We start from the raw sequence: 72,089 nt of genomic DNA, 5'->3' as shown, positions 1-72,089 counted from the left end.
GTAACTTTGATTATATTTTTTCCCAATTTTTGTTTCCATAAAAGAAACACAACAACACAGCCAAGCAAGGCGGCCATGGAATGAACACACATCTCATAAATGGATTTTTAAATTTTATTACTGATATGATTTTTTTTAATTAAATTATAATCTTTAATTGATAATATCTAATTTTGATAAAATAATAATTTTAAAATTTACAACATTAGAAAGAATAAAAATTACAATTATAACTATTATCATAAATTTGAATTTCATTTTATTTGTTAGATGTTTAAAGGGAAAGAAATATGATTCAACCTAATATTTTTATTTCTGATTCTTTCGTTGCCGACAAAGAAATATGAGTAGAAGGATTATCAAATTTGATTTTTTTTTCAGTAAAAGAATGAAAGATTATGCTTGAAAGTCTATCGCTGAAATCTTTTAGTTTTATTTATTTATTTATTTATTTTTCTGTAAATTGTTGAGCAAATCAAGAAGGTATAAATGAAAACCGAATACTTAAAATAAAGAACGAAGAAATCGTATTAATTGGAATTCACCATAACAATAACATTCATAACATTTCAAACATTTAATGCTTTACATATTTAAATAGAAGTATTATATGATTTTAAATTTTAAAAATTGAAAAAAAAATCCCTAAAACTTGACATGTGAATTTTATTAATTTAAAAAAACCACAAAATTACATGTAAATTTTATTAATCTAAAAAAACACAAAATTACAAGTGTCGAAACAAATAAGAAAATGTCATGTGACAAATTTGATTATATAAGTAATATATAATTTTTTGATTTTAAAAATTGAAAAAACCCATAATTTGAGATGTGAAATTTATTAATAAAAAAAACCATAAAATTATAAATGTCAAAACTAATAAAAGAATAACATGTGACAAATTTAATTTTGTAATATATATATATATATATATATATATATATATATATATATATACACACACACACACACACACTAATTTATAACCCGTGAGAACCATGGTTATAAAATTAATTAAACTTTGATAATAAAAATTTATAATTATTAATGAGTTATTTTAAATAAGTCATTTTAAATAAATTATTAATTAAGAGATATATCAAATATTTAAAGTTATTATAATTTAACATATAATTAGAAAATATAAATTTGAATTTTAAAATGAGTTGCCTAATATAACTACATGACACATAACATAATATTAATGAAGAGTTGTTCATTTATTAGAATATATATATATATATATATATATATATATATATATATATATATAGAGAGAGAGAGAGAGAGAGAGTGTGTGTGTGTGTGTGTGTTAGGTTCGAATGTTTCTACTATTTATTGTGTGCTTGTAAAGTTGATTCTGGACCAATCATTTTAGTTATTTTAATAAAGTATTTAACGCATATTAAATGTTGAATGTTTAATTAATGTTCATTATATCTTTAATATTTAATATGCATTAATAACTTTCTTAAAATAACTAAAATGATTGGTCGATAATCAATGCTACATGCACACAATAGATAATTAGAACATAATAACTTAACCGTATATATATATATATATATATATATATATATATATATATATATATATATATATATATATATATATATATATATGGTTATGTTCATGTGAGGCGACCTAATTTTGTGAGACCGTGAGACGCATTTTTTTATTTTTTTTAGTTAATTCAAGTTCCGAAAATAATATTTAAAAAAGAATTTTTTGATTTTCCCATTTATTTTGCATTTTAAAATTATTTTTAGAATATGTACAGTGTAATATTCTATTTAGAATATTTCACGTATTTTTCAAAAAAAAATAGGATTTTTTTTTATTTTTTTAGTTAATTCAAGTTCCGAAAATAATATTTAAAAAAGAATTTTTTGATTTTCCCATTTATTTTGCATTTTAAAATTATTTTTAGAATATATACAGTGTAATATTCTATTTAGAATATTTCACGTATTTTTCAAAAAAAATGGGATTTTTTTTTTATTTTTTTTAGTTAATTCAAGTTCCGAAAATAATATTTAAAAAAAGAATTTTTAGATTTTTCTATTTATTTTGCATTTTAAAATTATCTTTAGATTTGGTATCACGGTATCACAAAATTAGAATGGTCTCAAATGAACCTGAACCTATATATATATATATATATATATATATATATATATATATATATATATATATATATATATATATATATATATATATATATATATATAAAATGTTTTTGTTATATAATATGTTCTGTATCTTTCTGTATCCAACCGTATTTTCTTCTGAACTTAATCCCTTGCTAAGCTCCATCCATTTTGTGAGAATAAAGTGTAATCCCAATGTCACAGTCGACTTTTAAAACGTGTGGCTCGTATCGTTAGTTTATGAACAATTAACATTTTTAAAACTATTCTCAGATCTCACATTTCATGTGAAATCCCATTTTCATAGAATAATAATAGTCTAAAACTTTGTTGGATAAATAGTTCAATTATTTAAAATATAAGTATCAAATATCAACGAGCATCAATTTACTATAGTAAAAATACAATATCCCTTACTATTAAAGATTTCACCCACCCATTATATATATATATATATATATATATATATATATATATATATATATATATATATATATATATATATATATATATATGGCTATGTTATTATGTTCTAACTATCTATTGTGTGCATGTAGGATTGATTCTGGACCAATCATTTTAGTTATTTGAAAAAAATAATTAATGTATATTACATGTTAAAGATATAATGAACATTAATTAAACTTTCAACATTTAATATGCATTAAATATTTTCTTAAAATAACTAAAATGATTGGTGCAGAATCAATCCTACAAGCACACATTAGATAATAGAAACATTTGAACCTAACTCTATATAGGATTAGGTTATTATACGACGTAATATGGTATGTTTGGATACCTAAACTTATATACCTTGTAAGGTATATTCAGTTTCAGAATATATATATATATATATATATATATATATATATATATATATATATATATATATATATATATATATATATATATATAGGTTTAAATAGGAGCTCATAAACGTTATGTGATATTCTAATTTTCACGACTCAATTTTTTTTCTTTTATTCTTAATTACTTCAAAGTATTCTTTTATTACAGAATTTATTTCCAAAACATTATTTTAGTGTGAGATAATATCAATAACAAAACATTTTCGAAGAAACATTTTTTCATAAATATATATGTACTTGAGATGTCATCATCGATATAGATAATAAACATAAATTTGCCTTAACAGGCCTTACAACATCTTATTATACTAATTGCATAAATCTCCTTGAATCTCTAATCAGATCCAAACATCATTGTCTCTGTACCTTTGTACTGTTATCTTTAAATCTCTCATCAGATCCAAACATCAGATCCAACACAAAATATCTTAAGCTCAAATAATAAGCACACATAATATTTAATTTTCTAAATATTTCATATATATGAGTAAGATGAAAGTATTTCGCTCCAGAATCAAACAAAATAATGTCATACAAATCATTTACTAGTAATGTAACTAAAGTGACGTCTGCTTCATCCCTTGCTGCTTCCATGGTCATCTTGAATGCTCTCGCTTTTGGCTTTGACGACACATTCGACTTTGTAGCTTTCTTCTTCTTTGGGCAGTCTTACGAAATATGCTTACCACCTCCAATTCATAACATTTCTTGTCATTAAACATACAATCCTTAGAATAGTGACTAGTTCTTCCATATTTGTAGCAAGTGACTTCTCCGTCACATCTCCCAAACTACTTCTTCTTGCACTTCTCACACCACGTGACTTCATTGTTACCCCATACCTCTTGTGGTTTGGGCCAGACTTCAAAAAATACTCTTCTTGTTAGATCTGGAAGATCCTTCAAACTTCCTCTTCTCTCCCGTCTCAACTTTCTCCAGACTCTTCTCTCTTATTTGGGTCTTTACATTCCTAGCCACCCAGATGGCTTCTTTCAGGGTAGTTGCTAGCTTCACCGTTGCACCAAAATCCGTTGGTAGTCCATTAACAAACTTATTTATTTTGGAAAGTTCGATAGGAACCAAGTAAGGAACTGGCGTCATCTTTTCAGTAAAAGTTGCAGCATACTCGCTAACACTCATCTTCCCTTTCTAAAGATTCTAGAATTCATTTTTATTTCCAGGAGATCTATTCCGGAGTAGTATTGCATTTTCAATTGTTCCAAGAAGTCTTCCCATGATATCTTAATGGCTTATCCCTTTGGCATAGTATCAACCAACAATTTCCACCATCTTAACACTCCAATCTTTAGTTGTCGGACCGCAGCAGAAAATATCGGATTTTCTAGGATAAATACAATTATACATTATTTTACTTACAACAGAAGACACAAGATTTTTTGTGCTGCATTTCATATACATTTCTAAAAACAGAATACACACATGCAATAGTACTTGATTTTGACACATTACTTTCAAACTACTTACAGAAAATATCGGATTTTCTGGTGTTTTATGAACTATTCAAAACTTTTCATTCAAACATGCTTATAAACTCACCAACATTATATATGTTGACGTTTTCAAAATGACTTGTATTCTCAGGAAATCGTTAAGTGGAAGGTCAGTAGAGAATGGGAAATTTATTGTATTTTGTTGTCATCATACTGTTAACTCTTTGGTCATGTAACTTAAAATAGTGTACTTGATGTAAACAATGACAGTTGTATTATTTTATGCATGGTAATGATGATGTTATGTTTCATTTATATTCATTGTGATGATATTTCAAGATGAAGTCACGCACAATCCCCCAGACGTTTCCGTCGTCTGGTTCGAGGGTGTGACAGATTGGTATCAGAGCATTGTTTATAGTGAACTTGCATATCTAATCATACATGATATGCAACTATAAATACAATGGGACTAAACTACTCTGAATATAATAATTAAAATACATACCTATGTGTGCATTTTAGAGTAATAGCACAACAAGAACAGTAAAAGTCTTTGGAGGATTTGAACATCGCGATTAAACTCGGGCAGTTATGTAGTCTTATTGGGGGTGAATGTAGCCTGATCAACTACATTCATCCAAAATACGACCAACATGTGTTCGGGAGTAATCGTGATGATCAATGAATTAAAAACTTACCATCTAATTATCCAAAGAGCTTATAGAACCAAACCTAAACAAAAATTAAAATACCATAGGAATATTTGGTGTGCTATTTGTTTCTAGTATTCATACACTTTCGTACAAACACTATGGTCGGGTATCATTAGCCAGGAGACCCTTATTTCCCTAATCAGGGGAATGCAGGGGCGGCTTGACCCAGAGGAAGACCCATAAGAGGAACATGAAGTAGAACTTGCAGATGGACCTGCCGAGCCAGTGGTGGACCTCGAAGAAGAAGAGCTTGTGGGCAATGACGATGATGACTCGGATGCAAAGTCCAAGGAAATCAATCCCCCATACATGGCCAAAGTACCGGATTATCGTAAGGACCCCGATGGCCCCACGCCTCCATCGGCACACAATATTTGGAGATGGAGTCGCCAGCAAGGGATACGACCACCCTACAGTATGAACCGAGGTTCTTCGATCTTGGTCATAGAGGACCAACTGACCGGGCCCTCCCAGGCATGGTCCGGCGCACCCGATACATTGGCAACCAAGCTCAAGACACCCCCAATCAAATGGACCAAATGTGGACTATTGCAGAAAGAGTTGAGAGACAAACACAAGGAGTGAACGGGGAATCCCAAGCAAGACAGTTAGTTTGGGAGGCACGACTACGAGACACCGAGCGACAAGTAGCTCGTCTCTGGGGTGCATCCGCTTCATCAGCACCACCACCAGACGCTTTCCGCCACAATAAGGATCAGCTTCCCCCCCCCCCACACACACACACCACCACTACTATCCGTTATAACTCTCTTTCGTGTACTAAGATGGTAATCACTAATGAAACAACTATTTGTTCTTCTTATTTCGTGTTATTTCATAAATTCACTGGTATGCACAACCGAACCCCCGAAACCGCTAGATACTCAAGGATATCGAAACCAAAACAACCTATATACTCTAAGGATAGACGTAATATTCATGCAAAATCTACGATTTCCTACTACCATCAATGCATCATAGGGATGTAGATTGAAACATCGTGAATCATACGACAAAACGCGAAGTTATAGAGTACAACCAGAAATGACCATCATTACTTACGATCTTGCTTATCATCATGCAGCAGAAAAAGTCATCCCACAGAAATACCAAGCACACCCGTGAGACACCAATCCTACAGATAGACTCTGCTACATTCCAAGCTGCTGTAACAGCAGCCGTAACCGCTGCTATGGCACAACTCAACACAAACAACACCAATAGAGGTGTAAATAGCGTCGACAACTCTAGTCGAAGAAACGAGCATGGAAACCAACAAGTGAAAGCTTATCAAGGCACTCCAAAACCCAAGCTTAAGAGCAGGAAGCGAGAGTCTGGGAGTAGGAGAAAGGGACAGCCAACTCAAGGGTCCTCGAAGAAGCAACGAGTTGTTGCTGTCCATACGACCATGACACCTACTACATCAACACCAGCGAGACCATATGCTGGAAGCCTTCCAAAATGCAACAAGTGCAATTTCCATCATAAAGGAGCCTGCCAGAAGCCGTATTGTAATAGATGCAACCGAAAGGGTCACACCACCAGATGTTGTAGAACTTATCCACAACAGAATCAACAACCAAACAACAAGAACAACAACAATTGAAACAACAGTAACAACAACACCAATGTTGGGGCTAGTCACACCTACTATGGGTGTGGAGGAACCGGTCACTTCAGGCGCAATTTCCCCAATGCTAACAATCAAGGAGCAGAAGGATCAGTAAGGGTCTTGACCTTGGGTCAAGGCGAAGCAGTCCATGACCCGAAGGTTGTTACTGGTACGTTCCCACTTAACAAATCTTTCGCTTACATCTTATTCAATAACGGAGCTGAGCGAAGCTTCGTTAGTAACATATTCAAACACGTACTAAAATAACAATCACAGAAGCTAAGCGAAGCCTTTACGGTGGAGATGGCTAATGGGAAAACCGAATCAACCAAAGATATTTATGTAGGGTGCACCTTAACACTAAAATGACCATTCATTTAAATTAGATTTGATGCCAGTAAATATTAGGAGTTCTGATGTGATAATCAACATGGATTGGTTAAGCCTCCACCATGTTGATATTATGTGTCGCGAGAAGTTCGTTCGCCTTCACCTCCCCAATCACGAAACCCTAATAATCTATGGTGATAAACTTGGTGCCAATATTCGTCTCATTTCGTGCATCAAGGCACAGAAGTGCATGCACAAGAAGAACTATGTGTTCCTCGCTCATGTTGTATATAAATCCAAAGAAGAAAATCAGCATTAAAGACATCCCAGTGGCATGCGAATTTCCGGGTGTACTTCCTGGAGACCTTCCGGGAATACCCCCAGAAAGGCATATCAAATTCTAAATCAACCTAATACCAGGAGCCACATCAATTGCCAATTCACCCTACAGGTTAGCTCCCGCCAAAATGAAGGAGTTATCCAGCCAACTAAGCGAGTTGATAAGAAAAAGATTCATCCGATCAAGCTTCTCACCCTGGGGAGCTCCGGTCTGGTTTGTCAAGAATAAGGACGAATCCTTCAGGATGTGCATCGATTATAGGGAACTGAATAAGCTCATAGTCAAAAACCGATACCCACTCCCTTGGATTGACGATCTATTGACCAGCTTCAAGGAGCTAGTTATTTCTCTAAAATAGATCTAAGAACCGGGCATCATCAGCTTCGAGTCCGAGAAGAGGACGTTCCAAAAACTGCTTTCCGAACTCGATACAGTCATCACGAATTCGTTGTTATGCCCTTTTTGGTTTGACGAATGCCCCCATGGTATTCATGGACCCCACGAACCGAGTTTTCCACTCATTCCTAGTTAACCTTTTAATTATTCTCATCGATAACATACTCGTCTACTCACGAAACAAGAATAAACATTGTCAACACCTACGACCGGCTTTGGAGGCATCGAAGCCGAAGAATATCATGAAGGAAGCACTGCATAGACTGGATAAAACTCTCGAAGTCAAAAAGACGAAGCTTATTTTTACAAGAGTTGGATTGGGCACTATCTGGGTGATAGTCGATAGGTTAACAAAATATGCTCTTTTCCCGCCAATAAAAGAATCGTACAAGATGGAAAGATTAACACAAATCTATATCAAAGAGACCGTGAGACTCCAAGGAGTGCCAGTGTCCATCATCCCGGATCGAGATAGTAGATTTACCTCACGATTTTTGGTAGTCACTCCAGAAGGCAATGGGAACATAGCTAGACATGAGTACTGCTTACCACCCTCAAACCGATGGCCAAAGCAGATGAACCATCCAAACACTCGAAGACATGCTCCGATCTTGTGTGATTGATTTCGGCATGTCAATGCCCTTGATTGAATTCTCATATAATAACAGCTACCACACAAGTATCAAGGTTGCTCCATTTGAGGTCTTATATGGTCGCAAATGCAGATTGCCTCTATGTTGGGCTAAGGTGGGTAACACCCCACTAGCAAAAAGGGCAATCACTAAGCAGCACCCTCACAAGACCAGAAATCATTCGTGAAACGACCGAAAAGATAATCCAAATCAAAGCTCGACTTCAAACATCACGAGACCGACAGAAGAACTATGCTGACAAAAGATGAAAGCCTTTAGAATTTCAATTCGGGGATCGGGTGTTGTTGAAGGTCTCTCCCTGGAAAGGGATGATCCGCTTTGGGAAACGGGGGAAACTGAACCCGCGATATATTGGACCGTTCGAGATTCTTGCACGGATTGGTCCAAAAGGGCAATCACTAAGCAACACCCTCACAAGACCAGAAATCATTCGTGAAGCGACCGAAAAGATAATCCAAATCAAAGCTCGACTTCAAACATCACGAGACCGACAGAAGAACTATGCTGACAAAAGATGAAAGCCTTTAGAATTTCAATTCGGGGATCGGGTGTTATTGAAGGTCTCTCCCTGGAAAGGGATGATCCGCTTTGGGAAACGGGGGAAACTGAACCCGCGATATATTGGACCGTTCGAGATTCTTGCACGAATTGGTCCAGTGGCTTATAAGCTGCAGCTACCTGCCGAGCTCAGCAATGTACACCTCTTGTTCCACGTCTCAAATTTGAAGAAATGCTTATCTGATGAAACCCTTGTCATTACCTTAGAATAAATCGAAATAAACGAGCATCTCCTGTTCGTCGAAGAACCAGTCGAGATAATGGATAGGGAAGTGAAGCTTATGAAGCAGAGTCGCATTCCGATTGTGAAGGTTCAATGGAACGCCAAGCGTGGACCGGAATTCACATGGAAACGCGAAGACCAGATGAAGTAGAAGCACCCTCACCTATTCCCTCATTCAAGAAACTATCCTTCGAAAGAATTTCGGGAAGAAATTCCCTCTAACGGAGGGATGATGTCACAACTTGAATTTTAGCTAGGAAATTCTATTCTCATGTAATCATTCAACTATTGTAAAGCATGTACCCTAAGTGAATATCACTCAATGCTCATTCAAGTACATCTCTCATGTTCAACTAAGGGTTAGAAACCCTAAAAATTCCGGTTCAAGTTTATTATGGACTAGGATTTTCTTATTGGGTTTAATGGGCCAATAAGCCTTCAATTCGAATATTTTGGGCGTAGAATCCTTAATTGGACTCTAAATGGACCCACATTCATAAAACTTAGCACTTTGGGCCATGTGGACCTAAAATGGTCCATGTTAATCCTAATCGACCGAGTTGGGCCACAACAACTTCAATCACCCAAATGGGCCATAAGCTCCATTTCTTTTACTCAATTGGGCCATAAACTACCTAATAGACTTAAATTAGGCCGTGAACTCTCCTAAAGGCCCAATGGGTCGAGAACCTTCACTATGGGCCTCATAATCTCGAACCAAATCAATGAAAGGCCCAAACCCCTCCATTCTTTTCCTTTCTCAGTTTTGTATATAAAAAAAAAAGAATAGAAAAGGATTGCATGGGAAAAGCTGGTGACACCACATGTTTATTTAGAGGGTAACCAAGCTAATTACATGGCATACATCTAAGCAAAAACATTAGTCATGGTGTATTAACCACTAACCCCTCTCCTCTTTCCTTTTTAACTTCAGCCGAGAAGCTCCACTAACACACATATTTCACTTTCCAACTCACTTAAAATTTCCTCTCAAGCTCAAAGAAATACTCTCTCATTCTCTTACCATTTTCGTGACCTTAGTGTGTGATTCCAAGAACTCTTCAACAAGCATCATCTATTCGGTAAGTTTTTATCATATTTAAGTCTTTGATTTTCATCCTTAAGCTAAGAACACTCCCTCACTAAGCTTCATTTTGTGATCATGTTTCCTAGAAACATTCAAGTTCGAAAACTTCTTCAAGGAAGCAATCAAGACCGAAAATACCTTCAAACCTCCTTCATCTCTTCATCAAAACCGATCCAAACTCCAAAGTGAGTTCATACCCCCTTGTTTTCGGTTTTCATATGTTTTTTGGGGGAGAATACTGTTGGATTAGTGTCTAAGCCCGTAACTATATTTGGTATGTACTTGACCTGGTTGTGCATGGTCCTTTTGGGTTGCCTTCACCAAAGCAACTTGACAAGACAATTTAAGGAGAGAGAGAGAGAGAGAATATTGTGGTTTATTAATATATTATAAGAATAATATATTAAAGGAGAAATAATATTTATTTAATTAGTATTAGTCATAAATTAATTAGGAATTAATTTGGTGACTAAAAGAGATTAATTGAATAAAGGGGCATAAACTGTCAAATGTATGATAGTTGAGTTTTGGGTTGGGAAACCTAATGGACTAAGGGGGGAACGAAATTATGATGAGGATCCATCATATTTTCGTCCAAAGGCCCTAATCTAGAAGGTTCTATGGGCTGCTTGGTGATTAAGTTGTCCATTAGGGTTTAGACTGAAACCCTAGCAACTGCAGTATAAATAAGACCCCTAGGCTATGAAAATTGGCTACACTTGATTCCAAGAGAACCCTAGGGTTGATTTTATCATCTCTCACCCTCTCTCATATTGCCTTCTTGCTTGTGGGGTTTGTGAACCATTAGAGGGGTTATAATTGTGACTCTAAGCTCAAGATCAAGAAGACTCCAAGGATCTCAAACTAATTGAAAGAGGTAAACACTTAGATCTGTTCTTATAATGGTATTCTCAAATTTTATATGATAGATCTAGGGTTGTAAGTCTTGGATTCAAAGAATGTACAATAGAGAAACCTAAATCCAAGCATTAGGGTTTGTATGAGCACATAGGATTGTTCTTATGCATAAAACCCATCAGTGGTATCAGAGACTTGATTGGTTTCAATTGTATGTGATGCTTTAACTGTTTGCTTGTTGAAAATCGTTTTTTTGTGCTAAATGTTTGATGAACTCGACGAGTTACATGAGGAACTCGACAAGTACCAAAGTGGACTCGACGAGTTTTGACGTCAGACAGAAAGATTTTCGGGATTTTGTTGCTATTTTGTCATGGGATTAATGCCTAAATCATTTTTGAAAGATAAAATCCGAATTTTATATTATTTGCATGTTTATCCCTGCCAAAACAATAGATAATTTCAAATCTTTTAAATATTAGTTGTTTATATGATAAATATGGATTATTTAAATTATTTGGTAATTATCTTATGTCTAAATTTGGATTAGATCAAATATAGATAATTATGAAATTAATTGTTTAATTTAAATTATTTGTCATTTGATCCCTTTTGTTTTGAAAAGTTCAAAACTTGCCCTTAAGTTTTGAAATTTGAATTTTGTGATTAAAAGTTTAATTTTGAATAGTTTAAATTTCAAACCCTTAGAAATTTACAAGTTTTGTGACAACCGTCAATTTTCGGTCAAGTCAAAGTCAACTGAAGTTAACAAGTCAAACCGTTCGACTCAATTTGCCCGTGAGTGCTAGAGTTTACATTATGTAATTCCTAAACAACTTGCTATTCTAATGAGAAATCATAAGTCGAAAAGTGCGTACATCTAGATCTCCTTAACGTAAAACTGTGATACGTGGCGAGCCAAACCGTTAAATCAATGTTGCATACTCATCGGGAGTGTGTAAGATCCTTAAACAAGGCTTAACAGGGTTTACGGACCTTGCATTGCGAAGCCGGACACTCAAAAAGGTCACAAATGAAACCTCTCTCAATCGTTTTCACTCTATCTCTCTCTATTGTCAAATCTCTCCCAAATCTCTCCCAAATCTCTCCCAAATCTCTCTAAGTATGTGAAATCTCTCCAAATCTCTCTAAGTATGTGAAATCTCTCACAAATATCTCTTTCTATGAGAAATCTCTCCAAGAATGTCAAATCTCTCCCAAATCTCTCTAAGTATGTGAAATCTCTCCCAAATATCTCTTTGTATGAGAAATCTCTCCAAGAATGTCAAATCTCTCCCAAATCTCTCTAAGTATGTGAAATCTCTCCCAAATCTCTCTCAAAAGTTCCCGTAACTTTTTGAAGTCATTCGGGTCATTCCGACCCTTAACCGGGTCAAAAACGGCTTGAAACGGGGTAAAAACGAGTAAAATAGGCTTGAGGACCCGAAACCCCTCTTAGGGCCGAAAGTCCTCTTAGAACCGAAGGTCCCTATAGGGACCGAACCTACTAAGAACCGAAGCTGGAAGAACCGAACCCTTCTGAGCCGAAAGCTGCTGAACCGAACCCGAAGGGTCCTCTCGGGCCCGAACCTCGCACAAGACCCGAACCCGAAGCCTCGGTCCATTTCGCCCATGATGCCTTCGGTCTATTTCGCTTCTGACTGTTTCGGACCGAGCCCTTCGCTTCTTTCGCTTCCTTCGCTTCACGCCTAGCATCAGGAGGACCGAACCTCGGCCTAGGACCGAGAGGCCTCACTGGAAGTCCATTTCTTTCCGGTTTTCGAGTAGTTTTGCATTTTAGCTTCGTTTTTAATTATTTTAACGCGGGAATTTCACCCAAAACTTTATTTTGACATATAATACCCCTTAATTATTAATTAATCATGTTTTTAAGGATAAAACCTTATCCAAGAAGAGTGGGTGAAGTACAAGAGGTGGAGTGTTGACTTTCATTTATTCTATGACACAAGCAACCACTCCCATACCCACTCCATGTAACTATTCACCATCAGCCCATCCCTAGGTCACTTCAATGTCCTTTCCACTCAATTATCACCCTTTCCCACGTTTTAGAACTGGAACAAACCATCCTCTCTCCTCACTTCTCTCATTTGCTCTCATTTCACCAAGGATCCATCTCCACTTTTCTCTCAAACTTTCTCCATCAAAATTCGAGATTCAAGGCTGAGTATCAAGCTTTCTCACATTCTTGGTAAGTATAATTCACCCTCCTTGTGATTATTGCTCTTCATTCTACTCAAACCATTGATTGCTTACACAAACTCCATCACTTTGATGTTAGATTCTCGAAAATCTTCAAGGCATCTTCAAGTGTTCTTGAGTTGTTTACTTCCATTATTCACCAATCCTCTTCTGAAATCACTCAAGGTGATTTCATACCCCTACATTTTCATGTTTTCTCAATTTTTATGGGGGGGGGGGGGGGATACAAGTTAAAACACCAAGAACATAACTAAAATTTTCTAACAGCTTTCATCAGAAAAGTTGGACTCCATTCACGGACTGTTTTGGACAACTTAAACATTTTTGTTTGAAAAACTGTTTTAGGTGTCAGTAGTTCCAGTTATTATCTTTAAAATGAATACTTTCACATCTTCATACGATTTTTCTACAATTTATGGTGATTTTTACAAAACTGCCTATCATTTTAAACACCAATCCGTACCAGTCTGTGATTATGGACTATTTCACCCAAGTTGGAGGTTATTAAAAATCATGATAAAAATTATGAGTAAACTAGACACATTTTGGGAACTCTCAGAATTTACGGATTTAGTTTTCGACTTCGTATGATTTTTCTATGACTTTTCTAAAACAGCGCAGGAAGGTTAAATTTGTTAACAACATATAAATTTCATAACACTTTGTATTATGTTGAGCAAAGTGTATAACAATAAGTTCTAAATATTGAATGTGTTTCCTTGATATTTTATCATCATAAACTGAAACTTAGTCATTCATGATAAGATTATTCATTCATTTAGAACACGTATATTAAGCTATAATAAGCATAGTTTATGGGTTCATAACACAAATGCGTTTTCATAAAAGAGTTCTTATACATTACAAACGTTTTGGGATAAACTATAATAGGTATGGTTTATGTTTCCATTAACACAACAAACACATTTCGGAAGGTTTTATTCCCACAGAAAAAGGTTTTACACTCATGCACACCACACGTAAACTTGTTAACCTAAATTGTGAGACAATCTCTTCCGTACGTCCGAGTGCGGAATCTAAATTCCTGGTAGCTATAATCAGAGTCTCCTGGAGGGAGAACGTGATAGTTGTGTATAGATCTATATTGGGTTAGACACCCCACACCAGAGTTGCTTGCAACAGCTAGACCGGCAGGTCTGAGGTGACAAGTGTCATTTCAGTTTCGCGACGCCTGAGAAACGTCGTGGCAGGTTTATTCAGTCATTAGTATGATTATAGCGGCTCACATAGGGATTTAACAACATAAAGTTTACAGGGATTTTCATAAATCAAAAGGGGTTTTATGTCGATTTAAAATCACTTTTTATATCAATAATTACAGATATTATGGTATATTTTCAGTCTTGGTATTTAAGACTACACATCATTCATTTCGGGATTTTTCTTAAATCAGAAAGGGTTTTATGCCAATTTAAAACCACATTTATATCCTTAAGTATGACAAATATTTGTTCATTTTCGGACCTGTCATTTAGGACCACATAGTTTTTATAAGGAAAATATTGGATTTTTCTTGGTAACATACATCTCTTTACAAAAATTGATTTTCAAACTCTTACTGTCAAAAGCTTATGAACTCACCAACCTTTGTGTTGACACTTTTCAAAACTACTTGTATTCTCAGGAATTCAGTGAAAACAGGAAATCAACAACGTTTTTAGGATGGGACGATAAATCGTCAAACAGTTCATTTTGTATCATAATGTAATTGATTCGAATCATGTAAACATACACTTTGGTGTAACTTTTTCAATTATATTTATGATGGTTGTATTTACTTTGAGCACTATTATACTCGTTGTTGTGATACTCTACATGAAGTCCTCCACCCCCGGACGTTTCCGCCATCCTTGGTTTGGGGGTGTGACAGATTGGTATCAGAGCATTGTTTATAGTGAACTCAGTATATCGAACCACATAAGATATACAAACTATAAATGCATTGGGACTAAAAGTCTCTGATTTAAAGTTTTCAAAACAATTATACTTTTAGATATAAATAATTTCCTATTAAAAGTATACATGCATGCATACATATTAAGGTCAACATCATTCTTAAACAAAACAAAAGTAACGATTGTTGAATATCACAGGTAAGCTCGGGGGTGTATGATCAGTCTTGGGAATGGCATAGCCTGATCAACTATGCTAGTCCGAGGAGTGATTAGCACATGCCCAAGAATGGTTGTGATATGGCAACAAGTCTAAATACTTACCAACACTACCACAATGAGAACATTAGAACAGAACAGGAGTTTAAAATACTATAGGAGTATTTTGTAATATCATAACTTATATGAAAACTAAATAGATTAATAATAGGTCTATAGTCCCTAGGTGGATACCCTAATATATTATATAACTTAGAAATCATAGACTTAGAATTTGTGGTCATTGCCTTACTTCATTTTCCTTGTTTGGATGTGGATCTAGGGTAGGATCACTTATTCGAAGGTCTATCATATCTTGTTATATGTAATTAGTATGCACTATGTCATTATAGAAGTAACTAATAAGGATCACCCCTATAAGTAACCAATTATAGAGTTAGACGCCTAGTAATTATCTCTTCCACTTCTATTCTCGCACGAACAACATAGTAAGACCCTACTTACCGGACGACCCCTACTTTCCCAATCTGAACCCGAGAAATGGTGAATGGTTATGAGGAGAATCAAAAGCGGAACCGGAGGTAATCAATCCTCCATGCATAGCAAGGGTTTCCGCGAACCGTTTCAACTACATCGAACCTATGCCCCGTTGGGCAATCGTGATCGAGGGTTGAATGTCAATAGCAATGACAACAACCACCATGTGGAGACCAACGAGGGTGCTATGACCTCAACCACGGGGGACCGACTGACAGAGCCCTTCCGGCGAAGACCCGGCAGATCGCGAACACCGGGGATTAAAGCAGGTAGACTACACCCCGAGTTCGGAAACTGCACGCTACTACAGGCCCTACTGTCTCACGTACCCGAGACTCGGAAAGAGACTACTATTTCGGAGACCAACTCTCTGTTTAGGACCTTATCGCCACTCAGGCAGAGACAAAAGAGTAACGGGGTAGACACACGACATTCAAAGAGAGGAGGATTGCAGCCAAGCATCGATTGACAGAGCTGCAAGGTGCATCGACTTTGCCTTGGGCATCGCAAGGGACAGATCGTCGTAAGTAGAGTTCATACCGCTCACAAGACCTTGTAAATTAGGTTCGTGAGTATGCGTTGGTGCTACTCTATTCTAGGCGTAAGCACGACACTGGGATTTAAGCGGTCATACTAAACGAGGGATCTAGTGGCTATCAAAACTTTCCCATGCACGGATGTGAGGTAAACCTACATCTAGGTCAAAAAATTTCGCTGAAACCAGAATTACTAGAATCATATTTACAAGATGGGCATAGGATATACCTAACAAACTCGAATGTCTATTTAGTCTTAGTTATATAACTAAGCATACTTCAATTGGTCATAATAAGGACCTAGCTTGGGTCAAGTATAAGGGTTCACTTGGATACAGAACTACTGAAATACATGAATATACCATATAAAGAATCTCGCTATGAATTGTTTTCAGAACACCCTTAACGACCGGATTGCATTACAAATTGATATAAGATAAAGTTAGTTAGAAACTCGCGACGTATAGCCATTCTAAAAACTCATTATCATCTCACCCTTAAACATTTTGTTGAGAAGTTCCTTCTTCATAGACCTATGGGTGCGATCATACCAGCACTAATGCACCGGGTCCCATCAATACTCCTCAGCCAAGCGTGTTCGGACAAACATGATTCTAAGATAAGTAAAGCTTAACGCCCGTATGAAACCTACTCTTACCCACTGCCATAACTCCATTTCAAGAACGTTAGCGGGAACACTAGGAATAGTACAGTAATGTGCAAAAATTTATATGCGTAAATATAAATCGTAAGGATGCACTTAAGATAATCACTTCCACTAACGAAGTCGTTTTTCATCGTGGAACAGAGCTATGTCTTCACCAAGGGGAAACCAACCAACTAGCAAGGCGCCAACCCTGCAGATAGATTCTGCTACTTTTCAGGTTGCAGTCATGGCAGCCGTGGCAGCCGTCATGACGCTGTTCAATGCTAACAACGCCAGCAGAAATGGAAGCGGTACTGACAATACAGATTGTGGTAACAATCAGGAACACCAACGGGTGCCTACCAGCGAAAATACCTCAGGCCACAAACCTACGAACAAGAAGAGAAAGTTTTGGAACATGAAGGAGCGCAACCAACCTCAAAAACTCGCTAAAAGACAGCAATCTGGGGCTGCCCCTACTATAATGACAGTAGTCACAAATCATGCCTCGACACTAGCCACAACGTCTGCCACTCCAGCACCGGTCAGGCAGTATATGGGAACACTTCCGAAGTGTAACAAGTGTAACTACCATCACACAGGAGCTTGTCGGATTCCACACTGTAATAACTGCAACAGGAAAGGACATACCTTCTGTTTCTGTAAGGCCCCGACCCAGAATCTCCCTTCAATCACCAGCACCAAGGTAGACCCAGTATGCTACTTATGCGGTGAACGGGACACTTCAAGAGAGAGTGTCCAACCGAGAAGAATGACGGGGGATCAGGAGGAGTGTGATGAACACACCAGCAGGAGCAGCAGAGAACCATATTAGGACTTTTGTAATGTTACCAACGACAAAAACGTTTAAGTACCATATGTTTGTAATGAATTTGGTATGCTTGCTAAAGTCACCGTCTTTCTAAAAAAGTAGTTAAAATACTCTCTCGTTCAAATCAAACCAAAGACATTCATATATGACATTAGGATCATTACCTGTAAGATGTGATGACTTTGTTCATACATCGGGGTTAATTATAATCAAAATACTGAAGTCTTGAAACAAATAATTCCATCCTGACTCCTATTCCGTGTCTAGTAGTAAGAATTGAGTGGGGTCACCCACTCGACGATTGTACCAACATCAACTTACATACGACGTTCATATACTGCTCGATCGTAGGGAAACCTGTCAGGGATCATGATATCAAGTATCATTACTAGCTATCGAATCACACCCACTACCAGTGCTAGACACTGTGGTATGAATCATCTACAGTAATAATAACATCAAACAAAACGGAACACACGGAAAAGAAACAAAAGATACTCTATCACACTAGTGAACTCTTATTATGAATACAACTTAACACATGTTATCTAAAAAGATACTGTTGTCATCATCCAATTTTGATAGATATAGCCCTTATCTTTCCGATTTAACGACTACAAAAGGGCCCTTCACCTAACCCACAAATATATCGGAACCTTTGTCTCCCATAAACACGTCCAACACGGATCTCCGGGTCATCTCTCGCTGCGAAACTCCAAAATACGCACCAAAGGGGTGTTATACTTCCCGAAACCTTATCACAAGTATTTTCAAGAGACTTTCGGGAATGTCACGCATGCAACAGACAAGGTTCAAGCACATAAGCTTGGGACGGATACGGTTAGTCTACCACTACTACGTGTATACGCGAGGATAATGTATAATTAAGATGCTATGAATATTAGATGTATGCTTCCGCCCTATTTCCTATTCCATGTCTGGTGGTGGACTTGGGGCATAGTCACCCATCCAACTGTCTTGCCAATCTTAAGCACATATGACCTATATGCGCAAGTTAATGATAGATGGAACAGGTACGAGTCCTGCCATGAGCTTCGGGCCAAGGTTGCCCAGAAGGACGAGTAAATGTCCTACCATCCGAAAAGGCATAGTCGCGTAAACCAAACCCACATGCTTCCTACCGAGCTACAAGAACTGCCAGGTCAAACCTGTCGAACTACTCAACAATGAAATTGAAGAACCAAGCTTCTCACCCTGGAGAACTCTGGTCTTATTCTTCAAATAAAAAGACAAATTGCTCATAGTTCCATCAACCTCAGAGGCCCCGACAATATCTCCAATAGAAACCTTTACTATCTGCCTCGCATAGGCGAATAGGTCGACCAACCGCAAGGAACGAGGTACCCTTCAGGAATTGGACCTGAGATCTGAATATCACCAGTCGCGAGTATTGGAGAAGGATGTCCGAGGAAAATCCTCCAAATTCGATGCGGACACTGTAAATCCGTAGTGATACCCCTCGAATAGGACCAACCCGCTCGCAGTATTCATGAACGTAATAAATAGGATATGCCATTCTTACTAGGATCAGTTCGTCATTGTCATTGTAAATGACTTGCTTATCTACCCTCATAGTAAGAAGGAAACCAAGGAAAGCAACTACAACAAACCGTAAAAGCAATACGATCAGAGAAGCCTCACCTGAAGTTCTCCAGATATGAGTTTTGGAATTGAGGAGTCGAATTCCTAAGACACATCATTATCAAGGTGTAAATTCTTAAGGATCCTTTTCAATTGATCAAAAACCATTGAGAAACAGTCAGCACCAAAGGTGTCAACAAGAATATGCCAAAGGTCCGGGTCTCGCTGACCTACCGCCTTAGTTCCTTCGGAACTTCTCGTAAATTACGAAACCCCCTTACGACTCTGACCCTGAAGGGAGCAACCCTTGATTGGGAAGAGAAGCAAGAGGAAGAAACCTTTAGAACTCCAGAATAAGAGACCAAATTCCTCTGGAAGCCTCGCTCTGGGCAGGCTTAGTACGCTTCGGAAAGCGTGGAAAGCCAAAACCCCAGATAATTATACCTTTCGAGATTCTTGTAAGAATCAGCCCTATAATCACAACTTCAATCTACTCCCGCGAGCTTGGTAAAGTACATTCTACCCGACACGTCCCGAACTTGCAGAAGTATTTATCCGACAAGACTCTTGTAATCCCCCTTAACGAGATCGAGTTCCACAAGAGCCTCACCTTCGTGAAAGAACCGCAGTGACCATGGACGGAGAGGTCAAGCGAACGCAGCAACGCCGCTTCCCATTAGTGAAGGTTCGCTGGAATTCTAACCAAGGACCTGGAGTCACTTGGAAGCACGAGAATCAGTCGATTAGGAAGTATCCCCACTTCTCGACTCGATTGTTCATGCCTACTCCTTGCCTAAATTCAAATTTCGGGACGAAATTCCCTTTAACAGGGGGATGATGTGACAACCGTCAATTTTCGGTCAAGTCAAAGTCAACTGAAGTCAACAAGTCAAACCGTTCGACTCAATTTGCCCGTGAGTGATAGAGTTTACATTATGTAATTCCTAAACAACTCGCTATTCTAATGAGAAATCATAAGTCGAAAAGTGCGTACATCTAGATCTCCTTAACCTAAAACGGTGATACGTGGCGAGCCAAACCGTTAAATCAATGTTGCATACTCATCGGGAGTGTGTAAGATCCTTAAACAAGGCTTAACAGGGTTTACGGACCTTGCATTGCGAAGCCGGACACTCAAAAAGGTCACAAATGAAACCTCTCTCAATCGTTTTCACTCTATCTCTCTCTATTGTCAAATCTCTCCCAAATCTCTCTAAGTATGTGAAATATCTCCCAAATATCTCTTTGTATGAGAAATCTCTCCAAGAATGTCAAATCTTTCCCAAATCTCTCTAAGTATGTGAAATCTCTCCCAAATATCTCTTTGTATGAGAAATCTCTCCAAGAATGTCAAATCTCTCCCAAATCTCTCTAAGTATGTGAAATCTCTCCCAAATCTCTCTCAAAAGTTCCCGTAACTTTTTGAAGTCATTCGGGTCATTCCGACCCTTAACCGGGTCAAAAACGGCTTGAAACGGGGTAAAAACGAGTAAAATAGGCTTGAGGACCCGAAACCCCTCTTAGGGCCGAAAGTCCTCTTAGAACCGAAGGTCCCTATAGGGACCGAACCTACTAAGAACCGAAGCTGGAAGAACCGAACCCTTCTGAGCCGAAAGCTGCTGAACCGAACCCGAAGGGTCCTCTCGGGCCCGAACCTCGCACAAGACCCGAACCCGAAGCCTCGGTCCATTTCGCCCATGATGCCTTCGGTCTATTTCGCTTCTGACTGTTTCGGACCGAGCCCTTCGCTTCTTTCGCTTCCTTCGCTTCACGCCTAGCATCAGGAGGACCGAACCTCGGCCTAGGACCGAGAGGCCTCACTGGAAGTCCATTTCTTTCCGGTTTTCGAGTAGTTTTGCATTTTAGCTTCGTTTTTAATTATTTTAACGCGGGAATTTCACCCAAAACTTTATTTTGACATATAATACCCCTTAATTATTAATTAATCATGTTTTTAAGGATAAAACCTTATCCAAGAAGAGTGGGTGAAGTACAAGAGGTGGAGTGTTGACTTTCATTTATTCTATGACACAAGCAACCACTCCCATACCCACTCCATGTAACTATTCACCATCAGCCCATCCCTAGGTCACTTCAATGTCCTTTCCACTCAATTATCACCCTTTCCCACGTTTTAGAACTGGAACAAACCATCCTCTCTCCTCACTTCTCTCATTTGCTCTCATTTCACCAAGGATCCATCTCCACTTTTCTCTCAAACTTTCTCCATCAAAATTCGAGATTCAAGGCTGAGTATCAAGCTTTCTCACATTCTTGGTAAGTATAATTCACCCTCCTTGTGATTATTGCTCTTCATTCTACTCAAACCATTGATTGCTTACACAAACTCCATCACTTTGATGTTAGATTCTCGAAAATCTTCAAGGCATCTTCAAGTGTTCTTGAGTTGTTTACTTCCATTATTCACCAATCCTCTTCTGAAATCACTCAAGGTGATTTCATACCCCTACATTTTCATGTTTTCTCAATTTTTATGGGGGGGGGGGGGGGGATACAAGTTAAAACACCAAGAACATAACTAAAATTTTCTAACAGCTTTCATCAGAAAAGTTGGACTCCATTCACGGACTGTTTTGGACAACTTAAACATTTTTGGTTGAAAAACTGTTTTAGGTGTCAGTAGTTCCAGTTATTATCTTTAAAATGAATACTTTCACATCTTCATACGATTTTTCTACAATTTATGGTGATTTTTACAAAACTGCCTATCATTTTAAACACCAATCCGTACCAGTCTGTGATTATGGACTATTTCACCCAAGTTGGAGGTTATTAAAAATCATGATAAAAATTATGAGTAAACTAGACACATTTTGGGAACTCTCAGAATTTACGGATTTAGTTTTCGACTTCGTATGATTTTTCTATGACTTTTCTAAAACAGCGCAGGAAGGTTAAATTTGTTAACAACATATAAATTTCATAACACTTTGTATTATGTTGAGCAAAGTGTATAACAATAAGTTCTAAATATTGAATGTGTTTCCTTGATATTTTATCATCATAAACTGAAACTTAGTCATTCATGATAAGATTATTCATTCATTTAGAACACGTATATTAAGCTATAATAAGCATAGTTTATGGGTTCATAACACAAATGCGTTTTCATAAAAGAGTTCTTATACATTACAAACGTTTTGGGATAAACTATAATAGGTATGGTTTATGTTTCCATTAACACAACAAACACATTTCGGAAGGTTTTATTCCCACAGAAAAAGGTTTTACACTCATGCACACCACACGTAAACTTGTTAACCTAAATTGTGAGACAATCTCTTCCGTACGTCCGAGTGCGGAATCTAAATTCCTGGTAGCTATAATCAGAGTCTCCTGGAGGGAGAACGTGATAGTTGTGTATAGATCTATATTGGGTTAGACACCCCACACCAGAGTTGCTTGCAACAGCTAGACCGGCAGGTCTGAGGTGACAAGTGTCATTTCAGTTTCGCGACGCCTGAGAAACGTCGTGGCAGGTTTATTCAGTCATTAGTATGATTATAGCGGCTCACATAGGGATTTAACAACATAAAGTTTACAGGGATTTTCATAAATCAAAAGGGGTTTTATGTCGATTTAAAATTACTTTTTATATCAATAATTACAGATATTATGGTATATTTTCAGTCTTGGTATTTAAGACTACACATCATTCATTTTGGGATTTTTCTCAAATTAGAAAGGGTTTTATGCCAATTTAAAACCACATTTATATCCTTAAGTATGACAAATACTTGTTCATTTTCGGACCTGTCATTTAGGACCACATAGTTTTTATAAGGAAAATATTGGATTTTTCTTGGTAACATACATCTATTTACAAAAATTGATTTTCAAACTCTTATTGTCAAAAGCTTATGAACTCACCAACCTTTGTGTTGACACTTTTCAAAACTACTTGTATTCTCAGGAATTCAGTGAAAACAGGAAATCAACAACGTTTTTAGGATGGGACGATAAATCGTCAAACAGTTCATTTTGTATCATAATGTAATTGATTCGAATCATGTAAACATACACTTTGGTGTAACTTTTTCAATTATATTTATGATGGTTGTATTTACTTTGAGCACTATTATACTCGTTGTTGTGATACTCTACATGAAGTCCTCCACCCCCGGACGTTTCCGCCATCCTTGGTTTGGGGGTGTGACAAGTTTAAAATTCAACCTTATACTATTATATTATTACAAGCTTAATTAATATATATGTATAACTTTAAAATGCTAGTGTTACCGTTAGTAGGCGTCATTCACGAAGGTAGTCTATAAGGTTGCTGCATATAAAATGGCGCTTAATGGGTGTACACTCACACCCACCACTTGCTTGACTGGTGGAGGGTCGTTAGCCGAACGGGTAGGATAGGGCAATCCTCTCCTCATTAAAAGTATAATGTAAGATACAAAGTAACTACATGTTTTACAAATTCCCAATCTTAGTTACTTTAGGGTAAAATGTGAAAATGATGCTAATCCATGGAATTACACTTTGTACCCTTGTCAATCGTTGGTGGAGCTTGTGTGGTTAACCGACACACTAATTTGGGGATGACATTGGTAGCGAAGGGTGACTCGATGTTTGTCATAGATCAACGGAGCGTGTGTGGTTTACCGGCACATTGATTAGGTGATAGAGACATTGAGTGCACCATGTTGATTCGCATGGTTATTCACAACTTGTTTGCGAACCTCGATATCCCAGTCGCAAATTTGAAGTGCATATCGAGATTTAAACATGCCATTGAAAAGTTCAATGAATCTCAAAGATCTAGGAGTTTTAGATACATTTAAAACCTAAATCTCTTTTCGTTTTTCATGGTGAGAATTAGTAAATCTTCATTCACTTACCTTTAAATTATTTACTTTTAGAGTAAGGCATCCCTTTCTAAGTTGTAAATAATGTTGTTGGATCCTAGCCCTAATTTCTCATTTGGGTGTTTAATTAAGGATTCATTTCTAATCAAACTTTGTTCCTTTCTTTTTCAGATGTCTGCAAACAACAACAACAACAACAACGCTGCTGGGTCATTCTCGTTGATGAACCTGTGTCAAAAAGTGACATTTGATGGGTCAAACTTCAACGAGTGGATGAGGTACATTCACATGATCACACGCTAAGAGGAAAAAGAATATGTCCTCGATGAAAAGCTTGAAAATATCATCCCAGACGTTCATTGCATCATGCTGGCCACCATGAACCTCGAACTCCAAAAGTCTTATGAGGACAAGTATCCATATGAAATGCATCAGGATTTGTTGGACAGGTATCACGAGAGCGCGAGGCAAGAGCACTATGAGATCATTACTAACATGATCACCGCTAAGATGGGGAGTGGAGAATCCCTAACCTCTCATTTGCAGAAAATGCAGAGGTATGTTGATCGTCTTCTCAAACTTAATGTTAAGTTTGATGAGGATTTGGCTATCGACATAATTCTCCACTCCTTGCCCTCCTACTACAACTAGTTTAGGATGACCTACCACATGAACAAGGAGGAGGTCTCCTTAAGCAAGCTCCAAGGACTCTTGAGGACTGCTGAGAGCAACCTCAAAGACAAATTCGTTGCACCATCCCCTGCTGTGGTTGCTCCTGTGATGGCAATAGGTCAAGGAAAGCGTAAAAAGATGAAGGCTCCATGTAAGAGCCACCAAAAGAGGAAGCCCCGTGATGGTTCATCCTCAAGTGGGACCAAAGCAGGCCCTGCTAAACCCTCCTCCGATCCCAAAGAAGCAGAGTGCTTCTATTGTCACGAAAAGGGCCACTGGAAACGAAGCTGCCTGAAGTATCTGCAAGATATAAGGGATGGGAAGCTTAAGCCCACCTTTGCAGGTATGTATTCTATTAAATCTAACAATTCATCATTTTCTACTTCATGGGTTCTTGATACAAGGTGTGGATTCCACATTTGTTCTGATATGCAGGGCCTAAAAAGAAGTAGGGAAGTGGAACATGGAAAGATGAACTTGATTATGGGAAACAGAAGATCGTCGCCTGTGACCAAAGTCGGAGTTTATTCTTTAGTGTTAAGTAATGGGTTAGGGATAGATTTAAACAATTACTGTTATTCGCCAGATATAGAAAGAAACATTATTTCATTTCGTGGATTGTTTAGACAAGGTTTCAGATATTCTTTTGATAATAGCAATGGTTCTATTAATGTTTATTTGAATGGTGTCTTTTATTTCAATGCATTACCTTGTAATGAGATTTATGAATCTGTGATGATTGTTGATAATTTAGGAAATGGTGTTTTGAATATTGATTCGTCTACTAGCCTAGACAAAGCATGCTTGTGGCATTGTCGCCTTGGCCATGTCAACAAGAAACGCATAGCCCAACTCCAAAAGTATGGAGTATTGGAGTCATTCGACCTTAGGGACGATGACACGTGTGAATCTTGTATACTTGGAAAGATGACCAAGTCACCCTTTACTAGGCACTTGTGAAAGGGGTGAGGGTCTGTTGGATCTCATACACACCGATGTGTGTGGGCCCTTTAGATCCACCACAAGGGATACTTGTCGCTTTTAAGTGACTTTTACGGATGATTATAGCAGATATGGATATATCTACTTAATCAAGCAAAAGTCGGAACCCTTTGAAAAGTTCAAAGAGTTCAAGAATGAAGTGGGGAATCAGTTGGGTAGGAAAATCAAGATGCTTCGGTCAGAACGAGGAGGAGAGTACCTAAGTCTTGAGTTTCACGACTATCTACAAGAATGCAGAATTGTTTCGCAATTGACGCCTCCGAGGACGCCACAATTGAATGGTGTGGCTAAGAGACGTAACCGGGCCTTGTTGGACATGGTTCGTTCTATGATGAGTCGGACTTCGTTACCGATAGCCTTCTGGGGGTATGCCTTAGAGACTGCCGCCCATATCCTTAACTTAGTTCCCACCAAGAAGGTTGCCGAGACTCCTCACGAGATGTGGACATGGAAAGCTCTCTCGTTGGCACATATTAAGGTTTGGGTTTGCGAGGCTTTCGTAAGACGAGAGACTCACGACAAGCTCAAACCTCGTAGTGAGAAGTGTTATTTCATCCGCTACCCACAAAAGTCTTTTGGCAATCTTTTCTATAGATCGAGTGACAATGTTGTCTTCGTTGCTAGAAGAGGAGTTTTCCGAGAAAGGGAATTGATAAGCCAAGAAGACAATGGGAGGCAAATTGAACTTGAAGAGATTCAAGAGCAAAGCGATTAAGGAACCTCTAACACTAGCACTCAACCTGAGGAGGAAACTCCTGTTGAGCCCGTTGACGAGTCCTTACCTCTTAGACGTACTAGTAGGGTTAGTGTTCAACCCTAGTTTTATGGTTTTCATATTACTAGTGAAGGGGATACGCTTATTAGCGATGAAACACTAATGAATTTGGACGAACCTAGCAGCTACAAGGAAGCCATGGCAGGCCCGAAGTCTGCTAAATGGAAAGAGGCGATGGACGGCGAGATTCAGTCCATGTACGACAACCAAGTTTGGAATTTGGTTGACAATGTACCGGGTCGTAAGACAGTCGGGTGCAAGTGGATCTTCAAGAAGAAGTTAAATATAGATGGGAAAGTGCATACTTATAAAGCGCGATTGGTTGCGAAGGGCTTTACTCAAACTCCCGGAGTTGATTATGATGAGACCTTCTCACCAGTTGCGAAGATAAAGTCTATTAGGGTAATGATCGCAATAGCTGCATTTCATGATTATGAATATGGCAGATGGACATGAAAACCGCTTTCCTTAATGGAAAGTTGGTTGAGGATGTTTACATGAATCAGCTAGAGGGTTTTGTCGATGCGAAGCATCCAAATAGAGTATGCAAGCTTGAGAAATCCATTTATGGATTGAAACAAGTGTCTCGTAGATGGAATCTTTGTTTTGACGAGAAAGTTAAAGAGTTTGGCTTTCTACGAAGCGAAGATGAATCTTGTGTATATGTCAAAGCCAGTGGGAGTATAGTGAGCTTCCTCGTATTGTATGTCGATGACATACTGCTCATAGGAAACGATGTCCCAACCTTGCAGGAGGTCAAGTCCTGGCTTGGGAAATGTTTCGCTATGAAGGACCTCGGAGAGGCTGCTTATATTCTGGGAATAAGGATAGTAAGAAACAGAGAAAAGAGACTGATAGGACTCAGTCAGGATACACACTTGGATAAAGTACTAAATCTTTTTAGTATGGAAAATTCCAAGAAAGGGGAGTTGCCAATCCAAAGCAATACCAAGTCGAGTAAGACTCAGAGCCCGAGTACAGAGGCAGAGATAACTGATATGAGCCGAGTACCTTACGCTTCCGAATTAGGCTCTATCATGTACGCTATGACTTGTACTCGCCCTGATGTGGCCTTCGCTTTGAGAATGATCAGCAGATATCAAGGGAACCCTAGCAGAGCCCATTGGATTGTTGTTAAGAATATTCTTAAGTACCTGCGAAGGACCATGAAATGGTTTCTAGTCCTCGGTGGGAGTGATGACTTAAGGGTACGAGGGTATAGTGACGCTAGTTTTCAGACGGATCGGGATAATTACCGATCGTAGTCGGGCTGGGTCTTTACCCTAAACAGAGGAGCAGTGACTTGGAAAAGTTCCAAACAGGAGACCGTAGCTGATTCAACTTGCGAATCAGAGTACATTGCGGTGAGCGAAGCATCAAAAGAGGCTATATGGTTGAAGAACTTCATTGGAGACCTTGGGGTTATGCCATCCATAAAGGAGCCGATGGAAATTTTCTGTGATAATGAAGGAGCGATTGCCTTAACCAAGGAACCAAGAGATCATGGTAGATCTCCACATATCGACAAAAAATATCATTTTATCAGACATCGGGTAGAAGAGGGACTCCTCGTTGTGAAGAGGGTATCATCAGAAGAAAACTCAGCAGATCCCCTTACGAAGGGACTGAGTAGGGTCAAAAACTTGCAGCACGCTAGGAGCATTGGACTGAAGGATGATTAAGTTTGGATTAGATAGGAAACGTGTAGTAGATATTTTTGTACTTGACATTTGATGAATAAATAGAGTTGTGTTATTTATGAGTAAAGCTACTATCTTGTGTTGGTTTTTTTATCTATTGTTTCAATTTTGCATGTTTTGACTTCCTGAATGATAGGATTATTCGAACAATCCACAGTCGTTCATATTTTGGAAGTAGATGCGAATGAAGACTGTCATGAATTGTTTGTAGATTGTCTAAAAGGTTTTGGGCATAGCAAAGGTTTGCTGCAAAATTCATGAGTGCTTATGAATATGATTTAAGCATTGGAATAAACCCGTATTTGTTGGTATCATTTCGTGGTGTTTTACCTTAAGTGATCGCAAAGCGATAATATCATATAGTCTTAAAACTTAGACATATGGTTATTGTTTGTTGGTTAGTTATGCATTGATGATGTGTAAATGCATTAGTAACTTGATGTTATAAAACACATTGTTGTGCATGATTCAATTAGTAAATAATAGATGCATATTAGTCGAAGTTAATATGTTCCTTTTATTCTATGAGAATAAAGGTGATATCTTGGCCACTCGATGATTTGGTTTGACTTATGTGCCGGGCCCGGTCAGAATGAAGTTGATGTGTTCAACTAAATTCTGTGTTAAAAAAATCAGGAATCGAGGAACAAATGTTGGACGATAAGCATTGTCAACATGATATCTAGAACAAAGGATTATACGATCCCTTATCTGAAGGACAATTTGCTGATCAGAGTTGACAGCGAAGTATAAGAGCTACGATTGCTGATCGGATTCTGAAGACATATATGAGATATAGTTACTAGACTTATCCAAGTAGGAGACTGTTGGATTAATGTCTAAGCCCGTAACTATATTTGGTATGTACTTGACCCGGTTGTGCATGGTCCTTTTGGGTTGCCTTCACCAAAGCAACTTGACAAGGCAATTTAAGGAGAGAGAGAGAGAGAGAATATTATGGTTTATTAATATATAATAAGAATAATATATTAAAGGAGAAATCATATTTATTTTATTAGTATTAGTCATAAATTAATTAGGAATTAATTTGGTGACTAAAAGAGATTAATTGAATAAAGGGGCATAAACTGTCAAATGTATGATAGTTGAGTTTTGGGCTGGGAAACCTAATGGACTAAGGGGGAACGAAATTATGATGGGGATCCATCATATTTTTGTCCAAAGGCCCTAATCTAGAAGGTTCTATGTGCTACTTGGTGATTAAGTTGTCCATTAGGGTTTAGACCGAAACCCTAGCAGCCTGCAGTATAAATAAGACCCGTAGGCTATGAAAATCGGCTACACTTGATTCCAAGAGAACCCTAGGGCCAATTTTAGCATCTCTCACCCTCTCTCATATTGCCTTCTTGCTTGTGGGGTTTGTGAACCATTAGAGGAGTTACAATTGTGACTCTAAGCTCAAGATCAAGAAGACTGCAAGGATCTCAAGCTAATTGAAAGAGGTAAACACTTAGATCTGATCTTATGATGGTATTCTCGAATTTTATATGATAGATCTAGGTTTGTAAGTCTTGGATTCAAAGCATGTACAATAGAGAAACCTAGATCCAAGCATTAGGGTTTGTATGAGCACATAGGATTGTTCTTATGCATAAAACCCATCAAATACAAGTACTAAGTGATAGATCTAAGTATTGTGCATGTTATGTGTGTGTTTATTGTGAAAATATGGCTATACATACTAGATCTTGAAAGTTATAGCAAAAATAGTTGAGAATGTTAAACTAAAACACTCTAAACAACCTACTTTATGGAAGAAAGTGTTAAACATGCATGCTTGTTGAATAAACTAACAATAAATCATGGTTAAGGACTCTATTTGTCAAATAAACAAAAATGTTGGGACTTTTATGTCATACGCGGTTTTCTTGGGACAAAAGAGTCATTTTATTTTAAAAATGAACATTTATGATGTTTTTGGTGTTAAAAGGGCCATAAATGTAAAATTTTTGCTTAATGGGCCTTATTATGGACTCTTGCGGTTTCATGGGCCTGAAATGCAAAAATATCAATTTTCATGGACCAGAATGTTATTAAACATAAATTTGAGTTAAAAATGAAAAACTCACGGTTTAAGGGCTAAAAATGGCACTTATTTCTAAATTGGGCCAAAAATGTAAATTTCACGGAATTTGGGCTGAAAATGTCATTTTTATAAAATAAGGGCTGAAAATGCCATTTTATCAAATAAGGGCTGAAATTGTAAAATCTTATATAAATAGGCTGAAAAGGTCAATGAATGTATTTTTGGGCCGAAATTACAAATTATTACAAAATCAAATTTTTATAAATTAATGGGCTAAAATGTTATTTTTAACCAAAATGGGCCAAAAATGTCATTTTATGGGAAATAAATCATTAAAAATATATTTATGTTTTAAGGGACCTAAAGTGTAAGTTTTACAAAAATAAGTCCAATTTTTAAAGTTTTGACGTAATGGACTAAAAATATCATTACAACAAAATATTAGACTATTTACATCATATTCGTTAAACAATTCAAATAAAAAGAACCATGTTATAATAAAGAAACAAAATACAACAATTGTACGACTATTGGGCATAATAACCACTATACATGCTTACTGGGCCTTCGTGGTCCAAATTGCATGTTTATTGGGCCCAATTCATTCTTTACATGTCTATTGGGCCTTAGTGACCCAATTACATGCTTAATGGGCCGAAATCATGTTTTACATGTTGATTGGGCCTAGACTATTCATTATATGCTTAATGGGCCTTAAAGTGTCCTTTCGCATACTTATCAAGCCTGAAAATAACTTACATACCTAATGGACCACAGTTGTCCCTTTTCCATGTTGGTTGGGCTTTGTCTACTCATATAAATTCTTAATTGGTATGTGCAAGAATCTAAATTCATATACATCTTATATCGTGAAATTCGAATAATTATACATTAACAATTGAGATCTAGTGAGACATGTCGGTTGACACCACCGAGTGTATGATCGTAGCTGGTAGTTATAACCAGAGTCCCCTAGAGGGAGAGCGGGAGTTTGTGTATAGATGTATACGGGGTGACCTCCCACGACTTAGCTATTCGCTACAGCTAGACTAGACCAGTCTAGGGCGACAAACCTTAGCTACATCAAAACTGGCGCCTGAAAACGCCAAGACAGGCGAATTAGTCATTATCAAACATGGTTGTAACGACTCACTTAGAGACTAACTCCATTAAAGATTTTGGTATATTTATTCCAATCTTGACAATACTAAAAACATACATACATCGATACTCGGTCTTGGGATTTATGATTACGATACTTTTATAAGTAGAAAATATTGGATTTTCTGGGATAAATACAATTATACATTATTTTACTTACAGCAGAAGACACAGGATTTTCTGGGCTGCATTTCATATACATTTCTAAAAATAAAATACACACATACGATAATACTTGATTTTGACACATTACTTTCAAACTACTTACAGAAAATATCGGATTTTCTGGTGTTTTACGAACTATTCAAAACTTTTCATTCAAACATGCTTATGAACTCACCAACATTATATATGTTGACGTTTTCAAAATGACTTGTATTCTCAGGAAATCGTTAAGTGGAAGGTCAGCAGAGAATGGGAAATTTATTGTATTTTGTTGTCATCATACTTTTAACGCTTTGGTCATGTAACTTAAAATATTGTACTTGATGTAAACAAAGCCAGTTGTATTATTTTATGCATGGTAATGATGATGTTATGTTTCATTTATATTCATTGTGATGATATTTCAAGATGAAGTCACGCACAAGCCTCCAGACGTTTCCGTCGTTTAGTTCGGGGGGTGACACCCATGGAGCACAGACATGTTTCTAACCTATAGGTGATGGACTTCGTGCCCATTTGATGTACGCTACCCTACTGATACGTATAACGAAGAAATCCCTATAACAATATTGTCAGCAAGGATTATTAAGATGATCCTTAGAACAGATCCTTAGGAATGAAAACAAAAAGAAAACATACTAGCATGTACTGCGGAGAAATCCTTGTAACAGTATTGTCAGCAATGATGACTACGATGACCCTTAGGATAGATCCTTAGGGTCTAAAGATGAAAATAAGGATGGGTAATCGAGTTCATTGTTTGATAATTAAAAATATTAACTATATTATTCCGAGTTGAAAACCCTATGTACTCGCCAAGTTTTCCAACATGACCCACTCAGTTTCTTTGTATCACAGTTAACGACACGAAGGTACATTATGCTGAGAGATTAAAGAAGATGTAGATCAGCAGTGTAAATTAATGTAAGGATTGTTTATGCTTATGTTTTGTACCGGTTATGACAACCCAAACTTTTAAAATATAAAATCTTCTGAAATGTCTTGATTTTGATATTATATCATGTGACAACCGTCAAATTCAAGTCCCTCTCAAAAAGTGCAAATTTCGGGACGTGAGGATCAAATGAAGCAAACGTATCCACATCTATTCCCCAACCCTTAAAGTCACTCTCAAAAGTGCAAATTTCGGGACGAAATTCCTTCTAACGGGGGGATAATGTGACAACCGTCAAATTCAAGTCAAAGCAGTGTTCTAAAAGGCGCGCCATGGCGCGCGCCAAGGTGCGCCATGGCGTGAGGCGTGGCTTCGCCGTTACGAAAAGCTTCATAACGTTGCTGTTAGACGTGGCGCGTGACAAGGCGTGATATGGCGCGCCATGGCGCGTTATGGCGTGTTATGACGCGTGTTTTTTCGTTTGAGACACAGTTTTTTGCTCTTTGTTATGTCTTTTCAAATCGGAGATACAAGTATTGTGGTTTTTGTTAACTTTTTGTTATTAGTTATTGATCTAACACTTCTAAAAAGTAGTTATATTTAATATAAATTTATATTTATGTGGTAATATAATTTTAAATTAATACAAAATCGCCGCTTTATATCACGCCTTGAAAAACGCCATGGCTCGTTAAGCTTGAGGCTTGGCCTTGCCGCCACGCCACGCCTCACGCCATTTAGAACCTTGAGTAAAAGTCAAAGTCAACAAGTCAAAGTCAAATTCAACAAGTCAAAGTCAAGTCAACAAATCAAACCAGTCAATCTTGTATAATGCTTGTATGATTAAAAGTTATTCTATGAAAACGTACATTTGTATGTCAAGAATTCAAGTGTCACGGTAAATCTATGTGTGTTATCAATGTGAAACCCTAAGAAGGGAGTTAAACGCATCAAAACACGGCTATGAACCCTTTTAGGGACTTAAAATAATCATAAACGAAGTATAATGGGGTCTACGGACCTTGCATTGCAAGATTATTCGATGAAAATGGCTAAAAGTGAATCTCTCTCAAACCTCTCCCAATCTCTCCCAAATATCTCTCAAACTTTTTATAGTCAACCGGGTCATCCCGACCCTTAAATTGACCAAAAACCGCTCGAATCGGTGAGTTATATCGAAAAACAGCTAATTAGGACCGAAACTCCTCTTAGGAGCAGAACCTCCTATCAGAAGCCTCTCGAACCGAGCCTCGCAGTCAGCAGCCGAGACCAAGCTTCGGTCCCTCCTCCCCCTCGCACCTTCGGTCCTTTTTCTTCCCTTCTCTCGGTTCTTAGCTTCTTAGAGCCGAACCTCGCAGGTTCGGTCCCTAATGCTGATTTTTTACTACTTTCGCCTGTTAAACCCATTTTTGACGTTTTTGACGGGACTTTTTCACCAAATTTATATTTTACCATTTTAACCCCCAAAACTCATATTCTTTTTATTTCTAAAGGATTTATTAAATAAAAATCATTATTTTATATTAAGAGGATATTTACCCCACAGGTGGGTCAAGTGTGCCCACTTGCCTTCCATGTGTCACCCTCTCACTTGCCACCTTATCCACATCACACAAACCAATGTACACATCACTTCAAACTCACAAGGTTGCTCCAGAAACCTTCTATATAAATAAATCCCTGGAGGATTTCTTGATTTACTCATTTCAAACATACACACTTCTCATATCACCTCAAGAAAGCTTCTTTCTCTCTACCTTCCACCACCTTGTGCAAGTGTTCTTGAGTTTCTACTGCACTTTTTGGTAAGTATTCCATCTAAACTCAAGTGTCATTCCATAATTTCATAACACTTTTAGATCATTGACTCATATCTTAACACCAAAAATCATTCTAAGGATCATCCAAACTCTCACGTGTTCATAAAGTGTTCTTGACTTGATACTCCTCCTATTCGACCTTCCACTCTTCCAAAAATCACTCAAGGTGAGTTTATACCCCTACATTTTCTAGTTTTGTTTAGTTTTCAGGGGAGGAATACAAGTTAAAACACCAAAACATATTTGAAACTTAACTTGATAGCTTACAACAGAAAAGTTGTGAGCTGTTCACGAACTGTTTTACCCAACTTAAACTGAATATTTTTCAAAACTGTTCAATATGAAAATGGTTCAGGTTTATACCTTTAAAATGACTACTTGCTCATATCCATACGATTTTTCTACAATTTATGGTGATTTTTACAAAATTGCCTATCACTGCAGCAACGAAATCGGACCGGGTTGTGAAAATGAACATTTTCACACTGGTTTGAGATCACCAAAAATTATAATAAAATTTTTGAACATAGTAGACTCTTTTTCCAAACTCTCTGAGTTTACGGATTTAGTTTTCGACTTACGATGATTTTTCTATAAATAACCTAAAACAGTGACAATTAAGAGTTAAATTGTTAAAACAAGTTTAAGAGTTATTCACACCTTGTAACATGCTGAGCAAGGTGTGTAAGATTTTATACTTAGTATTTTCAATGTCATTTTATTGAAATACAAGGTCATGCATAACAAGGTTTCATTTACAACATAAAACATTTTGATAAAACTATAATAGGTATAGTTTGGACACCTCAAATAGTAATACTATCGATTTACAAAGCGAGTATTTTATTACAAACTACGTGAACATGTTAATGAATAAATTTGTGAGACATTCATCTTCGAAGTACTCTTTAGTACAACAGAAAAGTCCTGTAGTTATAGCCAAAATCTCTTGTAGGGAGAGCGTGATAGTTGTATATAGATCTATATTGGGTTTGACAACCCGCACCTGAGCTGCTTCCAAGAGCTAGACTGGCAGGTCTGGGGTGACAAGTGTCATAACATTCCGACGCGTGAAGAACGTCGAGTACGACGTCTTCGAGTCATAGTATGGTTATAACAACTCACATGATAAATTAATAAACACACCATTCACGGGAATTTAAGGATTTCATGAAATGGAGTTTTATTTAAATATAAAACCACATATAAGTATGATGATTTACTTACATATACTAAGTCTTGGTTCAGTTAAGAAAACACTAAACCTCTCTTTCCAAAAAAAAAAAAACACTAAACCTTTTAGAAAATATTGGATTTTCTGGAAACAAACTTTAAGGAACAACATGCATTTTTCATTAATAAATTGCTTATGAACTCACCAGCTTTAATGCTGATACTCTTTCAAAAACAACTTGTATTTTTAGATAATCAGTAATACAAGTAACCACAAGACTTTTTGAAGGCAAGACGCTAAGGCGTAGATTTCTTTTGAACTATTTTGACATCATATGTAATTTATTTGGAAACATGTATATTGCAACGATGTAACCTTTTAAATTATATTTATGATGGTTGTGTTTACTTTCTTCACTATGGTTATGATACTGAACATGACGTCCTCCGCCCCCGAACGTTTCTACCGTTCCGGCTTGGGGGTGTGACATATCATGTCAAGGGTATTTCGTGACCAATTCCACAATAACAAATGTTTTAAATAAGCATAATTTTTTTTTAAAAAATGATCGTAAAAATTAGGGATGTCACACCACCTACAAAACATACTCATAAAATTTAACACATTGTCTGCAACGAGACTTGAACACTCAACCACTCCATCCATCTTTTAATGCCATGAAACATACATAAAAACATTAAAATTAATTCTTACCATTTGGATTAGCTGTTACCCTTTGCATGTGTTTCCAGTATTAGATCTAAGGATTTATTGTGTATAATCCTACACCTTTGCATTATATTCCTCCAGATTCCATTATATCATTTCATTTTCCCTTATACTGGCCCTATCGCACTGACCATTTTACACATCAACAAAGTATTTTCTAAGGACATCATCTTGCATCTCAGTCAATGTCATCTTGTGCTTCCTAATTATCTCATTTATGTGATGCTTTTCTAACCAAATACAACTAACCGGACACCCAAAGTTGTAATTCCTTACATAAAGGAGTGTTTTTATCATGTATTTGATCTAAAATGTATGTTCTAATTCCATTATACATATACCCTAAAAGGAGATGTTTTTTAGCATTTTTCCACACCTTGCAATTACCATGGATGTATCACTTCTCATAAACCAGAGTTGGTATCCATTAGCTACAACGTAATTAGTTAAAGAAAACCTTAATTGAGAAATGTAATCATATGATTCACCCACAACATCCTTTATTTTGTTCCACTTAATGTTTGGATCATACACCATGTACTTTACACCTAATTTAACCTTAGTTTCATCTTCAATGTGTTCATGCTCTTCTTCTTGAACATCATCAACTTTATCTTCATCCTCCACTTTGTAGAATGTGTTCTTTAAAATATTTTTACCGCATAAGATGGTAAAGAATGGGTCATCAATCATGATAGAAGTGGGTTTGAAGATATATGGGTCAAAATCCAAGAATGACATGTTAATAGCATCATCATTGAAGTGTTCATCACATACATAAGTTACTTTGGAGGTTTCCTTTTTTTTTATGTGTGTATTTTTCATTGACGAATTTTCTTTTCTTATGAAGAATGTCTCTGCCATTACAAACACTGAAAAAGGAAATTTAGTCAATAATCACACCAAAACACTGAAATTGATTATGAAACTGATGATCACACACATACCTTGATATTTCAGCATATTTCAACTTCAAAAACTCCAATAGTAGGATTTGTGCATGCAACAATGGTGTTAAGAACTAAAACATATGAAAATGTTTTTCTTCCTCAAATAATCCTCTCGAATCCCACACTACACTTGTTGATGTTTTTTTTTTTTGGTGAAAATATGATGTTTGTGCAAGTACAATATGGATTCATGGTATCTAAACACTTGAGTGAATTAAGTGATTGTCAAAAAAATTACACGTCAGTTAACGATAATATAATAAAACGTCTTCTCTTCTTATGGCAAATAAGGAACAAAAAAAATATATTGAAAACAGAAAAAAAAAATCAAATGTCAAATAATGCATTTTGTAGCATAAACTTAAAAATATATCATCTTAAAAACAATATCTAATACTAAAATACAATAATATGTCCACAATTGTTATGAAAAAATGACTCTCTACTTTGAATTCAACATTGAATTGTAAATATATCAAGATACCTTTTTAAAAATAAAATATTACCAAATTTTGTTCACGACTTTAAATTAAGTATTTAATTTTAGATAAATGGACCCGTATTTGTTACAAAAATAGGAGATATAAATATATTTATCAAAGATTAGGCGATTCACACAATTATAAAAACATCAATGTATAATTGTTAATATTTTGACAGATTAAATAGTTAAAACCATAAAAAGTAATATGATATTTTATAATATACCTTTCGCTTTCTAGATTTAGTAAGTGTTGCTGGTAGAATACAAAAGAAAGAACAAAAGAGGTGGCTTTTGTCAACAAAACAATAACACAAATGTTTGAAGTTTGAACTTCTGTTGGTATTTATTTCTCCCTTTTATTTGCATGCAGGACCAAGATGGTTGTATTTATTTCGATGCAAAGTTTTTTTTTTACGATAAAATCTAACTTATTTCTAAATTACTTATTTAATTTACCGTCTCAAACAATACTTAACCCTCAACCTCAAAAACAAAAAAGGTTGTGTTAGAAACCATTTGCTAATGCAAAGTCATTTACTTTTAAATTTTAAAGAAATGTGTGCCGCATGTTTTTTCACTTTGTTAATTGTTAATACAGAAGTACACAATCAACAAAGTAATTTAAATAAAACAAACGAAATTCAAATATATATATATATATATATATATATATATATATATATATATATATATATATATTATACAAGAATAAGATTATAGAAAACGTACTTGAATGTTGATTACACAGGAAATTAAATCTCGAAATTATACAGATTGAGGCCTGCTTTTGCAGTGTCCTAAGACAGAAATTTCCCTGAAATGGGTCTGTTTTGAGGATACAACAATCCAATTCAAGAACAGATCTTGAATCTGTCGAAATTCACCATGATCCCTTTTGACATCAAGAACGATTTTTCAGAAAAAAGTGTTTGTGGTTCATTAGCCTCTTAAATTCTGTCAGAAATCTTCCATTTATAGGCTTGCAATGGTGGTTATAAACCACCAACCGAAATTAACAGCTAAAAAACTAACTGCAATTAATCTTTTATCTAACAGAATTTATTTTATAATTAATAAATAAAAATTAATTAATGACTAACTAAATTCGGATTATATATATAAAAATATTATTTTGTCAAGAAGAGCCCAAGAGTCCCAAGGCCCTATCTTTGACAATTAATATTCAATAATCCAAGCCTACTACTAGCCCAGTTTGACTAGTCCAACACCACAACCCAAACCCAATTTGCTCAACCCATTACTTCATCCATTTGAATAAATGAATGGGACAAACCTTATAAAGTGGGATAAAGTTTTTTTTCCACCAATGTGGGATAAGTCCCACATTGTAATCTTGTAGAGCAAAGTTCCAACATTAATATCAACCGTTACTTTCGTTGTTAAATTTAAGATGAATTTTTGTGTAGAAGTCGTATATAACATGTTTTTGTGATATAAAATAATGATATTTTTTTGTTTGTATATTGTGCAATTCTATTAAAAAAAATAACCCCTATGTATGACAAAAAATTATTATATATGAATCAGATCACTTTCTGTATTGTCAAAGTCTTTTACATGACTACGAGTACAACTCATGAACATAAAATATGTTCGACATGTTGAAACAGACAACAAAAAATAACATCTTTAGGTCATGTACAATAGAAATCCTTACATACATTATAACTTATCTATAACGAGTCCTATTATAATTCATATGATATTTATCTTTTTATAGGTAAATCAAACTATTTACTTTTTACTAAATAGTTTAAAAAAAACATTTTTTACAGTATCATTTTACATGTTGGGGCTGATGTTGGTTCTTGTTCTTTTTTGATATTATGTATGATTGAAGTTTGCGGAAAACAACCTAATATGTTAATTGTTGTTATATATTTGGGAAAACGACACATTAGCACAATAATGTTTTTCGAATGTTCCGAATCAATCCCTTAATTTATTTGCAGGTTTTATGAGAAAATAAAGTTGTTTTTGTCGAGTCTAATTGATCATTTTTGAATAAATAAAAGGGTAAGTCGATGCCTTCTTTGCCACATTATCAATGGCGCTACTAGGCATCCATGTATACTTTTATTTTAATTTTTTATGTATGAATATGTCTTGAGTTGTATAGAGTACATAGGCTTACAATCTTGATAACTCATTCTATTTATCCAAAATCCACGTTCTATTTCGCCTACTTCTCATTCTCTAACCTGAATCCACCTTCTCCTCCAGTCTTGTTCCTTCTCGATTCCCACATGATCCTCCTTAGTGTACCTGAACAGTTATTGAATTTGTTGTCCATTTTCGTGTAGACAAATGAAAGCTCTCTTGCGCCACCGCTGCGAACCTTCCAACGACAAATCCACCACCAGGTAATCTCCATATTGGTAATCCAACTGTCGCTGATTCTTCTTCTGTTTGGTCTAAGCCTTCTAGATTTGGAAAAATAGTTAAACCTGTTGGGAGTTGGTGGAGGCAAACCGGACAGGAGTTGTGAAGAGTTAGCCATGAGAGAATGCAATTGGGATGGTAGATGTGGTTACATGGCATTTCACGAGCTTTAACTCTGAGAAGGAACACTTATTTGCAGACAACACAATGCAATTCGCTGGTAACTTGTGAATTTGAGATCTCGATCGTCGGCATCGATTCAACAATCGCTTTCGATACCGGTGGATGTATTGCCCTGCCTAATCCGTTTATCTTAATCTGCGATAACTGATCGAGCAACCGGTCAAACCCTGACCTCATCGGAAACTCTGACATCATCGACGACAAAAGGTTTTAAACCAGAACCGACTCCATCATCATAATACAACTCAAAACATCTCTCTCAACTTTCTGAATTCTTAATACCGCCTCTATCAACACCACGAAGAACAATAACCAGATTAAATGGCGACCTGTCCTAAGTGTTTCAATGGCCTTCACATCGAAACCTTAGATCTGACCGAAATTTATGTCATACATACAAAATTTAATCAAAAAGTATGTTCAAATACCCTTATTACCCTCTTAATAAACCTTAGGTCCAAGTGGACAACCACGTGTTAGCTACATCATGCTACTTGGACAACCACATATTCTCCAACTGATTGTGTGTCATGGTGGACATGTTGTTTCCGGTTAAAGAGACTAAATAAATATGTCAACATCTATTTTATTCCAACTTAAAGCATGCAAATAGTTAAAGGATTGATTCAACAAATTCAAAAAAATATTATTGGGCTAACTTGTCATTTTCCTTATATATTTCCTACAAATTTTGGATTTAATCACTTTAAAAAATTTATAATTAGATTGAGTAAAGTTATATTTCTAAATCATTTAAAAAAAGAGTAATGGTTCTTATGGTTTAGTTAAAATTGCATGTTTTGTTCAATTTTAAAAAGTTGATAGCTTATGTCCCTATGGTTTTAAAAAATTACATTGGTAGTCCATTTTAGCTAACACCAACCATGATAACTATCAAATTAGTGTAAATTGACAAATTTACTTTTACTTTTTTCTACTTTTCTATTTTGTTACAATATAAAGAGGCACTCATCCCCACCGACACCACACAAAACTATTGTGCACCACCGGAGATACAAATAGTGAAGTGAGGGAGGTGCTCGCCTAAGACTCAAAATGTAAGAGTATAAGGTATGGGTCATGTTGCATCTCGTTGTTGCTGAGGTGGAGCATCCTCAATGCCGTTAAGAAGCATCACCCCCCCCCCCCCCCCTTTCTTGTTGTATTTAGTTGTGTTGCTTCTTGTTGTGACCATGACTAGATGCAACGTGATTTTCTATTGGTTGCCCAAATTTTCTCTCTCTATCTCTCTCCTCTTAACATGGTGTTATAACACCATGAACACCACCCCCTCTTCTTATTGCTTCTTGTCATAACACCACTTCAAGTTGTTCATACCATATGCTCTAAGGAAATGTGAAGGGGAAGTGTTAGGCACAAGTGAGTTTTTAGGTTGAGAAATGAATGTTTGTTTTTATAGTTTAATTAACGATGCTAGCCTCAAGTATTAGATGTATAATTTTTTGAAACCACAAGAGTACATTTTTCAAAAGTTTGACTAAAATGAGAAACCATTCTATAATTTAATCTAAAAAATATAACTTTTATTTTTATAAATAATTTAATTATTATATTTAATTATGCAAGTTTTTTTTCTTTGATAATTGTAATCACAATTGAAAAATGTGTTCGAGTGATTGCAAGATTACATGTTCTCTTCTTTGTTTCTCTATAAGAGTATTGTTATACTCATATTTCACCTAATTTTATATTTTTAATTCAACTTTTTTAGTTCTAAAACAAAAATAAATATAAGATTAGTAATAATTAAAGTTTTTCAAGGTTTAAAAAACTCGTCATGGTTACGAGGCTTGTACATGTCGCCACACTTTAACAAAATGTCGCTTTAATTCATATATTTATATAAAAATGAATTATAGTAGAAAAAAAAATATAAAATTATTAATTGTATACAAAATTGCAGTCTTAAGTGACGCTTTACAAACAACATGATTCATTACGGTTCGTAAATGCTTGAGATTTGACATTGCTACCAAGTCACGCCTAATTTTATTTAGAAACTTAAGGAAAATTTAACATTTCATAATAAAAAATTAAAAAAACTACAATTTAAAACACATAACCTAAAATAAAAAACATACAAATATTTAGTCTTCGTCGTAGTCGAATAGTTGATTTCTGTAAATATATTGCAGAATGTTACTTATTTGCCGATGATTAACTTGGTCGGATATCAATTTCTTTCTTTTTGTTAGAATATCATGTATTAATATGAATTTAAAAAAGTCCAACACCATTGGATTTGTACACATGGTACACAACGTGGATGATGAAACATGTGTCAGATCATCATTTTATGGCTTTCCCTTCAGCTTGCAAGCTACCTACATTGGTAAAAAAATACATATAAAATTATAAATTTATAGTTTTTGTAAACAATGTTTAAATTATAAATTTATAGTTATTGTAAACAATGTTTTAAAAACCGGTTTTTTAATTGAACCAGTATGGTGACCGGTTTCTGGTTTAACCGGTTCGACTGTCGGGTCAACCAATTTCTATAGTTTTCATGTTTTTTCCTATTTTTTTACACATACATACATATATAAATCATGAATTTGATGTTTACAAATTCAAACATTAAAATACACATAAAAAAGTTGTAGATGAATTCAAATACATTAAAATAACGTAACCATAAGTTATAGTGTTTTGCATCAATCCATATACGTCAAAAAGAAAATAAAATATAATACTGTAAAGAAATATAGTTTTAAATGAATACAAATACATCAAAAAAATTTATAACATTTATCACATGTTTTTATTTAGAGAAAAACTAAATAGATGTGAGAAAAATCACCAAAGTTTATTATGTAAATTGTTCTTTTTCATGTGTTTTTATTCGATTTAACCAATTTATTTTGACTGGTTCAACCGGTTTTTTCTAAAAACCGGCCGGTTCAATCTGGTTCAGAAATCAATGTAGAATCGGTGATAGTTGAACCGCTCCCTACACCGGTTCCCGGTTCGACCGACCGGTTCAAACCGGTTTTTAAAACATTGATTGTAAGTACAAAAAGAAGAGAAGTGTGATAGATAAAAACATTAATTTGCTAATTTACTAACATGGTAAAGTATCATTCGCATAAATACATATGAGATGACTACTAATAGAATAGACGAGATACAACTCCTTTCCATAACCAAGATTCTATCCATGAAAAGGTACGCAATAATACAATAAGTACATTACATAATACGCTATAAAATTAATAAAAAAAAGCCCCAACCATTCAATACAAGCGAATTACCGAACAATAATGTTTAGAAACATGCCAAAAATAATTGATGATTAGGTATACTTAACATTATATATTTACTTATTCCACTTTTTAAAAAATTCAGATCAACTTTTACACCCTTTCATTGCATGGGATTCGTTTGATATACAAAAACAAACGCTAGACATGATCAAAAGATCAAAAATACCATTAACATATGAATTTCTTTCTTTTCATGTCCATTTTTAAATGTCAAAAGTATTATGTTGACGTTGATTTTATATCTCTTAAGATTTTTGTCTTCGAGGGCATTTGTGTAATTATTTATTTTCGACAAATATATTGTACTTAAGATGATAAGATTTGCCTAGTAGCTCTTATCAGGCACTTTTTGTCAACTAGCAAAACTTTGCATTATTTCGTCAAAAGACAACGAAACACAAAAACAAGCCACGTATACACCAAAACCACCAAGAAGCCAAGAATAATCCACCACATGCAAAACCTGTCTGCAAATCTTTGCATACATGAAAAAAAAATGCCAAATTGCAATTAAGCATCCATATTTCCAGCTCAAATGTCCCATATTAAATGACCATTTTGCCCTTCAAAATAGGATATGACCTTAGAGGGTTAGGTTGGGAAATGACAAAATGGCATTGACCATAACGAGTTGACTCTCAACTTCTCAATAGTGTATATGTATATTAACTTCTTACCCATAAAAAGTAACAAATGATATGTTACAAGTTGATACAATTCAAGATTCTTGATCCAAAAGGTAAGAACTTTAACAAAGATACACTTGAATTTTACAATAAAAAAAAAAAATCTTGTGGGTATTTTAAAACTCACCCAAAATATTTCAAAAGCATTTTAAGATTCTTGATCCAAAATGTAAGAACTTGAACAAATATTCTTAAGAGTTACCCAATAAAAAGTTACCAAATAAAGTACAAGTTAGATCATAATGGGCACATAACTCTTATGTCATCCACCTTTTTGCAATCAAAAGATGCCACAAATACATATTTCGGAGTCTTGAAAATCAAAATTACAAGATACCTATAAAACATGCAATATCAACATCTTTACTAGACCTCACTCGAATTATTAACTCTATACACATTACACATATACATGATGATGATGATCTTTATGCCTCTAGTTTTGAACTAATTTAAAGCATTTTGATCACCCAAAGGTTGTATTTTTTTATATACATATATATAAGACAAGGTCCAGTCAAACCTGCATCCGATAACCTCTTGCAAAGCTTAAAATAACTTTCCAAAATACCCTTTTGATTAATTCTTTTTCTCAATCCTTGCAAAACAGCAGCCCTATCAAGAAACTCAGGGTACACCCCCAAATTAAGCATCTTATTCACCACTTCAGCAGCATCCACATAATGAGAGCCTTTAATATAACCCCTTAATAACCATGTTAAACTTTTCTTTTTGTTTAACAAACTAGTCACCTCCATTCTTGTAAGCAATCTTGAAATTGCATTTATTTCCTTTTGAGAAGCACATATAGCCAACACAATGTCATAAAGATTCCCATCAGCTTCTTTTCCAACTAATTTCATTTTCCATAATTGCCCTTCTGCCTCCACCCCACGCCCCGCACATATGTACATGGCTAAAAGCCGTTCGTATACAACCCCGTGAAATGACGGCCCGCCCTCTTCGATTACCCAATTGGATAAGCGCACCCCGTCTTCCAAAAGGGTAGTTTGGTAATTTTGTATGAGTTGTGTGTCGTGTGTGTCCAAATCGGAAGATAATCCGGATTTTGTGAAGGCTTTTAACTTGCGTAAAGCTTTTCCAAATTCATTTAGCTCTTTTACAACAGCTGTCATTGCAATTAAGTAGCTATAAACTTCTGGTTTTAAACCGGATTCTTTAATGTTGATTACTAGCTTAATTGCATCAGTGTAATTTCCATCTTCCTGATATAACATATTAAACAAAAATTAGGGATCCAAATGTATCAAAAAGATGAAAAATATATATAAAGATTGAAACTTACCATCATCTTCCAAGCAAGATAACCTGTAGGACCTCCTTTACGCCCTTGATTATCATCATTTTCATAACCAAATCCTCTCTTTAAAACCTGTTTCACAAACAAAACCCCTTTATCTTTCTCACCCATGTCCCAATACAATGATATCACCTTCTCAATCATACTAAAATTAGGTTTTAACCCAACGCACTCCATATCCACAAGAAGAGCAATCACATCTTCAGCTTCATGTTTCCCCTCAATCAGTTTCTTAACCCAACCACACATCAAAGAAACCATAAGCTCCATTGTCTCCTCATCGACTTTATTCTCTTTCTTCAGCCATTCAAACACTTCCAAAGCACACCATGAGTCTCTTCCTTCTTGAGAAAAGTAGACCAAAACGAGTTGTAGTTCTCTAGCGGATAATTTGGAATTCATTTCTTCGAGAACATCGGATGGCTCTCTTGTCATCCTCTCCAATTCCTCAATTGCTTCGAAGAAACCTTCACTCATTTCGTCTTCGTCGTCACTAGTTACAAACGTATCCAACTCCACCGCTTTATAAAACCTAGGTTCACGTAATTTCCCAATATGGATAGGGTTTCTGTTTGTAATCGAAACCCTATTGCAGGAATTAACAGTAAAGCTTCCGTAAACTTGGGGAATTAAACGATTAGGGTTTCTATTAACAGAAATACAATTCATAAAAGAAGCAAGTCCGGAAATAGAAGCCATTTAAAACTAGAAAGAACTTAGCTCGGAGACAAAAAAACTTCAAACCCTTTTCGTGTAATTCGATCTAGTAACGAATTGGAGGACAACCATGAAATTGATGACTTCGTCGGTCGCAGAAATGGCGGCAAGCAACGTGACTGTTGAGTGACGGTGAAATCCCTTCAAAGATTGAGGATAAGCAAGAAGGGGAAGAGGGTAAGGCAATCAAAGGATGATTGATTCAAAATTCGGATTTTTAAGGAAAATTTATGTGGTTAAGGGCGTCATAGGCTCATAGCTCGCAACTTGTAAGAAAGAAAAATGGAGTTCCAAGGTAACGAAAAGGCATGGTGGATTTTGACTTTTGTGGTTTAATTGAGGTAAATTCCATGGATGGTATCAGAGATTGTTGTAGGTAAGGTGGTAAAAGATGGCAATTTTCGAAAATGACGACGACCCGCATAACATTTTTGTAGCAAGCGAAATCATCAAATGAGAAAGATATGGAGTTAAGAAATGCACGAGAAATCACCTCGTTTTTTATTTTTTTTTAAATAATTCTTATATGCCATTGTGAAAAAAAAAAAAAACATTAAATTTTTTTGGTAAAGTCGTCAAATACCATTTCCAAAATAAAAACTTGAAATTGTAATTTTAACTTGCAAGAAATGCAAAAAAAAAAGATAAAAAGATAAACAAATAAATAGAAATTAAAAAATTTCAAAAAAAGTTTTAAAAAAAAATCAGATTTGCATAATTTTTAGTTTTTCATATGTGAAAAAAGTTTTAAAAATTTCCTTTTCACCTTTTTTTGTTGTAAAATTCTTCAAAAACCATTTCAACAACAAAAAAATGTTGTATATTTTAGTTTTTACATGTAAAAATACAATAAAATAAATAAATAATCAAAGAATTTCATCACATCACACAAAACAAAAAAAAGATAAAAAGATGTGCATCCAACTAAAAATTAACATAAAAATTAATCAACAATATACAATTATATTTATTCTAATATTTTACTATTCTATCACCGATATAATAAAACCATACAAGGTTCAGTTCGATGACATCATCACTCCTTCAAAACACAAATGTCAACATCCATTTGTGCTAAATTGCTAAATGATCTTTTTACCGTTACTAGTTTGTCTTAAACAAAAACACAATCTATTATAATAAATGAAAGTTTACATGACATTTTTTTAAAATATTTAAATTTTCTATTTTCCACTTGTCATTTTATTGTATTTTTCATTTTATTAAATTAAAAGTTCATATTTAATATGTAAAGTATTTATTAGAAAGAGTTTATATATGTAATGTATTCAATACATTAAAGTCTCATTAATTTTAATAATTCAAAATTTTCTCATTTTTCTTATAAATTCAAACTTTTCAAATTATTAAAATTTCATATTTATTTTTTTTAATTAAACCCATGTAATACATGAGTCTCACACCTAATAACATCAATATAATGAACACCTTGTCAAAACATATTAACACATATACAATACAATAACATCAATATAATGAACACTTTGTCAAAACAGATTAACACGCATACAATATGTGTAGTAAGGAACTATACCCTTCTTACCCATAAAATTTCCATCATTATCACAATTAAGTAGCTCACGTCTTCCGGTATTAGCCATCTACGGTTCGAAGAGAAACACTTGAAGAACTTGTGCCTTTAAAAGATATTTCTTTAGATACCTCTTGTGTCATTAAAATATCTTAGATGCCTCTTATACCATAAGACACATTTTGAAAAAATTTAAGAAGCCTCTTGTGTCCATAACACTACTTTATAAAATTTTACATTCATATTCAATAAATATAACAACACATATTACTCGAAATTTTAATGTGGAATAATCTTCAAATTAATTGAACTTTCTTACTTCTTTTCTAAAATTCAATAACTTCTCGATATCTTTTTCACCAATTTAACCCCTTAATTAACACCAATACTTTCGGCAAAGTATTCATGCATTTTTATTGCACTTCATTTATGTTATAGAATTCTTACTTGATAGCAACTCCGTTTTGTACACTTGCACTTTCATAAGCTCATACACTTATTTTTTTCATAAATAGATATGAAATTCCTTCTTTACATAACACATAGTATACATGTAGGGTATTATTTTGTTTTTCTGTTTTTTGTTTTGAACGCCTAGTTGGTGGTTAGAAACTAAATAACAAGTTATAGTAATATTTTGTTGATTATAACTAAAAATACTCTCAATATATGTTACTTATATACCCTAACATGATACCTAAAAATTTGCACTAGTAATATTTTGTTGATTATAACTAAAAATACTCTCAATATATGTTACTTATATACCCTAACATGATACCTAAAAATTTGCACTAATTTCTTTAAAATCCCTAAGCTAGGTCCTTAGCCGAATAATGTATGTAGTTTTGTAACTTCTTATTTTTCAATGTATTCTAAGAATAACTATATAGTTTGAAATGAAACTATAAAGGATAGATAAATGAATTAAATAAAAAATATGAATATTATAAAGATGTAATTAGATGAATTAATAATTAAAACTAATTATTTAATATAAAAAGAGTTTAATTTAAGTGTTTAACATCTTAAATATGAAAGGTTAAGCAGTTGATGAGCCGCAAATGAGGCTATAAGTGCCCTTATGTAAGCCCAAACCCGGGGATTTAGGGTTTCACTTCACAGCGTCTACTCGGCGAGTCGACTCTCTGACTTGTCGAGTAGATTATTAATCCTACGTGGCACAACGTGACTCTACTCGATGAGTTGTAGCATGCGAGAACAGTACCCAGAGCTATTTCTAGAGCATGACTTTGAGGGGCGAAGTCTGATTCTAGTGGGGGAGAATTGTAACATTTTCACTTCCAGGTATGTTGTTTATTTATTTACTTTTGAGGACTATGGAGCAACTTGACAAGTCAACTCGGACCCTCTCCGATGTTGCCACTGGACCTGAACCAGGGGCACCTCTTTGTTTCTCATAATCTTCACCTTTCGATCCGAGATCGCAATCGGCCTCTCAATATAAGTTAGGCTCGCATCCACCTGAATGTCCTCTAAGGGCACCACTGCTGTCTCATCGGCTACACACTTCCTCAGATGAGACACGTGGAAGGTGTTATGGATATGACTCAACTCTGCAGGTAGCTCTAACCGGTATGCTACCTTACCCACTCTGGCGGCCACTCTGGAAAGACCAATGTATCCGGGCCCCAGCTTGCCTCGTTTCTTGAATCGGATCACCCCTTTCCAAGGGGATACCTTCATGAGTACAAAATGTCTGACCTGAAACTCCAGCTCGGATCGTCACCTGTCTGCATAACTCTTATGGCGACTATGGGCCGTCAGTAACCTCTGTTTAACTTGCTGAATCTGCTCAGTCGTCTTCAACACTATCTCAGTGCTACCTATCACTCGTTTCCCTACCTTTCCCATAAATAAGCTCAAAGGGAGGCATACCAATATTCAAATGATGGTTGTTGTTGTGAGAAAACTCAGCCATGGGCAAATAAGTGTCCCAACTTCCTCTGAAATCCATAACACATGCACGCAGTATGTCCTCAAGCGTCTGAATCATCCGCTTGATATGCCCGTCTGTCTACGGATGGTATGTGGTACTAAAATGTAACCGGGTACCCAACTCCTCATGAACTTTCTTCCAGAACCTGGAAGTAAAGCGCACGTCTCGATCTGATACTATCGAGGTCGAAACTCATTGTCGAGCTACCACCTCTCTCACATAGATCTCAGCCAGTCTCTCTACAGAAAAACTCTCACTGATAGAGACGAAGTGAGTGCTCTTCATCAGTCGGTCCACAATCACCCAAATCGTGTCAACTCCACGCGCAGTCCTCGGTAACTTGGTGATAAAGTCCATAGAAATCTATTCCCACTTCCACTGGGGAATCTCCAGAGGCTGTAATGGACCATGTGGACGCTGGTGCTCTGCCTTGACCCGACGGCAGGTCAAGCACCTCTTAACTATCCAGGCAACATCCCTCTTCATACAGGGCCACCAGTAATCCCTCTTCAGGTCCAAAAACATCTTAGTGGCCCCGAGATGGATCGAGAATCTTGATCTATGCGCCTCCTCCATCAGTATACGCCGAGCTCCGCCCGTATAGGGCACCCAAATCCGCCCTCAGAAAGTCATAAGCCCACGACTGTTCGTCACAAACTCAGACACCTGCCCAATCACCCGCTCTCTCTTGCAGTTCTCCGGTCTCACGGCCTCTACCTGGGCCTCTTGAATGGTATCTAAGACTGGAGTCATCTTTGTCATCCTCATACATACATCCGATCGGAGCACTCTCGACTCTACGGCTCATGGAGTCGGCTACCACATTAGCCTTACCCAGATGATACAGGATCTCACAGTCATAGTCTTTCACCACATCCAACCATCTCCTATGTCTCATGTTCAGGTTGGGCTGATCCATAAGATACTTCAGGCTCTTGTGATTTGTGTATATGATACACCGAACTCCGTACAAATAGTGGTGTCAAATCTTGAGGGCGAACACCACTGCCCCTAGCTCTAGATCGTGGGTGGGATATCTCGTCTCATGAGGCTTCAACTGCCTTGATGCGTATGCTATCACGTACCCATCTGCATCAGCACCGCACCCATCCCTAATATAGATGCATCGCAGTATACCACAAAGTCCTCCACTCCCTCAGGAAGGGCTAACACCGGGGCTCGCACAATCTCTAGCGAAGCGTTTCAAATGAGGTCTGCTGCTCAAGACCCCAAATAAAAGTAACACCCTTCCGGGTTACCCTGGTGAGGGGGACGACAATCTTGGAGAAATCCCTGATAACTCTCCGATAGTAGCCAGCCAATCCCATAAAACTACTAATATCGTATAGGGATCTAGGCACCTCCCATCGCATAACAGCCTCAATCTTGGTCGGGTCGACCAATGTCCCATTCTGATTAACGACATGTGTAACGACCCAATTGTCAAGGCCAAAAATTTCATTTTTGAATTATCAATTCCATAAACATTTTTACCAAAATATTGTCAAATAAACATCACATCTCAAAATCATATTGTTGTGTCCCATATCATAACATCAAAGGTAATGAAAATCAGAGTACAGTCCTAAAAACTCCTTACGGAAACCATGTGTGTGTGATGCGCTGCTACACCGCTTGCTCTTTCCCCTTCAACGAAGAGGTACCTGAAACCAAAACCAAAACTGTAAGCACAAAGCTTAGTGAGTTCCCCCATCATACCACATACCATTCAATATCGTCAGTATCTTTCAACCGGTAACCTTCATCGGTATCTTTCAACCGGTAGCCCTCATCGGTATCTTTCAACCGGTAACCATCATCGGTATCTTTCAACCGGTAATCAACATCGGTATCTTTCAACCGGTAACTGGGGACTATCCCACCCCCTACCACTAGCATACAATCAACAGATATAAGCATACAGTCAGGCATATCCGGGTACTGACCTACCCTTGGGTCCTAAGGACCACTTCCAGGGAAACTAATCCCTACTATACACATAACATATCATCTAGATAAATCTCATAACCCACACATAACTAGACCAAGATAACTATCACAAAGACCATTATCTTCTAAATATCCCTTGTTGGTGGGCCGACATTGTGGCCTTAGACCCACCCGTATTGGAAGGTAACTCACCTCAATGTCGTGTAGTGTTTGAATTATACTCAGCGCACAAGTCGACTCCCTACGACTCCTCGATCCCTACACGAAAACCTTCAAGTCAACACACAACACATACAACCCTAAACAGGGCCAATACACGTCCAGTCAAAGTCAACTTCAAGTTGACCCGACTCGCCGAGTTGGGCTGTCAACTCGTCGAGTCCCTCACCCTTTAATCATCCTTAACCACGTCTCGACTCGTCGATTTTGGCATCGACTCGACGAGTTCCTCTCTCATATGAAAACCGCATGAAACTCATCCGACTCGCCGAGTTGTATGAACACTCGTCGAGTCCACCTTCATCTGATGAACACGTCCTGTCCTCGACTCGCCGAGTTGTATGAACAACGCGTCGAGTTCATCTTCAATCTTAAGAAGATTGCCTTGGACTCGCCGAGTCTGTTCTAGTACTCTTCGAGTCCCATGAACTACAGGTCTAAAATTATGCCCAATGCGTTGGGTCACTCTTTCTAACCGGTTACAACCCTTCCAACACTCCACTGAGTCCTTTTGACCCTCAATAGATATGGGACTCAAAGCCTTGGACTCGTCGAGTCCCAAGAATGGACTCGTCGAGTCGGTCACGTCCATTCACCAAATCTTCGATTTCTGATGTACAACCCTTGATCGAAAGATAGATCCAAGCCTCTACAATCGATCTAGCACGTAAAGTTACAAACTTTACATGCTTGCATGGGACTTTGAGCTCAAAAGGTCCTAAAACAAGCTCTTGGGTTGCATGGGGTCTTCCTTGGGTGGAAAAGCACCCACTTTCTGCCTTGTGACCCCTCAAAGGACCTAGATCCGAAGCCTTGTCCCCAACCATGCTTGCATTCATGGTTGGCTACCTAAAATGGCTTATAAAAGCCCTAAATCTCCATAGAATGGGATCTAGCAATTGAACAAGCAAGTTAGCAGCTTTATACCTTCTGAGGACTGAAGATGAAGCATAAACTCGAACCCCTCTGGTCTCCTCTTGTTTCATCAAGTTCTTCTCCTTCCTTCTTAAGACCACTAACACCAAAATCCACCAAAATGACTTAGATTGCTTCAACAATGGCTAGGGTTTTCTATAGAGGGTTTTTGGGAGCATAAGGGATGATGGAGGCTGTATAAGGTTGCTTAAATAGGGTGCAAACCCTCAAATTAGGGTTTTTGTCCAACCAGAGCCTACTCGTCGAGTCCGGGACCCGACTCGTCTAGTTCATCACTTAAGTCCCGCGTACTGTCCCGCTTCTACTCGGCGAGTTGGTCCTTCAACTCACCGAATCCAAGGCCAAGAATGCAAAACACTAAAAAGAAATACGTACCAAGAACCAGGTGCTACAAATCTCCCCCACTTATTTTAGATTTCGTCCTCGAAGTCTGCTGCTCGCTCCTGAAACAACTCTGGGTAATGCTCCATCATCTCGTCCACCGGCTCCCAAGTCCATTCCGAGCCCTTCCGGTGCTGCCATTGCACCTTCACGAGCTCCAACCTCTTGTTCCTCAAATCCTTCGACTTTCGGTCGAGGATTGCCACAGGCCGCTCGATGTAATTCAGGTTGTCATCAACCTGAATGTCCTCCAAGGGCACTACTGCTGAGTCATCCATCAGACACTTTTGCAGCTGAGAAATGTGGAAAGTGTTGTGTATCTGACTGAGTTCGGCTGGCAGATCCAGCCTATACGCCACCTTTCCCACCCGGGCTATAACCCTGAATGGTCCAATGTACCTGGGGCCCAACTTTCCCTGTTTCCTGAATCGGATAACGCCCTTCCATGGCGACACCTTCAAGAGAACCATATCCCTGACCTGGAACTCCAGGTCTGATCGGCGCTTATCGTCATAGCTTTTCTGCCAACTCTGAGCAGTTTGAAGCCTACTCCGGACCTGCTGAACCTTCTCTGTCATCTTGAGCACTACTTCAGTGCTCCCCATTACCCTCTGTCCAACCTCGCCCTAACATATCGGGGTCCTGCACCTTCTCCCATACAAGATCTCAAAGGGAGTGCGGTCAATACTCGCATGATAACTATTGTTGTAGGAGAATTCTTCCAACGGAAGGTAGGTATCCCAACTACCTCCGAAGTCCAACACCCATGCTCGTAGCATATCCTCTAGAGTCTGGATGGTCTGCTCCCTCTAACCATCCGTATGAGGGTGAAAGGTTGTGCTAAAATGCAAACGAGTACCCAGCTCGTCATGAAACTTCTTCCAAAACCTGGAAGTGAACCGCACATCCCTGTCTGAAATCACAGAAACTGGCACCCCGTGCCACGCCACAACCTCCCGGATATAGATGTCGGCCAATTTCTCGACCAAGATACTCTCCCGAATCAGGATAAAATGGGCGCTCATCGATCGACGATGACCCAGATCAAATCCACTCCCTGCGCAGTCCTGGGAAGCTTTGTGATAAAATCCAACGTGATGTCTTCCCATTTCCACAGCGGAATATCCAACGGCTGCATCTTGCCGTGAGGTCTCTGATGCTCGGTCTTGACCTTCCTGTAGGTCAAGCACCGCTCGACGTACCATGCCACATCCCGCTTCATGCAGGGCCACCAATAGTCCAGACGAAGATCCCTATACATCTTCGTCTCCCCAGGATGAATGGAGAATCGAGATTTGTGCGCCTCCTCCATCAGAACCTGGCGTGCTCCCCCGTGGTACGACACCCACACCCTACGATGTAGTGTCAGTAATCCCCGGCTGTCATATTCGACGGAGGAAACCTGCCCCACTATCCGATCGCTCTTCCGGTGTTCCTCCTTCATGGCCTCCTGCTGGGCCTCCCGAATCTGCTCCAACAACGAAGTTACCACTGTCATCCTCAAACAGATATCCCTAATCGGCGCTGCCTTGCAGCTGAGCGCATCGGCTACCACATTTGCCTTCCCTGGATGGTAAAGGATCTCGCAATCGTAGTCCTTCACCACGTCCAACCATCGGCGTTGCCTCATGTTCAGATTCGACTGATCCATGAGGTACCTCAAGCTTTTGTGGTCCGTGTAGATGGTACACCGGACCCCATAGAGGTAATGACGCCAAATATTAAGGGCGAATACAACAACACCCAGCTCCAAATCATGTGTCAGGTAATTCGCCTCATGAGGCTTCAGCTGCCTCGAAGCGTAAGCAATGACATGCCCTATTTGCATTAATACTGCGCCCAAACCAGAGATGGACACATCGCAGTACACAACAAAATCCTCCATGCCCTCCGGCAGGGCTAAGATTGGCGCCTTGCACAATCGCTGCCTCAATGTCTCAAATGCAGCCTGCTGCTTAGGCCCCCAACGTAAAACCACGGCCTTCCTTGTCAGTCTAGTCAAGGGCACGACTATCTTGGAGAAATCCTGGATGAATCTCCGATAGTAGCCGGCTAATCCTAGGAAACTCTGAATCTCAGATGGAGACTTCGGAACCTCCCACCTCATCACGGCCTCCACCTTGGCTGGATCTACTGAAATCTTGTTCTAGTTGACAAGGTACCCAAGGAACTACACCTCGCGCAACCAAAACTCACACTTGGAGAACTTAGCATACAAGTTCTCCCTCCCCAAGGTCTTCAGAACCTCTCGCAGATGCTCCTCATGCTCCTTCTGCGTCTTGGAATAAACAAAGATATCATCAATAAACACTATCATCGACCGGTCTAACATCGGTCTACACACATGGTTCATGAGGTCCATGAACGCGACAGGGGCATTGGTGAGCCCGAAGGGCATCACCACAAACTCAGAATGGCCATAGCGCGTCCGGAACGCAGTCTTATGTACATCCTCCTCTCTGACCCTCCTCTGATGGTATCCTGATCGCAAATCGATCTTGGAGAACCAAGATGCTCCCTGAAGTTGGTCAAAGAGGTCATCAATCCTCGGTAGTGGGTAACGGTTCTTCACCGTTACCTTATTCAGCTCCCGATAATCTATACACATCCTATGCGACTCGTCCTTCTTCTTCACAAACAAAATCGGGGCTCCCCAGGGTGAACTGATCGGTCTAATGAACCCCTTGTCTAACAGTTCATGCAGCTGTGTAGACAGCTCCTGCATCTCAGGTGGAGCCAACCGATACGGTGCCTTGGCTATCGGAGCCGCACTAGGGACTAGGTCGATCCGGAACTCCACTTGTCTCTCCGGAGGTATCCCAGGCAGCTCCTCGGGGAATACGTCCGTAAACTCTCGCACCACGGGCACATCACCCACCGTTGCCTTTCCCGCTTCCCTGGTATCCATAACATAGGCGACATAACCTGCGCAACCCTGCTGGAGGTAGCTCCTAGCCCTTGCTGCCGAACATAAGGCTGGTCCTCGTTGTGGCCTTTCGCCCTGAACCACCAGCTCTCCCCCACTAGGGGTCTTGATCCGCACTGACTGCTGCGCGCAGTGATCACCGCCCCATTGGGGCTCAGCCAATCCATACCAATAATAACCTTGTTCCCACGCAGAGGTATGGGAACCAAGTCCACAGGTAACGTTCCTCGAACAGCCTCAAAACACAATCCCGGTAGACCTCTGACGCTCGTACAGACTGGTCGTCCGTAATCTCGACCTCTAGAGGGCAATCCAACATGCCCGAAGATTCAGGAAACTTCTTGCTAAGCGCAAGAGAGACAAATGATCGGGTGGCACCCAAATCAAACAACACCTGAAGTGGGATACCGTTCACATGGAACGATCCTAAGCAAGGCACATAATACATCAAAATCACAGCGACATAACATAAAAGCATAATTAAAAAATCATACCCGTCACCACATCGGGTGCAGTGTGTGCCTCCTCGGCTGTCAGTTGGAATGCTCGGCTCCGAACCACTGGAGCCTCCGACTTGACCTTCCGGGCATCTACAACCCGTGCTGTCGCTGGAGTCGGCGCCGCTGCTGCTGTCAATCTAGGTCAATTGGCCTTTTATGGCCCTTCTGATTTCAATGAAAGCAAATCAGGTCTAACATCTGTATCGTAGGAGTAGGGGTAGTACAATCCCTGCCAAAATGCCCAACCTTGCCGCGCTTATAGCAGCCTGAACCCGGCCCAGTGCGACAACCTCCCTCGTGTGACCGACCGCATTTCCTGCAGCGGTCTTGCCCTGATTGGCCTTTTGGCCTACCATCGGGTCCCTTGGGCTTCTTCTCCGAAGCCCCCCGTCGTCTGCCCCTCTGCTGCCTTCTTCTTCCGTATGTTCTCCAAATCAATCTCCCTTTCCCTAGCCCTGGAAATCAGGGAATCCAGAGTAGGGCAATCCGAGAAACTGACATGCTCCCGGATGTCAGCTCGTAGCATGTCATGGTAGCGGGTCCTCTTCATGTCTTCATCCCCCGCATACTGGGTCACCAACAATGCCATCTACCGGAACTTGGCGGTGATCTCCGCCACAGTCTCCGTAGTCTATCTCATATCCAAGAATTCCCTGGCCAGCTGCTGAAGCTCCAAAGCTGGCGCAAACTCTGCCCTGAATCTGGTCACAAAGTCTGACCATGTCATAGCCTCTACAACCGAGGATCCCAGAGATTCACCAACCGACTCCCACCAATCTCTGGCCCTGTCCCTCAAACACCCTGCAGCAAAAAGAACCTTCGACCCTTCCTGGCAGAAGCTCGTCAGTTGTGCAGACTCGATGTCCGCGATCCATCTCAATGATCCCCTCCTTGATCGTCCCGAAGATAACCGACGTCGCATCAAGGATACCCCTCGTGATCTCGGACGCGATAAACTCGCACAACCCATCATCCACATGCTAGGATCCTGCACCCGAGCCCGATCCTGACCCATATCCTGAACCTCCCACTCCAAGTCGTGTGACCACCATTCTAAAAACAATCATACTATTGTCAAGGTCACACATACTTTCTGGAGGTCTCATGCACTTTTCAAGTTTCCCGGTTCCATCTAGGCCCTCCTTGACTCGAGTACGGATCCTCTGCTTTCAGTAGTACGGGCCCATACTACCTTCCACATCTATCCGTACTTTCCTTAAGGATTGCTTCGACTTCACCAAGTCCCTTTACCAAATACCCTTTCCACTGACCCCCCTCCTAGGCTTTCCTAAGGCACTCTCCGACCTACTCTCTGCCATCAGCTGCACTAGGAGTCCCCACCACCTCCCCTTAACTAGCTTGCGGATACTGTTACATATCCGCTCCTTAGTTAGTTGGAGTTAGCCAAAACCCCCATAGCACAAAGCAAACAACATTCGTGCATTGAGTAACCAAACCAGGCATAACCTACACAAGCCATCCTACTGTTGACTAAACAATCCTAGCATACGGCTCATACAACAGGCACATAAGGCATCGTTCCTAGATCCTTAGCCCTAACTAGCATGCAATTCTCAGAATCATATATCAGGCACACAAGGCATCTTCCTAGATCCTTAGTCCTATTCTAGCATGCAGTTTTATGAATCAAACCATATAACATAACATAATAAGTATGGGTATCTTGGGTAAAACTTACTTGAGCCCGGCTGGTCGTACGCATCACACACTTTGTCTTTCTTAAAATTTCTCACTTTATATTTTAGAAAACCATTTTCCTTGTAAAAATATTTTAGTCCGTCAGTTTGATTCCAGACACCCCGAGGGTGTGTCCGTATCCCTCAAACCAAGGATCTGATACCAACTTGTAATGACCCAATTTTCAAGGCCAAAAATTTCATTTTTGAATTATCAATTCCATAAACATTTTTACCAAAATATTTTCAAATAAACATCACATCACAAAATCATATTGTTGTGTCCCAAATCATAACATCAAAGGTAATGAAAATCAGAGTACAGTCCCAAAAGCTCCTTGCGGAAACCATGTGTGTGTGTGTGATGCGCTGCTACACCGCCGACTCCTTCCCCTTCAACGAAGAGGTACCTGAAACCAAAACCAAAACTATAAGCACAAAGCTTAGTGAGTTCCCCCATCATACCACATACCATTCAATATCGTCGGTATCTTTCAACCGGTAACCTTCATCGGTATCTTTCAACCGGTAGCCCTCATCGGTATCTTTCAACTGGTAACCATCATCGATATCTTTCAACCGGTAATCAACATTGGTATCTTTCAGTCGGTATCCGTCATCGGTATCTTTCAACCGGTAACTGGGGACTATCTCATCCCCTACCACTAGCATACAATCAACAGATATAAGCATACAGTCAGGCATATCCGGGTACTGACCTACCCTTGGGTCCTAAGGACCACTGCCAGGGAAACTAATCCCTACTATACACATAACATATCATCCATATAAATCTCATAACCCACACAAAACCAGACCAAGATAACTATCACAAAGACCATTTTCTTCTAAATATCCCTTGTTGGTGGGCCGACATTGTGGCCTTAGACCCACCCGTATTGGAAGGTAACTCACCTCAATGTCGTGTAGTGTTTGAATTATCCTTAGCGCACAAGTCGACTCCCTACGAATCCTCGATCCCTACACGACAACCTTCAAGTCAACACACAACACATACAACCCTAAACATGGCCAGTTCACGTCCAGTCAAAGTCAACTTCAAGTTGACCCGATTCACCGAGTTGGGCCGTCAACTCGTTGAGTCCCTCACCCTTTACTCTTTCTTAACCACGTCTCGACTCGTCGAGTTTGGCATCGACTCGACGAGTTCCTCTCTCATATAACATCGCATGAAACTCATCTGACTCGCCGGGTTTGGCAAATGTCCGATAGGACAAGTTCGCCACGAACTCTCGAATATCCCTCCTCAGAATGCTCAAATACCGGCTCATGCATGCCTACTCAGTTAACTCATGCTCGAGGCAGAACAGTGCCCTCTCGTGAAACATCCATGTAATCTCAGTCACCGACTCTATCTTCTGCTTGAGAGACAGAAACTCATGGGCCAACCGTTCCCTCTCCACCGGGTGAACATACTCATCTCGGAACATCACTGTAAACCTCTTCCAAGTCACTGCAGTGTGCTCTGCAGGAGTAAAACTGTCCATCACAAACTTCTACCGGTCCTTCGCTCCCAAGCGAAGCTGGTTTAACGCGAACCGTACCCTCAAATGCTCTGGACATGAACAAGTGTAGAAACATCCCTCGATATCAGAGATCCATCTCATCGCAACAATCAGATCCTGAGTCCCATCAAACTCTGGTGGCTTCATGTTGCTGAACTCCCGGTACAGCAATGAGTCACCTCCTTGTGGCCTGGCAGCATCGACAGCTGCGGTGGCTGCCTCAGAAACTGCAGCATATTGCTCGTCAAAAGTCTCGATCAAAGTGGTCTTAATAGACCCAAACATCTCCGGAAATAGCCTCTCGTATGGCTGCGGCCACCTCTTCATGAATCATCCTGCGAATCTTATCATCGCTAACTCCACTGCTCTCTGGGGTGTGGCATGTACCTACCATGATGTCTCTGAAACACAACACAAGAATCATCAGAGACTCGCTCAAGCATACTCACACTCGACTACTCATCCCTACTTGCTTCTTAGCATATAAGGATTTTTACTTGGATTGTATACAGACTGGGTGCTTTAAGTAGTACAGGCTCAATACTACCTTCCACACCCCACCTGTAGTCACCCCAATTCCTCCTCCTAGGATTCTAATTCACAAATACTCTATATTTCATGATCACACACTACTCTCTCAGTAGACCCTTTTCAATCTCATCTAAGTATCTCTTCCTAGATTATCTACCGACTCATAACTCCGCACATACTCAAGAAAATAACAGATAACACTGATCAAAAGCATCTCCTAGACTAAGGCATCACAAATCAAGAAACTCCAGCCCCAGAATATGAAATACCTACCTTACTCTCTAGCAAGCAATTCTAATAAAATATCTCATACCACAAAAGTAAGGGTAGTTTGGGAAATCACCGTTCGGGCTCTAGCTGATTGTACACACCACTCCAACTCGTTTTCTTTTAAAACTCTTTCTTGTTTTAGAAAAATCATTTCCTTTGAAATTTTTTCTCAAATCCCCAGTTTGAGTCCAAACACACCCAGAGGTGCATCTGAATCCCTCAAAACAAGGCACTGATACCAACTTATAACAACGTAAAATTCGTACAATTTTTTTTTCATTTTCAAACACAAATAAACACATGTCATATTTCTCAAAAATCTCAAATATCAAACATCAACACACTTTTCAAAATTTTTTTTTATCACAAATCCAAAATCCTCCACAAACATATCTCCAATGCGAGTGTGTGTACAATCAAGCCGGGGCCTTCGTGCGATCCTTAGAAGTACCTGGAACACATAACACATAACACGGTAAGCATGAAGCTTAGTGAGTTCCCAAAAATACCACACACATCGCGTTAGCCAGTCGAGGCTAACTCAATACAACCCTCCGGTCAATGTGTTCCAGTGGAGACCCTCCGGTCCCACAACTCAGGAGGACCCTCCAGTCCTAACTCAATAAGCTCATAATAATAATACTCAACATAAATCACAAAGACAAAATGTAGAATATCACAATACACAGATAAGCAGATAAGACATCTCAGTCACATAAAGATACCACTCATGGTAAGTATAGTGAGAAGACTCACCTCGTAAGCTAGCGAATAAAAGTCTCATACTCAGAAATCTCGAACTAGCCCCCGCCTAACACATTGGATCGTCATCTCTAATTAATACTCTACTCATACTCAAATATACCAAAGGTTGTTCTCGTTTTCTCTCTAACTCTTGGAATGGGTAAAAGACCATTTTACCCCTCCATAGTCTCCATTACTCATGTTGACCAAACCCTAAAGTCAACAGAAGTCAAACTCGATTCAATAGTCCAGTTTTGACCTGACTCGCCGAGTCCACTCGTTCCTCATAAGTCTCGTTAAGGTCTAGCTCGTCGAGTTAACCCCTAACTCGCTGAGCTATCGCATGGTCCAACTCATCGAGACAAACCCTAACCGACTCGTCGAGTCGGCTCATGGACTCGACAACTCTCTTCGATCATATTTCTCATTCAGACGTTTTAAGACAGATCTATCACTCCCAACACTAGATCTACCATCCTAAGGCTTGATTGTCACATAAAGCTTCGATCTTAACGCTCATGCATGGTGGTTTTGCTCCCATATACTAATACATGTTCTCACAAGCTGTTAAACACCATACTCCTCATTAGGGATGAGATTTAGAACCGGAAAACCGGACCGGAACCGGAATCAGACCAGAACCGGAACCGTTAGAACCGGAATATATAGAACCGGTTCTGGTTCCGGGTTTAAAAATTGGCTTTATCCAGGTTCCAGGTAATCTAGGTTTGGGTCCATCGGGTCCAGGTAAACGGGTCTAAAAACCGGAACCGATGTTAGGAACCGGAACCACTTTTAGGGCTGGAACCGGTTTTTGTGAAACATTTAAAAGATGCATATCTCATTCATTTCAACTCCGATTGACATGCAGTTTTTTCCAACATGTAGTTTATTGTTTGTACATGATTTTTGACTATAAATTTTCCATTTTTAGTTTTATATTCATTGACTTACAGTCCCCCAAAGTCGAGATATCAAAGCTGAAAGTTTTTAGTTTTTTAGTTTTTTGTATTCTGTGAAAGATTTAAAATATGCATATCTAATTCGTTTGAAGTCAGATTGATATGTGTTTTTTTCCAACTTGTGGTTTAGAGTTTCTACATGAGTTTAGATTATAATTTTGTCATTATTGTATTAATATTCAATGATTTACAGTCCCTCAAAGTTGGGATATCAAAACTGAAAATTTTCAACTATTTGTTTTTGTACTTTGTATTCTATGAAAATGTTAACACAGGCATATCTCATTCGTTTAAAGTCGGATTGACATGCGGTTTTTTCCAGAGTGTAGTTTAGAGTTTGTACATGATTTTAGAGTATAATTTTGTCAATTTCGGTTTCATATTCAATTAGTTGCAGTCCGCCAAATTTGGGATATCAATATGAAAAATTTCAAAGTTTAATCCACTAAGTAGTAAGTAATTACCAAAAAATTCTGATTTTTCCGGGTTTTTCGGTTCTAAACCCACTTTATCCGGTTCCAACCTACCCCTTTGATGTTTCCGGGTTTTCCGGTTCCAGACCAACTTTACCCGGTACCGTACCCAGAACCAAACCGGAATCGGTTCCTATAAACCGGTTCGGTTTCCGGTTCTACAAAATCCCGTTAATCGGTTCTAGGTTTTCCGGGTCTGGGTCCATCTGGTCCAGGTTTGGACCCACTTTCATCCCTACTCCTCATATAGATGAATAAAGTTGGGACCTTTGGGCTCTAGGGACCTCACAAGGTCTAGATCTGAGGTCAAAACCTCTGATAACTTAGTATGCTCTAAGTCCCAAAATAAAATGTGATGAAAACCCTAATTTCTCAACTCATGAGATCTAACCAATTAAAGAGGAAAGATTCAAGCTTTTTACCTTCTTCTTGAAGCTCTAGACGAAATGGCCTGAACCCCAACAACTCCTTCTTGTTCCTAGCTGAACAAACTCCTCTTCCTCCTCAAAGATGCACTAAAATCCTTCAAGGTTAGCATGGAGACTCTCTTAGCTCACTACACTCGTTTAGGATTTCTCACTGAAAGGTAAAGGATCTGATGAGCCGCAAATGAGGCTATAAGTGCCCTTATGTAGGCCCCAAACCTGTGGATTTTGGGTTTCACTTCACAACCTCTACTTGGCGAGTCGACTCTCTGACTCGTCGAGTAGATTATTAATCCTATGTGGCACAACGCGACTCTAATCGACGAGTTGTAGCACCAACTCGTCGAGTTGCTCCATAGTCCTCAAAAATAAATAAATAAAAAATATACTTGTAAGTCCGAATGTTACACATTTGGACCTTTGTGTTGTGTTTGGTTGATATTTATTTATTCATAAGATGTAATAGATAAATTGGTAATTTTTCATTTGTTGATTTGTTGTAATAAATTAGTTAGACTACTTGCATTTCTTTTGAAATGTAACAAGATGAAGAAATGACCTCCTTGAAGACGACTTAACCATTTAAGACCATAATCCCAACCATAAGCTTCTACTTTTGGTTTTGGGCTTAATTATAGTCTTAATGGTTTTAGTGTTGCAACTTTCACAACATGAAGATTTGAAGTCCTTTTGCAAGCAAGAGTTGACTTGGCAAGTGGGAGCTTGAAGACCTTTTGAAGTGTCCCTTAAGTCTTTTAGGAAATACTTAATAATTCATGTGATGGCTCACAAAAATTATTACTAGACATGGCTTGGTTTATACACATTATAATGCATACATGTGATGTTTTATTTTATGTTATTGTTTGTTATGTTTTGTGTATGAAAATGAATTAACGGATAAATTTTCCAACTTTATCCATTTGGACGCCATTACAAGGCTAGATCTAGCATGTAATGTCCATTAGGTCTTTACTGAGGTTGTAACTTGAACATGGACACAAAATACACCAAGCATGGTCACTACACCCTCTAGAGTTCTTCAAACTCCAAGAATATCCAAGAAAGGGATAAAACCACCCAATTATGACATAGAGCTTGAATCTAGAAGAAAAGGTGTCAAGGTATAAACTTTATAACTTCAACAACTCAGAAAACTGAAGAGAATGTTGGATCCACACTTACGTCTTGTTCCCTTGCTTCCTTGTGAACTTCCCTCTTTCAAAACTCTACTAGAAACCCAAGAACAATGCTCACAAATTGATGAAATGGACTCTTAAGCATGCCTGGAGGCTAGGTGGGGAGGTGGAGGCTAAAGAAGATAACCTAGAAGGAGAGTTAAGGTGTTTATATGTGAGCGAAACCCTAAAAATCCCGCATTTTAGCTGCAGCGGCTGCCACGAAGTGGCCACTTTTTGCCATGTCATGGCATCTCCAAAACATGTGTTTCATTAAACCCTACACCACGTCGTGGGCATCCATACCCCATGTCGTGGCAGAGGGTTTTTCTCCAAAAACCTCATTTTGATCCCTTAAGTCTTATCCAACCTTCTTCGGGAAACAAGTGTTATGATTCTCCCCTACTTAAATTAGATTTCTTCCTCGAAGTCGGTTCTCGCTTCTACTCTTAGAGTAACCCCTTGTTGGTCTGTCAAACTCGACTCCTTCCAACTATCTGAAATCAAATAATGCTAGCAGCTACAACCATCAACTACCAAGGTTTCAAAACCTAGCCCATGAGCCAATTCGAGTAGAACCTCCAACAGTCTGAAACACAACTACTACAACATCATTTGATCAGTCGACCACCTCTCGGCACCTCTGCAGATTTCAATGAGAAGCAAGCGACCAGATAAAATGTACCACTCTACAGAACATCCTTAACCCGCAAGAAAAGAGCCCACTTCTCAGTCCAGGACTTATAGATCCTGAAATCATGGGCAAACTTCATGTAAACTGAACAAACCCATTTGTCACCCATGCTAACCAAAGCTCCCAACCTGATCCGACCAAGGTCTCTTGGCCTTGCGTCAGTCATCGAACATCCGAGATAGGAACTACATATGTAACGTCTCAAAAATAAGACCAAAAATTTCCGATTTTTAAATAACTAAAACAATTATCCAAAACATCATGATCAAAACATAGTAGGATAAAATGTGTCTAATACATTAAAAACATCAGAGTAATCATAAAATGCGGAATGAGGTGGTGTGTGCGCTGCAATCATCCTGGGTTCTTCCCTTTCGAACCAAAAGTACCTAAAACATAAACTAAAAACTGTAAGCACAAAGGTTAGTGAGTTCCACAGAATACCACATACCATACATATCAACATATACTAGGCCCCCGCCCGACATCGTGTGACAACTGTCAACTCCGAGTCAGTCAAAGTCAATAACGGTCAACCAGGTCAACTCAACTTGTATTAGAATTTTAGGTGAATTGTGATATTCCCTAATGCGCCCAGTGTACGACTGACAAGTTATAATACAAAGTACCACTCTTATTGGAAATTATCTAACATAAACCCTAAATAAGGTTAGTATCGTAACAATTTGGTAATTCAATTTCATATTATTTTAGTATAAATAATATTCATAACACGATGTAGTGGAATTCATAATCCTTATACTACATGGACAATTCATAACAAAGGCTACCAATACGGATTTTTTGTGAATTCGTCACCGAATACGACAAATTTCATACCCGGCCTAAAACGCCCAACTTTGAACGGAAAAAATTTAAAAATCAACCTAATTTTCGTGTAATGTATTATTATTTTTGATAATAATGATTTTATTAACAATTTGAATTTTAATAATTCAAATTAAATATTTATACCATATTTTCTTTATAAAAATACCACACTTTTTATAAAATTAATACTCTTTTATTAAAAAAAATGTCGACATCTTTATAAAATATAAAGAGTTGACTTTTTATGTTAGTAAATGTCCATGATTTGACTTAGATGTCACCCTTTGCCCAACACCATCTTTAACCATCAAATAACCAAGCTATTATCCATCAAATAACCATGAAACACCCCACCCCACCGTACCCCCGCCCACCCCTCCCACCATAAAAAGTTGTAGCCCAACCCCCTTTTTCACCATTTCATCTTCTTCAACACTTTTCCTCCATAATCTTCTCAAGAAGCTCTTCAATTCTCTCAAGATCTCTCATCCATAAGTTGGTTCTTAAGTTTTTGGTAAGCTTTTTCTCATAAATATAGTGATTTTACACACATAGATACTAGTTTTATTTTTTTTTATTTTTTTTTATTTTACATTTACACACATTTATATGTTTTATTATCCATAGGGTAATACCATCTTCAAGTGTTCTTCAACCATCTTCAAGTGTTATAAGCTTGAGGATCTTCATCTTCATCTCTTTATCCACTAAGAAATCCACTCAAGGTGAGTTCATACCCCTTCATTTTCTAATTTTTTTTTCCAATTTTTAGGGAGGGAATACAAGTAAACAAATCCTTTTTGAATGATCTAAAGGCTTTGCAAACTAAAAATACAAGTTATGTCACTAAAACATATCTAAGCTTAAAAATCAGCTTTTTACAGAAAAGTTGTGGTCTGTTCACGGACTGTTTTACACTGCTTAAACTTAATATATTTCAAAACTTTTCAATACGCAAATAGTTCAGGTCTATACTTTTGAAGGACTACTAACAAGCATTCATACGGTTTTTCTACAATTTATGGTGATTTTCACAAAACTACATATCATTTCAGAATATTTTCGGACCAGTCTGTAAAAATGAACATTTTCACTCTAGCTAGGAACCACTTAAGGCCAGGGGAAAATATTATGGACAAAGTAGACTCATTTTCTTATCCCCTCCTTCCAGGATGTTCCCCCACAATGGGCCAGTTGCATGCATGGGCTAGAGAAGACGACCTATGATCCACATTCGGCATACACCCACTACACCATGCTCTGTGCCCCAGCACTCCCGCAAATCAAGCACTACCTTTGATTGTAAGCTGGAAAGCGCCACCCCTAGCCTTCGGGGACTCTGCTCTACCCTGAACTCTGTCAGTGATCCATAAGGTAGCCAACGCTGGAGCCTGCGCTGGCCTGGCAGTTAGTAGGGGACAATGGGCCTTCATATGGCCCACCTGCTCATAATGGTAAAAAAAATCTGACTACAGAAGTTGGAGTCTGCTGTTTACAATCCTTAGCAATGTGGCCCTATTTTCCACACTTGTGGCACCCCAAAGAAGATCGATAGGCTCCATAATGAGCACTCCTGTACTTTCCACAAGTACGGCCGTGCTAACCTCCAGACCTAGAATCGACGGTCTTGGACCACTTCGGCGCCGGATGTGATTGCATCAGGGTCTGCCTCTACTCTCTCAACTGCAACTCAATCTCCAGCTCACGGCGCCTAGCAGCTTCTTGTAACTCTAGTAAGGTATCACATCGCTGTGTATCAATGAACTGTCTGATGTTAGTCTTGAGCATGCTCGGATAAAGAGTCATCTGAGCTTGCTCAGAAGCAAACTTCGGGCAAAACAACACCCTCTCAGTAAATATCTGGGTCATCTCCATCACCGACTTTGTACCCTTTCTCATCTCCAAGAACTCCTGAGCCAATCTCTCCTACTCGAACTGCAGGATGCAGCGAGCGTGAAACCTATCCCTGAACTGAACCCAAGATACTGCAGCCCTCTGCTCATTGGAGTATGATGTTGTAACCTATGCAGTCAATAGCGGTGGGATAACGGTGAGATAGCGGTGGGATAGCGGTTATCAGTAGCTGGTAAAATAGCGGTACCGCAAATAGCGGCGATAGTGATCGATATTGACCGATATTTGACTGCTATTTGACTAATATTTGACAAATATCGGTGGGATAGCGGTGAAATAGCGTTTATAGCTAACTTTTTTATCAAGTCACTTCATTTATTATTAAAATGTAGATATATGGTGGGGGTTTTATGAGATTGATAAACATTTGCTTCAAACATTTTCTAATTTACGATATGTTTTACTTAATGACCATGTATTCATCCAATAAAACACAAGGTTACAAAGGCCCTACATAACATAAAAATACCGATATCCCATCGATATCCCACCGCGATAACCTATATATCGAATATCGGTCCTTGACCGATATTTGATTTTGAACCGCTATAACTGCATAGGTTGTAACAAGTCTCCACCAGTCCTTCGCTCCAGACCTCAAGAGGTTCAGAGCGCATATGACCTTCTGGTCAGCAGGGCATGAACACGTGAAAAATCATCCCTCCACGTCAGATAGCCACCTCATGGGTATGATTGGGTCCTGAACTCCATCGAAAGTCGGGGGCTTCGTGTTATCGAAGTCCCGATACTGAAAAGCCCGACCATCCGTGCTACCCGTAGTCGCCACAGATGTAGAGGTTGTAGCAGCAATAGTCTCAATAATGGCTGCGTATCTATCATCAAAATAATCCATCATCATGGTCTTGATAGACCCGAACATCTACGAAATCTGACCCCGTACACTCTCAACCACCTCCTCATGGATGATCTCCCTAAGGCGATCCTCCGTCAATGTTGGCCTATCCTGGCTGCCATCTCCTGATCCCGATCCGGATCCGGTCTCGAATCGCCTTGTAGACACCATACTGAATATATACCAAGAAGATACCAGACATTCCATATATTAACGGGGAACCAACTCCCAAGAAAACCCTAGGGGTTGTGACTTCCTTGCTACATGTATGGGTCCTGTGCTTTCAGTAGTATGAGCCCATACTACCTTCCACTCCTACCCATATTTGTATCAAGGATCATCACAACGCCCTAAAATACACATAAGCACAGGCGAACGCTCAATCCTCACTCCTAGAGGAAGGCTAAACATCTCACAACTGGCCGACTGACCTCGCACCACTCAATCACTCATCCATGAAATTTCCACCAACCGTGCAACACTTGTGTATGCTAGCCATACATAACGTTGGACCCTATAGACATCTGAATACCTGATCCTACCCTAAGCCCTTCATCAAACAAGAACAGGAAATAAGGCAAACCAAACATTCTCAGGCTATATGATCTTAGTTATGTACGACTACAATGCATACACTAAGCAACAACAGTAATGATGTCAATTTCATATAAAGAAGAACCCTAGGCTATCAGGCATCTTATAATCAATAAATTATATCATGCAATTTCTGAAGATCCCTAGCTTATCACTAGCATGTTGTTCTAACACATCACAATATCAAATAATAGTACGATATTTTGGGGTCTACTTACTGGCTCCGGCTGATCGTACACGTCACATCCTCCTTTAGTATTTTCAAAACTATTTGAAAACCATTTTGAAAATCTTTTCCTTAGTTTGAGACTGGATTCACACGAGTGTTCCTCCAATTCACTCAAACCAAGGTTCTGATACCAACTTGTAACACCCATAAAATTCATAAAAATTTAAAACTTTTTCAAACATCCAAAAACCATTATTTATTACAAAATGTTTTCAATATAGTTTCATATCAGAGAATCCCATAAATCAAAATCATAAAATGTGAGGATGTTCATGATTAAGCCTCTGCCTTCCCGTGATCATCCGAAGTACCTGAAACAAAATGCAAAACTGTAATCTCGAAGCTTAGTGAGTTCCCCCAAAATACCTGCACAACCATAACACACATATAATAACAACATACTATGGGCTCAATCAAGCATCGGGTTGGAATGCCCTAGGCCCTCAACTATCGGGATGGAATGCCAACATACTATGGGTCTAATCATCCTAGGGATGGTATAACCTTGGACCACAACCATCGGGTTGGAATGCCCACATACTATGAGTCCAATCATCCTGAGGATGGAATACTCTTGGCCCACAACAATCAGGTCGGAATGCTCACATACTATAAGTATAGTCATCCTCGGGATGGAATACTCTCGGCCCACAACCATCGGGTTGACATTTCCTGGTCTGTTGGCTCATGCACAAAGCAAAAACGCCTCAACCACCAATCAAACATATGAAAATATATCAGATAATCACATAGCAATCTACAGATTGTCAAACCGATCTACAGATCACTAAGCATAGCAACATCATATCTACCAAGATACCGATCTAACAGATCATAACCACATAGAAACATTCTATCAACCGGGATACCGATCTAACATATCACAATGGTAATAAAGTAGGATAACAATCCAAAGGGTCGACCCTTGTGCCTGCGAACCTTGAGTATAGTGAGTAAACTTAACTCACAAGTAGTGCTGAACTGGACTGAAAGTCTCCGACCGTTGCTCACTGAAAATCCCTAACTATCCAAAATAACAAATACCAAGTCAATAGTTGGAATATCAATCTTGAACAAGGGTCCAAACATAGGGTAATAGTCCATTCTATCATTTTCTTAAGTTGGGCCAAGGCCCAACTCCAATTCCTTAATCCAAAAGCTCAATATACAAGGCCCATAATTGGCCCAATTTTCTAAATTGGGCCCAAATCTCTAATTGGGCCTCATCCTAATATCCACTTCCAAAATTGGCCCAAAGCACTTCTACTCAGAAAGCCCAATAAGAGTCCAAGTCGAATGGCCTACAGGTGGTCCAATCCCGAAGCCCAAATCGCAAGAGCCCAACAGAAGGTTTACGTTGGGCGTACCTCGAAGCTACGCGGGGCATACCCGAGCCTCACATTGATTGGAAATGAGCGCGTTGACCACGTACGCGAGGCGTGCTCCCCCTTACACGGGGTGTAACCTCGTAGAGACCAAAACCCTAATAAGTGCTTAATGGCTTAAGTACTTAAGCCCAAATTCCAGATCCATCGACCAAATGTGTCTTAGAACCATAAAGTCTCAAACTTTTAGACTTTGAACGTCCAAAAAGTCCTTAATGCAAGGTATTAATCCATTAAGACCTTTCTACCACTTGCATGGGACACTTCTAGCCATTGGAACCTCATTTTTATCACTTAGAACCCTTCCTAGGGTCTGAAAGGACAACTTAACAACTCCAAAACATAGCATGCACACTATTGGGACTTTTTGGGACAAGAAGGGTGTTATAAAGCTATCAAGGAAAGTTCTACATCATACAAGCATGAAGGCAGAAGCTTTTTACCTCCTGGAGCTTCTAGAGGACTAGATAATCTCAGATCTTCAAGCTTGCCTCACTTCTCCAACACCTTGATGCAACTTCTTATTCTTCAACTACTCAAAACACACACTTTTAGCTCATAAACTCAAGAGAGAGGTTAAGGTTTGGGGAAA

At 38.3% G+C, this 72,089-nt stretch overlaps 1 protein-coding gene and 1 pseudogene across 1 annotated transcript; both read right to left on the bottom strand.

Annotated features, from left to right (window-relative positions):
* Positions 1 to 40,373: 40,373 nt before the first annotated feature.
* Positions 40,374 to 41,135, bottom strand: LOC145051026 (putative E3 ubiquitin-protein ligase RHC2A pseudogene; annotated as a pseudogene).
* A 3,826-nt stretch (positions 41,136 to 44,961) lies between these two features.
* LOC145055324 (pentatricopeptide (PPR) repeat-containing protein) lies at positions 44,962 to 46,901 on the bottom strand. The gene is made up of 2 exons (XM_079003619.1): positions 46,036 to 46,901; positions 44,962 to 45,955 (listed from the first exon to the last, which is right to left on the bottom strand). The coding sequence occupies exons 1-2, from the start codon at positions 46,747 to 46,749 to the stop codon at positions 45,182 to 45,184; spliced, it is 1,488 nt and encodes a 495-aa protein (XP_078859745.1). The 5' UTR covers positions 46,750 to 46,901; the 3' UTR covers positions 44,962 to 45,181.
* Positions 46,902 to 72,089: the final 25,188 nt, after the last annotated feature.

Source organism: Lactuca serriola, chromosome 5, assembly GCF_051521515.1.
Source record: "Lactuca serriola cultivar US96UC23 chromosome 5, Lser_US96UC23_V15, whole genome shotgun sequence".
NCBI classification, from domain to species: domain Eukaryota; kingdom Viridiplantae; phylum Streptophyta; class Magnoliopsida; order Asterales; family Asteraceae; genus Lactuca; species Lactuca serriola.
This window is presented reverse-complemented; position numbering and strand designations above follow the sequence as displayed.

Excerpts from the sequence above, each read along its gene's own strand:
- LOC145055324 (XM_079003619.1), bottom strand. The coding sequence starts at position 46,749 with ATGGCTTCTATTTCCGGACTTGCTTCTTTTATGAATTGTATTTCTGTT. Across the intron at positions 45,956-46,035 it reads ATCTTGCTTGGAAGATGATG|GAAGATGGAAATTACACTGA; the intron begins GTAAGTTTCAAT and ends ATGTTATATCAG.